The following is a 72089-nucleotide window of genomic DNA, read 5'->3' as shown; positions in this document are numbered from 1 at the left end:
CCACCAGGGAAGCCCCCCACTTAGGGGTTTTAAGTATGGAAACCAACATATCAGAATTGTGATTTAGAAAGATCATTCAGTTGTTGAAGAGAGCATGCTTTGGAGAGGAACCAGACTAGAGGCAAGGAAATCAGTTAGGAAAATGTCATCATGATCCAGGTAAGAGAAATGTTGGTCTCCAGACCACAGCGGTGGCAATGAAGATGGAAGGAAGTTAACATATCCCCAATGTTAAGGGAATAGAATGGCAAAGATCTGGTGACTAATGCAAAAATTAGTATAAAGAGAGGGAAGAGCAAAGAATGATTCCCATTTCTAGTTTACCTGGGTGGATGATGGGGTCCATCTGATGGGACAGAGGAGGAGAGTTTGGGGGACAGGGAGAAAAATATAAGAGATAATTTCCATTTTTGGACAACCTTGAACAGTCTCTTCCAGAGTTGAGTTCATCTTAAGGAACGGATGAAGGGCTCTTTATTGAAGTACTACAACCGTGACTCCACTGACAAACAACAGAACAGTGTGTGTGTGTGTGTGTGCGCGCGCGCGTGTGCGCATGCCTTTTTGGGAATGGGATGTATAGATGGGGAAGACAGACTAGGTAGAAAGAGTGGGTTTTGTTTTCAGGCAAAGAATTTGCCTTCTAGGTGTTGGTGGGCGGACCAAATCTGTGAATTAGCAATCAGTTCCACAGTGATATAATACATATGGAAGAGCAAGGATGATTCCCCTGTAATGATGGTGTGCCCATATCAGGTACTGACAAAGGAAGTAGTAGCCAACTTGAAAAAGTGAGAAAGGCAGTGAATATTTTTTCAGGACCAATCAGTAGGCTTTGTTCCACCACAGTTGGGGTCCTGAACTGTGTTAGTGGAAGGTACCAGCATTGCTGAGATGTAGATGAGGAGCTGTATCCAAACCGGACAGGAAACAGATGGCACACTGAGAAAAGTAATAGAGGTCAAGGAAGGGACTACAAAAGTACGAGCAGGGTTAAAGCAACAACGAAGCACAGGGCCTATCAACAGTGGGGAGCTGCAGGCAAGGGGAGGAGATGACGACTGGAACTCTGAGAACTGCGGAACTGTAGGAGGGAGGCCACCCTGCAGCAGCAATGGCATTTGGTAGAGGAATGCAACCACTGCCAAACCAGAGCTCGGAGGGAATGACTGAGGAGCAAACAGCCCTGTCCTTTCTCTCCTCTGGTCCTCTACTCCTGCCAGTGCCTCTCACGAGCTGAATCCAACTGGAAGCCAGAAGGCAAGGGAAGCCAAATGTGTCATCCACAGAGGTCAGCTTGATGTGGCAAAGAGCAGCGTGGAGGATAGAGTGGGTCTGCAGGGGCAAAGCAGAACATTCAGCAGAGGAACTTTCTTCTTGAGGGAAAAGGGTGAGGGGGTGCCTCTAAAGTGAGGACTGTGAATCAGAATTAGAAGCTCAAATGAAATAACCAGCAAGTTCTAACCAAGGAAGAAAGGTAAAAAGTAACTAGACTTATCTTGGAAAAAAAATTGAAGTCCAGGGTGGTGGGGGGTGGGGGAAGAGGGGAACCTGACAACTGTTGTGGAAACACTGTACATTCTCCTTTGAAAACGAGAAAGAGTGAGAAAGCTGTACAGAATGCCTGGCAAAGCAAAGAACCAAATCTAGAGCTAAGAATCTGTGATTTAACAGTATACAAATACACGTACCCTGCAATTTCTAGTTGTAAGTGAAAACTTCCTGAAGATTTTTGATTCTGAGGAAGAAGCCTTGTTCAAAAACGAAGATTTTAAATGTGTATGTGTGAGGGTGGGATGATTTCCAGAATTTCCTTCTGGATAGTTCAAGGCTTTTCCTAATTACAGGCCACTGATCAGGACTGAGGACTACAGAGCTAATGGAATGCGAAATGCTCCAGCAGCCAAGTTATATAAACAACTAGAAAAAATTGACATTTTGCAGTTCAAGTTTGTTTTATCTCTTTTAAATAAAAGCAAGAGGAGGGAAACTCCCCAAAGAATTCTTGGAACACAAATGAGGCCCAGGTCATGTGCTATAATCTCTTTACCTCAGCAAGAAGACAAACTATTGGGTTGACTACAGATCATTAGGGCAGATAAAGAGGGCCAGTTGTCTCAACGTGCCCGCGGGTGAAATGACTAAGGGGGACTTATATTCCCGTATAAGGAAATTTTGAAGGATCCTCATTTTACCCAGTGGGCAAGTCCTGTTGATTGCAGAAAAGCCACAGTGGAGAAGGGTGCTCAATTAAAGTGATAATAACATTAACACTGCAAGGTGTAAAGAGAACTGATTTCTTATACTTTTATTCAAAATGTTCAAAAATTGTATTCCTTAATGATTAAAAAAAGTGGTATCAGGGACTTTCCTGGCGGTCCAGTGGTTGGGACTTCACCATCCAATGCAGGGGGTGCGGGTTTGATCCCTGGTTGGGGACTAGGATCCCACCTGCCTCGGGGCCAAGAAACCAAAAACATAAAAGCAAGGGCAATATTGTGTCAAATTCAATAAAGACTTTAAAAAATGAGGACTTCCCTGGTGTCACTGTGGTTAAGAATCCACCTGCCAATGCAGGGGACACAGGTTCGATCCCTGGTCGGGGAAGATCCCACATGCCGTGGGGCAACTAAGCCCATGTGCCACAACTACTGAGCCTGCGCTCTAGAGCCCATGAGCCACAACTTCTGAGCCCACGTGCCACAACTACTGAACCCGCAACATAGAGCCTGTGCTCCGCAACGAGAAGCCACTGCAATGAGAAGCCCGTGTGCCACAACGAAGAGTAGCCCCCGCTCGCCACAACTAGAGAAAGCCCGTGCACAGCAACGAAGACCCAACGCAGCCAAAAATAAATAAATAAATAACTTTATATTAAAAAAAAGACTTTAAAAAATGGCCCACATTAAAAAAAATCTTAAAAAAAAGTGATATCAGAAATGAGGAAATCATAGTATAAAATTGGAGAATATAAATTGCATTGCATTAGTATAACTAATTCCATAATTATTCCATAGTTTTATTCCTTAAGCATTTTTGGTGATTTTGAAGAAATGGTTACTCAACACTATGTAACACACACTTTATATTCATTATATCATTTAATCCTTACAACCACGTTCCTGGGCAGGTATTTTACAAAAGTGGAAACTGAGTCTGAGAGGTTAAATGACTCATTCATAGTCACACAGCTGATAAGCGGCAGTTGATTCATGCCTAGTCTTACAGCAAAACTAATGCTTTTTCTACTATACAATTCTGCTTCTCTGTCCTTACGGAAGTTTTGTTGTAATAGTATTTTTTTAAATTTTAGAAGTAACTATGTACTTGTGCTCCAGTTACCATGGAACAGTATGTTAGAAAAGTAGACATGGAGTATTCACATACAAGAACAATTAGAATATCTGTGAGAATCCCTTTTGATACTAATCTGTAACTGCTTATTTTTATTATTATTATTATTATTATTATTATTATTATTAACATGCCTGTGCCACGTGGCTTGTGGGATCTTACTTCCCTGACTAGGGATCGAACCCAGGCCACGGTAGTGAAAGCACTGAGTCTTAACCACTGGGCCGCCAGGGAATTCCGCTTAGTTATTTTTTAAAACAGCAAATCCTTCATGTGTGCAGACCTTAGAGGAATTAAGCCTCCTAGAAGGGATATTAGTCCAATTCCCTGCAAGAAGAATATCAGTAATCCTGGAAGACTCACTGCAGCTGGAAAGGGAGTTTTCAAATGGGAAATGCGGAAGACAAGAGCAGAGAGAGAACTGTCAAGAACTATGTGACAAAAGGCAGAGTAGCAATGGGACCAGAGTGGGCAAACAAGCAGTAGTGACTCTCAAACAGATGAGGCTAGGTTTTGGTACATTACCTGGGCTCTGTAAAGAAGTTCCAGAGCTGGAGTTTTAAAATGCCTCAAAGTCAATGTTTTCCCCTTGCATTTTTTCTGTGTTAAGAAAAAAAAGGTTTCTTTTCAGACAAAAGGGATTCCTCCTAGGATGCCCAACCTAGGGGATGGTTCTGTGTGTCTTTCTGAGATTATGCTAATACATATGCCTAGTGCCAAGGAGGATCTCGGGATACCCCAGGATCCCAGTACTGACATTTCTTGAAGAATTTGTCCTTATGCTCTGTGATGACCTAGAATTTTATGGTCTGTTAAGCAGTGTATTGATGTATATGGATACAATATGCTTGCAGGTAAAGTGCATCTGACAATTCGAGAAGTAGGAGGGTGCTCATAACATGGCATAAGTTTGAACAATACTGGAATTATACAATGAGGAAATTGAGGGTTGAAGTGATGTCAGAGCAGGGCGGGCATTTCATATAGTGTACTGAACATTACCCCTTGTGTCAAAGGGAAAAAATTCAAAAATTGGCCTAGGCCTCCAAGATCATTCTGGTATACTGGGGAAGAAGGCAGATGATATAGCCAGGTCAAAAATGTGCCATCAGGCCATTCTACTGTGCTGCCAGATGTTACATGCACAGTCGACCCTCCCAGTTGCTTTCGCACCACTGAGCTAAGCAGATTCATAAAGCTTATCCAGAGATTTTCTAATCTAAAGCACACACCACTAGGAATCACCACACACCAGGAATCAAGTTGCCCTTCAATCTAGACAACTAGATTTCTTTGGATAAGTGTCTTCATAAAGAAAACCTCTAGAAGTAGTACAGACAGCAGAACTAGTACTTTATGATCCACTAAGAATTCAGAAGATTGTATTTAGCATGACTTTACATTAGTGGATAGCAAAGAGCCAATCAATGCTTATCGAATAAAAGACTTACTAAAGTTTGTCAGTTGTGGAGTTTCTAACTTGGAGCATTTGCGTTGTCTTTTGTTAGCATCTCTAGGTGAGGGGAAAAAATGAAATTATTGGTGTCAACTTTCATATTCCTTTTGGTAAATTCTTGATTGTAAAATTTTGTATTATATAGGAAAAGGAAGCTTAACAATTCTGGGGCTGATAGAAGGAAGGACAAACTTCATATTATCAATTAAGCTGAGACTTTTTTTTATTATTATTATTTTTTTTGCGGTGCGCGGGCCTCTCACTGCTGTGGCCTCTCCTGTTGCGGAGCACGACACGCAGGCTCAGCGGCCATGACTCACAGGCCTAGCCGCTCCGCAGCACGTGGGATCTTCCTGGACCGGGGCACGAACCTGCAGGCGGACTCTCAACCACTGGCCCCCAGGGAAGCCCGAGACATTTATTGAGTAACTTCCGTGTGCCAGGTTCCTTAAAGAAATAGGCCCTGCCCTATGGGAGAGCTCACAAGTGTATGAAGGAAACAAAGTAAACAGGTATTTTCAATCTAATGGGGTTAGATCCTGTTTTCATATAGCTTAAGGCAAACCCCCTAATCATTTCAGATTTTCTCAAGTAAAACATTCTAAAATTAGCAATACTTTCAACTGCCTGCATGCTTTGGTAATTATGCGAGGTCCCCATGGCACAGGCTCTAGAACCCAGTTTTGACGACAGAAACACCTTCTCAACCTACGAAGAGCTGAGCACGCTCTGTGACAGCTGACTCTCCATAAACTCACAATTGATTGATATATAAAATGAGCATTATAATGGGAATTACAATGGGAAAGTAAGCTAGTTGGAGGACTGTGGTAACTTGGCTGCACAGAAAGGACATACACTCATGGTCAGTACCAGATAAAGACCGAGTAAGAAACTAGTAAGCACAGAAATGAATATACTTACCGAGTTTACCAAAAACATAACAAAGACCTGGACAATTTCAAAGGCTATCATAGCATAGTAAGTTGTTGTTCTCTAACCATGAGACAAAAATGCCATCTCAAGATCTGGAGTTAAAAACCCAGAATGAATGGACTTTTTTTTTTTTTTTTTTTTTTTAAGGCTTTTCTTATTTTTCCAGATTCCACACACCCTCATTTGTTACTGTAAAATAAACACTTTTGCTTTAGTTTACAAAAAATTCAGGCTCATTGCAGAAAACGTAGAAAATATGAAAGTATAAGGGTCAAAAAGCTAGACCACCCATAATTATCACATAAGGCTAACTTCTTGAACATTTTGGCATTATTCCTGTGAGGCCAGACCATTTCCTATGTATTACTATGTGTTTTGTGTCATGTTTTATATATTGATTTTTAGTTTCAAGTGGGACCTTCCAGACCTTGTCCCAGGTCCTAGGAATGTACTCTACTTGGACCTTGCTGGTATCTCAGGAAGACTGACTACTCAGACCAGCAGTTCTCCAACTTTAGTGTGCATAACAATCACTTGGAGGCCACGTCAGAACAGGCTGCTGGGCCCCACCCAGTTTCTGATTCAGTAAGCCTGGGTGGGATCTGAAAGTTGCATTTCTATTGAGTTCCCAGGTGATGCAAATGCTGATGGCAGCTGGTCTGGGATCATACGTTGAGAATCACAGAAAACTGAAAACAGAGACCAGCTATTTAAACACTGGTGTGGTTTGTATTCTCAAAAATACTGTGTCACTATTTAAGTAGAATTTTTTCCCTTAAGTTGATTTCATTCAGGAAATAAGTGTAATAGGTCAGTTCACTGAAGTCCAAAATCTATTCATATTTAATAGGAATTGGTGTGCTTTGGCTAGGAGGATCTTCTGAGTGTTTTTGACCACAGCCATTCCACATTCCATAGTGAATTCTGAGCATATAAAGGCCCTCGGTTGGCCCCCAATTGCCTCCCCAGCCTCATCTTCCCTTAGTCATCCTCCCCTTTGGCACCAAAATATTTCCTCATGGCTCCCCACACTTCCCTTTACACATGTCCTTCTCTGTACCTGGAATGCTTCCCTTTCCCACTATTCTTCCAATCAGACTTAAAACCACAATTCAACTGTTGTATGTCTGTATGAGCTCTTCCCTGAAACACTAAGCAGTAAATCACTCCTTTGTGCTTTTAGTATTTTGTTCTTTTCTTTATATGTTATATTAAAGCTATGTTTACTTACCTATGTTAAGTCATACAACCCTAAAGGGTAGGTAGTGTGTCATACTCCGATCTGAACCACTGACAAGTTTAGAGTGTGTTGAGTGATACAGACAAACAGATAATTGCAATACATAAAACATAGTGCCTAACCCAACAGCATATAAGAGAACCTCTCTAAATGGTCCAGAAGCACGTGTTCCTATTGTGAAAGACAGTACAGTGTGATGGACAAGTGTAGCAGGCTTTTGACCTAGACTTACCTGAGTTCAAACCTTGGCTCTGCCACTAGCAGTGTAACATGGATAAATTACTAATGTTACCACACCTTAGTTACCACACCTATAAAACATGGGTAACAGAGGTGCCCTTCTCAAAGGGTTGCTGTAAGGCACAAATGGGTTAATACATGTAAAATGCTTAGAGTAGTGCCTGGCACATAGTGAGTGCTCAAAAAGTGTTCACTAATGTTATTTCTACAGTGTAAAAGGTGCGAGCTTGTTTTCCTCTCAACAACCAGAAATCAACAACCCAGTTCGGGAAAATGACAAACCTGTGAAAGATGTAACATAAAGCAGAGAAGTAGGTATTATATGTCAAAAAATTAAGTACTGATGAAATAAATATATATTCTCCAGGGATGACTATTTTAAATAAAATCCATTCATCTGTATGTTTAGGTTCAGGTGTGTTTGTTAAAAAATAAAACAAAAAAAGCAGCTCTAGTACTAGGGTAGAGTCATATGAGATTATCTTTGTAGTTCAAAGACCATCAAGTATTAGCATTTTTATGTGTTTCAACCTAACACTTTCTAGTTACACTTTGCTCTCAAAAACTGCAGATAAGCTTTCCACAGATATATGTGAGACAGAGAGAAAGAAAGAGAATTAGGTTTTCTGTATAACAGCAGAAAATAAAGGAATTCTGCCTCCAAAGCATCTTTGGAGGACACCTAATTCAACCCCATAGAAAAACAAAGTCAAATGTCTAGGAGAGAATCTCAAAGTAAATATTTTGAAGAGAATAATGAGGTATGCTTATATATTTTAATGAATTCAGAAAAATCTCCACTGCCTCTCATCTTTTTTTAAAATTTCTTGGCTGCGCCACGCAGCATATAGGATCTTAGTTCCCTGACCAGGGATCGAACCCACACCCCCTGCATTGGAAGTGTGGAGTCTTAACCACTGGACTGCCAGGGAAGTCCCTGCCTCTCTTCATCTTGTATAAAAGTATAGGTACTGTATGTGATCTGTGACAAAGGAAGGGAGGGAGGGAGGGAAAGAAAGGGAGAAAGAAAAGAAAGAAAATGACAATTATAGCCTTATTTGCCCACCATAAAGATATTAAACTCATATTTATCACTTTACATTTTTCTATATAAATGTATTTTTATAGCCATCAACTTGCAAAGGAGCACGTCAAACTTAATGTTACTCAAAGTTTTCTTTAATAAAGAAAAATCAAAGGAATAATTTAACAAATATGCTCAAATGACAAAGATGATTTGTTTAGGAATCTTAAGGGTAGCAGAGATGTATGCTAAGAGAGTATCATCATAAAAAAAAAAGGCATTCATTCATTCTATGACTTGAAAATGTCTCAAGATAAAAATACTAATTCAATAAGAAAATATTTCATATTTCTTTTATCACAGAGACTGTAAATTTAATTAACTCATTTCTCTATCAAGTTATGCAGTATACCTTCCTTTCTCTAGCTTCTCATGCAGAAGATTAGGGATTTTCTCAAAATAGAGCAAGTCAGTGCTAATATTTTCAAGTCACAGCTTGGAGTCAGCCTAGAAGAGCTTGGCTAGGAAGGACATTTATACTAACCTATACCCCAGCCTGATATCAGCTCTCTCCTTTTTTAGTTACCCTCTATTACTAATGAATGATTCCTTATACTTACTCAATAGACAAATTACAACAAATGTATTTATAAATTAATATAATATCATTCAATGTGGGGGAGAGGAGCTGGAGCCTAATGACACCCTGGCACTGTTTTTAGAAAAACCACCTCATTCCAGCTAATAAATAAAAATAATACTTTAACAAAAAGTATTCATCCTGCCTATATGCTTCCCCTAAAATGCTGTGTAAGAGACTTAGAATTCAATAAAATTAGGATATAAAAAGTAATGAGTACACCTTTAAAAAGGTAAGAAGTATAAATGAGAACTGTTTCCTGTAATCCTAACCCACATTACCTCATGAGTAATTTTCAGGACAATTATTGTAAAAATACAATAAATACTATAATGGAAATATAGGGATTCATTTATTACTTTTTGGTTTACAAACAAAGGCACCCAATAATGCTTCTATTTATTTCTTATAAAAGACTATCGATTTACATTTAAAACAAAAAGCAAAAAACCCTGAAACAGTTCCTACAGACAAGCACAAAAAAGGGAGAGAAGATTTTTCCTCCCTGCTTCCAAGCTTTATTACACAGATTCAGAAAATATTTATTTTATACCATCCTTAAGTCAAAGAATGTATTGCCATGCTTCTCTGTGTTGAGTTTTTGAACATATTAATGTTGCCAAGTCAAGTTTAAATATAGTTATAATGACTTCATGACTGACAAATGCATATGTCAGAATTATAACAATCAAGAGTGAATAGGGGGCTTCCCTGGTGGCGCAGTGGTTGAGAATCTGCCTGCCGATGCAGGGGACATGGGTTCGTGCCCCAGTCTGGGAAGATCCCACATGGCACAGAGCGCCTGGGCCCGTGAGCCATGGCCGCTGAGCCTGCGCATCCGGAGCCTACGCTCCGCAACGGGAGAGGCCACAACAGTGAGAGGCCCACGTACAGCAAAAAAAAAAAAAAAAAGAGTGAATAGGGGGAAAAAAACCCAATGTTTAAAAAGCAGCTTTATCAAATGAGTTAAATGAAATATTAGATTTATTTAACAGGCTATCCTGTTAAAATTTGAGTTTGTGTCAGAAAGAACTAAAAACCATGTCTAGCAAATGACATAAATACAAATGATTTCCAAAATCTTTGTTTGAGTTAAGCTTAAAGTCAAGTTGGTGAGGATTAACAACCTATATACTTTTTATACTAATTTTAGAACTTTAAGTTCCAGAATGACATATTAATTTATTTATTAGCTTTCTTTTGACAAAAGAATTCTAAACACACAAAATTAATGCAGTGGCCTCAGCACCCTCCCAGTTATCATTCCTTTAAGTTAGATTACAAGAACAATGACAGAGTTCAGAGACATACACCTTCCATGTACTTCACACACCTGCCGAAGTTGTACCTGATTCTTTTGCAAGACACAAAGACAATTCATCTGATTCTAAGTATATTCAGCAGATGTGTAAAAATCATACAAATGTTAGCAACACATTATGGAAATGTATTTGGAGAGGTGGAGTACTCAATGTATAGAGCATCTATAGTTAACTTTGTGGGCCACTTCAAATCAAAGGCATCATCATTTACTCCATTTTTAGACACTGCCATGGTCTCTCACACCTTACACAAGGTATGGTCCTAAACCAGAGACTTTAGTATCATTGTAAAGAATACATATGTATTTATATTTATATACATATTTCTTTTAAAATAATGTTTTAAAAGGTTTACTACAGAAAATCTGGCTTCAACATGGAAGCATTTTCCTTTTCAAGATTATACACCTGCATGGAAGAAGGTGGTTTCCTTTACATTTAGTTTTTTCACAATAACAAAATAAACTTCTTATACATTGCATTTAAATTGATGAAGAAAATTAAGATGGAAAGTTCTATGTAACTTTTTGTATTGTGAACTGACTTCATTAAACATACTCAAGATACACTGTTAATGATTTAAATATAGTACAACTTGATCAGCTAAATTAGAACATGTTATGCTGATATGTTAAAGCAAATGTGTTATAACAGTAAGGAGAGTTACCTACTATTAAGATTTAAAGGGAATTATAATGTATCATTAAAATATACATCGATTTTCTTGCTATTACTTGTTTCTATAATGAATTCCTTTCTAAAAGCTAAAACCACATGCAGAAAAAAATAAATGATATCTTTAAACTCATTCAACAGTTTGCTACTTTATGTGGTATGTAAATAAAGTTCTTTAATTTTATACACATACATTTTATGTATTATTTTGTTTTTCTGGAAGAAATTCAGCTCTCAAGGTCAAAAATTAGTATGTGTTTACACACATGAGAACATTTTCTTAATGCTATGACTACCTGCAAATACATTCTTCCATAGTAATGTACTTTTAGTTTTCATTGGAAAGACAGTATAAGCCTTTTAAAGTCCTCTTAATAAAATTTATAAAGGGCAGAGAGCACAAGTATGGTGAATTCCTCCCTGCACCCACACCTGCTTGTCAAAGTCTCAAGTAATCATCCAGCTTCAAAATATGATCAAAATGTCACGGAACGGATTTTCATTTGGTCATAATGTGGTCAAGAAAAATGTATTCCTATTCTTTTTGATACTAACGGTCTCACTGAATTTTCATTTTCCTTCTAAAAACACATAGCATATGTTGACAAGGATTCTCAAACTCATTTAGATCCAGTAGGGCCTCTATAATAATATATAGCCTTCTGATTATGAAAGCAGCTGACTGCCTATAGAAAAATGATATGCATCAGACCTCTAATCAGAGAAAGAAAAATGAGAACGTGTCTCTCATGTCTGAGACCACTCAGTAACTTACAGGATGAGGTGAAAATAGTTTGGCTGTAATTTTAACAAAACTAAAACCCACTTGAATTGATGAAAAAAATCAAACACTGAAGAATCAAATATCTACCACTTAGCTAGTATTCCTGTCCATATAAATGTTTTCCACTGCACTAAATATTATAATTAGAAAATCACTGTATGTTAAGGCATATTTTAATTAATATGTTCCAGAATTGCACAGTTATAGTGGTCAGTGTTCCTATTTCCCCACTCCTACCCTCACCCAACGCCTTTTCCCCAGGGATCAAAATGTTAAGTCATGGTTTTGGTGGCTATTATAGATTTGAGTTGGCATACCACAGTGTATTCACTAGGTTTTTATGAGCATACATTAAAATGTTACATAAAATATACCATAATTTACTCCACACTCTGAGTTAAGATGGTTTAATGTCTTGACAAAAGGTGAAATGACTTAAGTACATTTTATATTTTGTGCATTTAGACCACCATATGCATAGATGTTCTAATGCTAAATTCTTGTCTTCAGTATCTCATAGTGCTGGATGCTCGGAAGTAAGACAGAAACTTGTAACACAGACTAACCACGAAGTACCAGATGTTTCTTGCCATTTGTGATCTTGCGATAAAAATGCGCCAAATCAGGATCACGAGGATAGTATTGAAACCGTAACGTATGTTCCTCAACCTGAAAAGCAAATCAAGAAATGTACTGGATACTATTTTCTAGAATAGAATATTGTTGGACAGCAGATAATTCATGCTCAGTTTTAATCTAATCAAAGTTCAAATCCATATTAAGCTGCAACTTATTTAAAAACTAACTAGAAGGGACTTCCCTGGTGGTACAGTGGTTAAGAATCCACCTGCTGATGCAGGGGACATGGGTTCGAGCCCTGGTCCGGGAAGATCCCACATGCCGCAGAGCAACTAAGCCCATGTGCCACAACTACTGAGCCTGCGCTCTAGAGCCCGTGAGCCACAACTACTGAGCCTGTGTGCCACAACTACTGAAGCCCGTGTGCCTAGAGCCAGTGCTCCACAGCAAGAGAAGCCACCTCAATGAGAAGCCTGCGCACCGCAATGAAGAGTAGCCCCCGCTCTCCACAACTAGAGAAAGCCCACTCACAGCAACTAAGAACCAACGCAGCCAAAAGTAAATAAATGAATCTATTAAAAAAAAAAAAAACTAACTAGAAGTCCTTAAATTAGAAAGTTAGCAAACATCAAACAAACCTGACTGTGCACATTCTGGACAAGAGTCCATCAAACAATACATTACCTCTATTAACAATGAATAATGCAAAGTTTTTTTATAACAGTACATTTGGGATGCAAATTTATTTATTTAACAAGTATTATTTAGCATCCTTCTGTATTCCCTATACTGTGCTAGTCAGCAAGTACATTAGTAGCTAAAATAGACACATCTCTTGCACTTCGGAGCTTCCTATCTAATCTAAAAAGGTAGATTCATCATATACATCATCCTACAGACAAAATAAACATTTTTTGGACATCTTTAGCTGCTTACAAGTTGTCAGACAAGTGAATTTACTCCTTCAGTCACAGGATCAAAAGCCAACTGGACAAGTCCTCATTCATGAATGAAACATGGCACTTGCCCTAAATAGGAAGACCCTCCTATTCTCAAAGAGCAACATGCACATTATCTTGCTCATGTTTCAAAACATTTTTGATGTTTTTTAATGGTGTTAGAAAGGAATATAAATCCTTTAGATATGCAACACTGTTACATAAATTCCATTAACTTCAACAGGCAGTGAAAGATATAGGACTACAGTTGATCCTTGAACAACGTGGGGGTTAGGGAATCGACCCTCCAACAATCCAAGTATAACTTCACAGTCAGCCCTTCTTACCCGAGTTTCTGCATCAGTGAATTCAACCAACTTCATATTGTGTAGTAATATAGTATGTATTTATAGAAAAAAATCTACATGTTTCAATAAATGGACCCACGCAGTTTTTTTTTTTTTTTTTTTTTTTTTTTTTGCGGTACGCGGGCTTCTCACTGCTGTGGCCTCTCCCGTTGCGGAGCACAGGCTCCGGATGCGCAGGCTCAGCGGCCATGGCTCACGGGCCCAGCCGCTCCGCGGCATGTGGGATCTTCCCAGACCGGGGCACGAACCCACATCCCCTGCATCGGCAGGCAGACTCGCAACCACTGCGCCACCAGGGAAGCCCAAGACCCATGCAGTTTAAACCCATGTTGTTCAAGGGTTAACCGTATAACACACGAACAATGGGTGTAGACAAAAGAGCTTTGAATTAGGAGTCAAAGATCAGTATTCTAGTTTGCCCTGCCACTTAATACAATATGACCTTGTCAAACACAACTTTCCTAAGTCTCCATTTCCTCATCTATACAACTAGCTGCCCTATAAATTCTCAAAGAGTTGAAGGGACAAGAATAATAATGTGAAACTTTTGAAAACTGTTATAAAACTTATATTAAAAAATTACTATGGGGGCTTCCCTGGTGGCGCGGTGGTTGAGAGTCCACCTGCCGATGCAGGGGACACGGGTTCGTGCCCCAGTCCGGGAAGATCCCACATGCCGTGGAGCGGCTGGGCCCGTGAGCCATGGCCGCTGAGCCTGCGCGTCCGGAGCCTGTGCTCCACAACGGGAGAGGCCACAACAGTGAGAGGCCCGCGTACCGCAAAAAAAAAAAAAAAAAAAAAAAATTACTATGAATAACAGAGATTACTATTAAAACTAACTGCATCTCTGAATAATGGATTAATAGTAATTTTTCCTTTTCTATTTTCTGAGTTTTTTTTAACAATTAGTATGTATTACTTTTATAAGAGACTAAGGGAATAATTACAACTATTTTATAAACAAGGAAAAAAGTTCTATAGTAAATAATGTATTATTATACCACTTTTCCTCTTCTAAAGATGTATTTAAATAGGGTAAAAGAAACTTTACATTACCTCCTGTTTAAAATATATTTTTATTTTCTCCTAATATCTTTACTTCTTCACTAGCAATAAAGGAAGATAAAAGTGATATTTAAAACTAAATTCCACCTGACTTTATTACTAATGGACAGTATAATCTGATGAAAATAGTAAGGTTCAACAATCATAGGCTAAATTAATACTACCATAGTTACAGCCCAAAAGCAACCACTTTTCTTAAATATTGATACAATATATTATTAGTGGTATCTCAATTTATCAGCTTAGAAAAAATTGTAATATTTCATAAGACAAGATGAAATCAAACCCATATAAAAACGTACTTGTTCAGATGTTTTCTAGCTGCAGGGAGGCCAGACATTTCTTCATTCAATACATATTTCTTAGTTCCCATACAGTAGTTCTCTATATATTCTGCCCAATGTAACTGTCGTACATCAATATTAAAAGTCTACATAAACAAAAAAATTATTGGTTACTTTCTTGGATAATTTTTTTCACAACCAGTCAAAAATTCACACTTTTTCTAAAGCTACTTCGACATGACATGATTACAAAACATTTACTATATTAATTTTTTAAATGTTACTGCTATTCACAAAAAAGTTCTTATTCCTATTTCATATTGTCCATTAAACAAAGAAACATTTGAGAAGATAATCTGAAAACATGTCAGCTTTTAAAGAGGAGTACATGAAGAAGCCTGCACCATTAAAAATAAATAAATAAACCAACAAAATCCCATTGACCAAATAGACCTAAGAATTCCTTTTATACATGTATCAATACACCTGTTTCCAGTTTCCTTCTGTCTACACTATCTCTTCTTTTTGAACATCCTGCATACCACACAGATTAATTTTCCTAGAGAAATAGTACTGACATCAAGAGATAGAATATGTTATGAAAGCTAGCTTAGGAATTTAGATAACTGTAAGTAGGCCATTTGATGAAAAGGGTCGATAAACCTGGAAAAGAAAGCCTTATCATGACAAAATAAGAGGGCTATACACTGCTCAGTGCTCCTCCACACACAATCAGGTAATTTTTCTGGCATAATAAATTATTCACAATTCAATTTACCATCATTTCTGAAAATAGCAAGTTCTAGGCCAAAAATAATAAAGCTACCATAAATAAATCATTAAAGTACCAGTGCACTGAAATGGAGACTTAAGATATGAGATATTATGAGAAGGTCACACATATGTGCAACTGGATTCCCATAGGAAGAGTGAAAAAGAATAGAACAGAAACAGTATCTGAAAAGACAATGGCTGGAAATTTTCCAAAAATGGTGAGACACCAAGCCAAAGATTCAAAACACACATATACCACATATACACATATATATCTACACATATTAGAGTAAAACTGCTGAAAGTCAAAGAAAAAATTTTTTTAAAAACCAGAGAAGGCACTGTGGATTACCTCCAAAGAAACATTAGTCTGACCAACTAACTGACTTCTGAAAAGAAGCAATGGAAGCTGAAAGACTATGAGAAGATGTCTTCCAAGTGCTCAAAGAAAGCTGCTATCGTACAATTCTATACCAGTATAAATATCTTTGAAAAATAAAATATTCCCAGAAGAATAAAAACTGATACAAACTGACATCAATAGAAGACACACACTAGAAGAAGTATACTAATGGGTACTCTTTAGGCAGAATGAAAATGATTCCAGATTGAAGTCTGGAATCATTAGAGGAGGATGGAGGATGGAGGAAGAAATAAGAGCAGTAAAAGGACAATTATGCCAGTAAATCTATATGAATACTAATTGACTAGACTACAACAGGAACGATTGTGAGGCACATAACATAAATACAGAATTAAAAAACATAACAACATAGCAGATAGGTGTTACCCTTTGCATTATCCAAGAAAAGGTAGAAGTATCAATATTATATTAGACCTTGCTAAATTAAGAAAGGATACTGTAAAGCAGCCGCAAATTAGACTGGCTTTTCAACACCAAGAATATAAGACAAATATAAAAAGAAAGTTGTCTTTAATGTGCTGAAATCATGCAACATAATCACAAACTGAGAATTCACTACCAACATACCTACTACTCAGACATATTCTTGTATTCTGGATATATTTCAAGCAGAAAAAAAATGACCCTAAAGAGAAGATCTGATAGCAAAGACACTAGTAAATATATAGTTAAATCTAAGTAAAACTGAACAAAATAATCATTTCTAATTATGAGGTTTAAGTAGAGAACTAAAGTAACATATAACCATATAAGTTAATGAGGATGGTAATCAGAGCTAAAACATTTTATGGTCCTAAATATCATTAAGGAAGAGGTTATACAAATTGCGCAATTTAGACTTTGTTAAGTATGCATGTTCAAATATCTAAGGTAACCTTAAAAAGAAAATACAGAGTTTAAGTTTCAAACTAACAGAGAGCAAAATGTGGAATGGCAAAAAGTAAAAGAGTATACAAAAGCAATTTCTGAGAGAAGGTTTTCCTTAAAACTTAAAGAAAACAGAGTGTTTTGGGGGAAAATGCATAAAGAAGTCAAAATTCTCTTTGAATCTGACATTAAAGAGAAAAAGAGAATCAACATGTCAATCATGCTTTGAAAATACCTCTGCTACTCTCATATTTACATTATAAATTCTAGGATAAAGCAACTTTATCACCACCAATTATGACTGAAGCTTTAATGGGAGACTATAAATAGATCAACTTTCTTATTGTATAATGGTTGGGGAAAATACTCAATTATTTCTCAGGTTGCTAATTAGCATACTCTAATTAGTATGCTACTTGTTTTCTAATATAAAACAGAAAATACTTGCCTTTTTATCTTCCGGGTTTAGTTGATTCATTAACATATTGACATTGTCAGTATTCCAAACCCAAGAATTACTTGTGAAATATTCAAGAAACACCATAGCTTTGTGAAGACGAGTTATTGTCTTCATCATCCTGTATTATAAGAAAAATTGAGATTCATAATTTGCATAGATAGGGAAAAATCTCATCACCACCCAGGGTACCAGTTTCTATTTTGAGACATTAACAATAAAATTGTAACACGTAATTCAATAAGTGTACCAAACCACCAGGAAATAAGAATATTTCTGCATCTTAGAAGAACATTTTATAAATCCAAAATGCATTTAATACAGCAGCAGTAAGTTTAAGCAGCAGTAATTGAATTTAAGCAGCAGTAAATGAATTTAATACTGCCTAAAGAGAGTTCTGCTGATATATGAAATTAATTTTCAAAGGAAATGCAATACTTCAAGGTCAAATTTTCTACATACAATACTAAGCAAATAAATGGATTCAATTAGTATTCCTTTCCTTTTTGTTCCTTAAGCCACATTTTAGTTCAGCTGCATTTTACTAAGATTATCTGTGAATTCCTAACATACTGTTCCATTATAATCTCAACTCTTCAGCATCATGGAAGCAAAGTATACAGAAATATTCATTTGCCATTTAGTCAACTCTCTCTATATATTTTAAATAACTTTCTCTTGAACACTAACGGGTACTGTGATTGTCTGGACGTGCCATGAAATCAATGACTCATGTTGACAGCTTTCTGAAATAGATATTCAAGATATTCACTCATCTTCCCAAGTCCCCAATATCCATCCTTATGGAAATAAGGGAGTTCAATACTTTTTTTGTTTCTTTTTAGAAGGGTGAAGGGCTTTAATCTTTAAATTTGTCATTTTATATATCATGGCTCACTATAAGTCATTGATATCGTAACACTAACCAGAAAAGCAACATCTATACAATAATAATTACCTATGGTAAGTAGAGAAATGGAAGAAAGAACTTTTTGAAACAAAACACACACCAAAAATTCCTAACCTCTGGTAAACAGAAAAATTACGTGTGAAGTAATACTTAAAAAGAATTCTATTTATAGTCCCACAATAAGGATTAGCATTATATGCAGTTTAGAAGTCCCAAAATTAGGGGCTTCAGAAACGGGGGAAATAGGAGAAAATTAGAACATTAGAAATGGGGGGGAAATCAAAACAGTAACATTAGCTAAGAAATTCTGATGACATATACATTTAGAAAGAAACCCTAAATCCAGAATACTGAAAGAAAATGAGGCAACATGGACTATGTAAAGAAAAACTGTAATTCATGCAAGGAAGCAATTCTAAAATAAAACCTCCATTAAACACAAAAAGAATTATTGAGCATCAAAGGCTAAATCTGGACAGGAATAGTTCAAATAGAAAGTACTTGAAGGGAAAAAAAAAACAAGACATGCTGCTTTTAGAAAAGAGATTAGGCAATTTTTTTTCTAAAAAACAACAAAAAGATTTAACAGATTTGTAATTAATACCCACTATCACAGCCAGTATACTACACTTGAATCACACATATACACATATTTGGTTAATGTGATTTTCCAACATACATCTTACTAAAAAGTTTTTCTTCCTAACTCCTTTTTCACTGACAATTCTCACCTAGTCTTATTTTCAGATTCATTCAAGTGACAAAATTACCCTAAAACCAATCACTGATTCAGCCATAATTACAATAAAAAATTGGAGGGGGAGAAGGAAATTTGAAAGGTCATATATGTGTGAAGTTCACAGAATACTTATCGAGCAATAAAACTCTGGATTGAATACTATGGGGGATAAAAAGAAACTTAAAACTTTGCACCATCAATCTTTGGTTAAACATGCTGTAAGAGCAGATGCCTGGGACTACACTGCCATGTATGTTCTGAGTATTTATTCTTTATTACAGCAACCTGTAAAAAATAATCACAATCTTTTAGAGGCGGGCAAGATCTTAATGGTCATCTAGTCCAGGGTTTCTCAACCTCAGCACTATAGACATCTTAGGGCAGATAATTATTTGTGGTAGGGGGCTGTCCTGTGCACTCTACCCACTAGATGCTAGCAGCATCCATCCCCCAGTTGTGATAACTAAAAACATCTCCAAAAATTGTCCAATGTCCCTTGAGGGAGGCAAAATTGTCCTCCACTGAGAATCACAAAGATAAAAAATATCAGATTCAGAGAAGTTAAGCTGGAGAAAGTTAAGCTAAATAATAAAAAAAAACAAGACAATGGAAATATTTTTTTAAATACCATTTTAAGAGTGATGAAATATCTACTACATTTCAAGAGCTAGAGTAAATAATTTACACTGCTTCTACATGTGATAATATCATGCATCCTAGTCCCCAGTGACTATTAATCAGTAATCCATATGATGTGTATACTTTTTAAATTATGTCAAGATATACAGTAAGTCAGATTTTTATCTAGCTGGTACTCAGAATAATGTAAATGAGTAAACTGGACACCACGAATGACATGACTGACATTAGTTTAATGCAGAAGTAGGCATTATATTAAGGCCCCAATATAAGGTATAGAGGCCATTACCTTGCTCAGTAAATATCTGAACAAATTAAATAATATAAATGATATATTTATATTTGTAAATATGTAATTTATATTACATATAAATTAATATAAATTTACTATATTTATATTTAACATTTATAATATTGCCTAAATAAAAAACCTTTATGCCTCTTGTTGCTTTTACAATATAGGCTCCCAAAGCATTCCTGCTTTGATACTTAGGAAGCCTTGTACAGGACAAACCTCAGGTAAGAAGATTCTTTATTTGATGCTTCCTATTTGTAGCAAATTTTAATTTCCAAAGGTGGCTGTAAATATTATCTCCCATCTTACATGTTCACCTATAATATCACCTTAATTATCGCCCCATTAAGAGGTGAAGGTAACTTATACAAAAAGAATGAGGTGGAAGTGACACTGTGTGACTTCCGTGGGGAGGTAAGAAAAAGTGATGTAGCTTTCTGCCTTGCTCACTGGAATACTCACCCTTGAAGCCTTCAGAGGTCATGTATGCTGTCCAACTCCCCCTGAGGCTGCCAGGCTGTGAGGAGGCCCAAATTAGTCCACGTGTAGAGACCACATTGAGAGGCTCTGAGACTATATGAAGAGAGAAAGATGCCTGGCCACCCAGCTGCTCTGTACCCTTTCTCTCCTTTACCATTCCTACAGTGTACCTGCTCCAGCCCCTGTGACTGCAACCACTTGAAAGATCCTGAGAAAAAACCACCCCATCAAAGGCTTCTAGAATTTCTGACCCACAGAAATCATGAGCAATAAATGAAATGATTACTGTTTTAAGATACTAAGTTTGATGTCAATTAGATCTCAATTTTTTTAAAAAAGAAAGATACTAAATTTGAAAGATTTGCTATGCAGCACAAATAATGGGAACTGAAAGATTTGTTATGCAGCACAAATAATGGGAACAGATATCAGTACTGGGAGTGAGGGACTGCTATAATAAAAATCTAAAACATGCAGTACTGACTTTAGGATTAGGGGGCAGACAGAAACTGGAAAGCCCTTGAAACCACTGCTAAAACCTGGAAGGACCAAGAGTGTTAGTGGAAAAACTAAAAGGGCTCTAAGGAAACTGTTGGTGAGAGTTTCAAGGTAAATGAGGAAAATAATGTTGGAAGTTAAAAGAACAAAACTGTCACCTGTGGTCACATGGAAAATAGAAAATGTTATCTAATAAACTCGATGATCTAGCTAAGATTTCCTCAAAGAGAACAAAGATGATCTTAAAAAATGAACTATCTGTTTGGGTGCAATTTGGAAGGAATGTAAAATTCCAGCCAGGAATTCTTTAAGAAACATCTTCTGGGGATAGATCAAATCCAGAATGTAAATATAAGATTCTTTGTTAGGACCTCAGAAAGATTTAAGGTAGTATACTTCATAGAACCTTTCAGACAAACAAAAGTTTCACTCTAGATGTTAAAGACATGTCTTAGATAAGCTCTATTGTTTAAGAGGCAGGATGTAAGAGTCTAAGGATCTAAGATCCAAGGGTGCTATCCCACAGCAACCTCATAAGGAACCCAAGATAGAGAAGGGTATGTCTCAAAAAGATACGTGGGCTTTGGTCTAATGGAGTGGATTGTTTTAAAATAGATACATGGGAAACCCACACAGTTTTAAAAGGAATCCTATCAGTTTACACTTAAAAGGACAGAGACAGTACCAAATGAAAAGAGGCCTCTGGATCAAGGGCCAGCAAACCAGAGCTTAGGGGCCAAATCCACCTGTTTTTGTAAAAAAAGTCTGATTGGAACACAGTCATGCTTATTCATTTACATATTGCCTAAGGCTGCAGAATTGAGTAGTTACAAGGTGGAAGCTACATTTAACAGCAGAGTTAAGTAGTTACAACAGAATCCATGGCTCATAAAGGCTAAAATATTTACTATATGGCCCTTTACAGAAAGTTTGCCAATCCCTGCCCTGAAGATTCCCAACTTTTTACAGGCAGGAAGTAGGGTAGGAAGGCTATTCAGTTGCAAACACAGGCCATTTTTTTACGGGAATAGAAGGATGACTCAGAGGGGAGAGCCAAAAGCCTCAGAAAACCACCAGGGAGTGGGAATGAGCCCTAACTAAGAAACCATCAAACAGGACCCTGCTGGAATGCAGAAGTGTTATGGACCAGTGATTGCTGCGTGCCTCTCTTTTTCTCTCTTTCGAACAAGACTGTCTAAAGTATTTCCTATGCTTGTCTCACTATTATATGTTGGGTGGACGGGCAGCAGGTAACCTGTCACTTTAGTTCACAGGTTTTCAGATTAATACTTGAGGAACTATACCTGAAAAAACACTCCTAAAGAGCTTCATCCACAATTTACCAGATTTCGCTGACCAGACTGGCTTCAAGCTGATGTCAGAGAGGTTTTGGGGGGAAAAGGCAAGAGTATTTTCCATGTGGGAGGAATATGAATTGTTTGCACCAGAGGCCTGACTATAGTAGACTGCACTTTCCAAAAATGGCTGCAACAATACCTTTCATCTCACCCGTTCATTTACAAGATGATCTTGACTATTCTCTATATCCCTTCTTCTTCGATCTTGGAGGATCTGTGACTCGCCTGTGACTAAAAGAATGAGGTGGAAGTAGTGCTGCATGATTTCCTTAGGTAGGTCAGAAAATGCACATAGCTTCCACCTTGCCTGCTGAAGCACTTTTCCTTGAAGCCTTCAGTTGCCATGTAAGTAGTCCAATTCCCCTAAGGCTACCACTGGTCCTTGCAAAGAGACTCTATGAAGAGATCCTGACACAATATGAAGAAACAATGATATCAGCTGTTCCACTGCACGCCCCCCTTTCAGCTCCATCTGACCACAATCACATGAAAGACCTCTAAGACAAAGCTGCCCAGTGGATTCCTTCCTGAATTCCAGATCCTGAAAGAAATAAAATGACTACTGCTGTTTTAAGCCACTAAGTTTGAGATGATTTGTTATGTAGCAACATCTACTATAAATTATTTAATAAACTTTGGCTCTTCATTCATTTTTTAAGTTTACTAAGCCCCATTTTCTGTGTAAGGCACTGTGATATATTTAACTTATTTTACTTTTTTGACCTAGTTTTGATTGTTCTGCTCTAATTTGCAACAACTTTATTAATATCAAGACAGCATCACTGCCATCACTCATAAATTTACATCTGCTTTTTAGCCACGAAAGAATGTTGCCAATGACAAATACTGCACTTTGCAGATCATTCTAGGAAAACTTGAAGATAGTTTTAATGTATTTTGGATCTTCTTTCCACTGAGTATTTCTTTACCTATGCTAAAGTTGTTCAATTCAACACCTCTCTTGTATTTCAATATTTAACATACAGGGTTAGAAACATAAGGGACAACTGAATCCACAGAAAATTCCCTACATGTAACTCAGATCCTGATACACTATAACTGGAAGATACCTCACTTTTTTTTGAGCAGTTGATGGAAGTTCTGGAATCAGCATCTTCTTTATACATAAATACTCAAATCCTGAACTCTCTAATCAAAGGCTCCACTATAATGCCAATGTAGTTAAAAAAATAAATATTTTTATAGTACATTTCACTATAATTGTGGTAAAGACAGCAGGATTACTTTATTTAAGTTTGTGGGGTTTCAATAAAAAAGAAAAGAAAGAAAGGCCATAACAACTGTAATAGAAAGTTTTCCATTTGTTAACTTTTGTTTTAAATTCTCAACCTTAAAAATTAGTCAAAAACGGTAATTACAATATTATAAGCTGAATAGGAAGCTGAGATAGCTCAAGCAGTTAATTTTCTAGAAGCATCCTAGGTTTTTTCATATAAAACTGCACAATCCACTTAAAGCAAAACATTTAACCCTTAATCCCCTATAAAACTCACCTCCAAGTTTTTAACGGGGAGAGAAGGGCTCAATTTCAGCTTATAATAACAATGACAACCTTGACGCTGGACATTTCCTATATTATGGGATTCTGGAGGATCAATGGCCCAATAAGATGAGATCCACAGTTAGTCTCCCCAAATATCCTTAATTTCTAAGAAATGTCCTAGCATCCTGACTGTGATTGTGATTAATCAGGTTAGTAATTCTAAAGGTAAAGCTCATGCTAGCGACTTTTTGTCTCTCCAGCAAGCTTCCACCACCTTACCAATACATAGTGTATTTACTGCTATTCTTCTTACCACGGTTTCTGACCTGTCAACCTGAGTGCAAGATCGAGCAATAATGCAGGTACTGTATGTCTGACACCCTTCCAATAATGAAGCAATAAGTTGTTGGAATACAACTTAATATTGGGGCGCCTGAATACTTGGTTTAAAGGATTCATCTTGAAGGAATGATTTAGATAATATCCTGTAGGAAAAATAAGCGTCAAAGCATTTTGAATGTTATTTGTTATTCAGAAAAAATACCTGAAGTTAGACCTAGAATTCAGCACATGACAATAATTTATCATTCAAACTTTAGAACAGTGAATTATAATACCACCTTTGCTTTTCTGACAAATTCTTAAATTCAAGAGTCTTCTCATTCACAAAAGGCCATTAAGCCTTATCATAAGCATAAACAAATACAGAGTTAATATGCATTTTAGTGTAAGCATGGGTTGCTTAACAGTCAGAGGAACAGAGAAGACAGAGCTAGTCACCATTACCTTGGGCTTCTTCCAGTCATCCTGAGGTAGATATCATACAGGAATGCTGGGGCCTTATGGCTTACAGCAATCCAGTAATGATATAAAAGGTGATTGGAGGTTAGATTTACATTGGGCCGTCTGAAGGCCTGTTCGAGAGGATTCCTCTTGAAAGTGGAAATTACATGGTATTCTGAGGAAGAAAAGTTGTGTAACAGCTTTGATAATAACCATGTAATGAAGTTTTGAAAAAAAAAAAAAACACATGTTTTTACAAAGCAAAATATTTTACCAAAGATATAAGAGTTTGCTCATTTAAAAAACAAACTTTTCCATTTTCTATAGTAGCTAAGAGAATATGGGTATTAGACTGCTGAACTCAAATGGTTTTAGAACTGCCACTATTTATGAATTTTAATTAGATGAATGAATTTTTGCTAAAATTCACTGTTAAAAATCCTTTTAGTGTTTTACCTACATCAGTTTACAATGTCACTTTCTATATTTCACCTCTCACGATAGCTTCTTTCTTTCTGTTCCTCTTTCCAGATTCTTATTACTGTACTTACTTAAAAAAGAAAAGGGAAACCACCATCCTTTGCTTGTGAATAATTAAGTTGCTCAAATTAACATATATCAACAAGCTTAAAACAACCCCAAATTAACTTCTGTTGTAATTTATTTAGGTTATGCAATATCAAAATAATCAAATCTATTATGTATGTTAATACTTCAATGGAAATGTATACTGGAATATTCACTAAAATAAAGCTCAACTTGATTTTTGCTAAACTTCATAACACAATGAAAGACTACAAAAAACCTAACTCATTAAAGTGTTTCAAAATTCTTAAAAGAATACAAATAATTATCATAAAATTAAAAGCACCCTAGATTTTTTTTTCTTATATGCTCTAACAGTCAATCTTTCAATTGAAATAAAAATGCCATAAAAAACCCTAGGATGAAAGACAAAGATTTACTTTAAAATCAAATCGCTCCTCAAGGGTAACAAAAATTGTTCAATTAGAGGTAAAATAAGACCTAGTACTAAATCAACACTGTAAATACATTTTACTTTAAATTTGAAAACATATACCAACAACTTAAAAATGATTCAATTTAAGTAGGCCTTTAAGTTAAACTATTCCTATTCTAAAACAAGTAACATAGCATACACAGTACCTGCTGTGAATCTGTGAATTTAAACAGATTAATAAATGTAATAGAAAATATTCTGGCAACATGTATTCTACTTGCTAATTCCTTCAGTTATTACTCTTAGGACAACTAGCTATCTCCTACAATATACCAACTCTTGTAGTTGGAAGTGATACTGCCTGTGAACAGGGAACATCAGGATTGAGAGTACCCACGAGGGAGGAAAAAAGCATTATTTCCATACCACGAGTATCTATAGGCGTTGCTGCAAATGGCAGCAGAGAAATAGTAAGGGTCAGACAAGGGTGGGATGAGGAAGGAATATACAGCAGGATATTTTAAAATTTATGAAACATTATTAAGGACCAAAAGGCAGTACTAGTAGATATTCTAACATGGTAATTAAAATAAGAATAAATTGGTAACTGGTGGCTTTAATGCCTCATGGGTTATTCTAACGTACAAACTCAGTGAACATTTTAAGTTCTTTAAAATTTATTCTAACATTCAAAAACACAGGTAAAATCATACCAATTTCACCCCAGTGGAAAGGATTAGTGCTGCCTGTTGTACAATTATACACCATGATGTTTCTTGGTCTGCAAAGACAAAGATCAAAGCAATGAAACATAAAAAGAGGCTAAACTTAACCAATCTAAATCTTACATGATACTTAAGTAGGAAGAAATGAGGATGATGGGTACCTTTTCTACAGTGAATATTTAAAATATTATCTTTAAAGGATTAATTTTTGTGTCTGAACAACTATTTACACTACCCTTTTTCCCTATCCTACTAAAAAATTATTTATAAAAAATAATATAGACTTCATATTTTCTTCTTTGTATTAGCAGGAGTGTCTGTTTTTCATGCGAGGAAAAGGAACAACAAACAACCTCAGCTCTTCCTATCTCCTTCCCATTTACAGAGGCTCTAGCTTAAAAAATTATGAATTGAGTTCCCTTTCACCAGAAACAATATATTCATATAATCATATCCCTCCTTTTTAAGATATAGAATACTGACTTCAAAAATAAGGGCAGTTTATTATTTAGAAAAAAAAGTTATTGAGAAGCTTAGGTGTTCAGGCTTAGGTGTTACCTGTAAATGCTACTACTCCCTTTTAAAAGGAGGCCCATGAGTTGATTAAAGTGCTTTAGTGTGCATGTTTGATATATGTAAGCCATTCTCTGCCAATTTTAGCTCTTTATATATGCCAAGTTTATACCAAGTTCTAGTTTGGATTAAAAAAAAAATCATGTTTTCTGTTGTTTTTTTTTAAATTTCTAATGACCTTGTCCATCCTGTGGGTAGTACACAAGAATTTATGTCAATTCTTAATAATTGCTGATGGAACCACTTCATCGCCTATTTAAACCAACTCTTGCAGTTGAAAGTGATAATGCCTATATAATATTGGTATGGGTTAATAAAACTGATAAATATCAGTAATGAGAGATTATTTAACATTAGTATTCCCATCTCAGTTATTATATATTTAACAAGCGACACTGTCATCTCATATACCTATTAACTCCGGAATACCAGGCTGCCGCAAGACTCATGTTGACAACTACATCTACAGGAACAAGATCTGCAAGGGCATTGTTGGAGGCACGCATTGTTCGAAGAATTCCTTTCCCTGCCTTTGTTGAAATTAAAAACAACACCTTAAGATATATAAGCCAAAGCACATATACACAATATACAGATACACAGAAAACAGAAAAAAAGTACAGAATATTCAATAAAACAAAAGGCTTACTTACCGCAATAAAGAGACCACTTGGTCCATTAAAGTTATCAATCCATCCCTAATACCAAAAATTAAAAAAAGGGAGGGAGCTTAGAAATATTATGAAACTAGAGATTTATCATTTGAAATCTATAACTCCACATATATACTTGGTAGTTTTCTTCTAAAAACTAAAAAACAGACTAGATTCAGGCCAGAATATTTCTCCCCATCTTAAATAGAAGCAGTCTTCCTCTGAGATTGCAAATGACTAAGTAAAATCGTTTTCAAAGGGCTACCTACTCTTCCATTAACTCTCTGCAAAGAGAATTTTTAAAAAAGGAGTTTATATCTGTCAAATATTTTAGCTAAATGATGACTGTTTAAGTTTGATTTTGTGCTATTTACTAAGGCAGTAGCCTGAGATTGAGGGAAATGGTAAATCCTCCTCAAAATTACTGAATAAAACAGAAGAAACAGAATAATGCCAAAGCAACAGAAGAGATACTATCATTTACTACCATTACAGAGACCTAAGTTTTTCCTAAATCAATTTATCTCTTATGTTTTCTCTTATTTCAGGGATTCACAAATACCATAATGCCTTGCTTTCTACAGCAGATCACAGAAATCTCTTATCTTCCTTAGCTTGTAATCTATACAGGGAGGAGTCAACCTCTTGGAAGGCCTGCCTCTTTTTGGTACTAAAAAGCAAATGAAATAAAATAAGATCTGAATATTCTCATCTCTATTTCCTTCACCTCTGCAAGGGAAACTAATCTGCAAATAATTTTAAAAGCCAACAAATGTTGACGTGTCAGAGTCCAATCCCTCATCAATCATGAAGAAAACTCATGGTCTCCTGTGACTCCAGACAACACCATAGCCTTCGATTTAATTTTCAATTAACATTTTAAAAATTGATCTGCATATCTATACATACAGCATTACATTAGAAATAAAAGTACCAATCAGAGTGTCTCTTTCTACAAATGGAAACAACTTTGCCATAGTAAGCCATGTTCAGTAAACAAAACCTGCTCATAAAAAATTGCCAACTCTTTTTGTACAGAATTATGCCTTAAAATTCCCAATTCCAATTATTTACAAAGATTTCTAACAACTTACTGGAAAAGGTTCTTTCCAACTGGCACCAACAATTGATGGCCTTACAATCGCCACATTTAGCTTTGCTCCTTCTTGTTGTACAACATATTCTGCCAATGCTTTTGTGTATATGTATGTATTAGGTCTGTCTCCTATCAATTTTGGCGTGATATCATTTACTAGGCCGTCATCCATCCACCTGGTAAACAAAGAAATTGCATGCAAAAATATTTTCGGATGTTTTACTATAAAATGAAAAACCACTTTGCATATTTCAAACATATCTGTTGCTCTGACTCAAGTGATTTGACAACAACTTTTACTAAAAAAATGGAAATTAGCTTTACTTTCATTAAATATCAACCAGAACTCCATATCTCTTATATCCAGTTTCTATATCCACAAAGGTCTGAAAACCAAGAGTTCTTTCATAAATCATATGGTAGGTAGCAAAAGTGAATCAGAACTGATTTATGGTCTTTTTTCAAAAAAAAACCATCATTTAGTTGTAAGTATTCATATACTTCATATGTGTTTAATGAGGAGTGCTACCCCGAATCCAGTTGAAGTTATTTCATATTACACAATACATAGATTATGTTTCCTTTCTAAAGTCTAAATAAATTCCAAAATACATCTGGCCCCAAGGGTTTCAGATTAGGAATTATAGATTTGTATATAATCACCATAACAGCATAACATGTAAATTATATACATTTTTTTTCCTTTTTCTTTTTTTTTTTTTTGCGGTACGTAGGTCTCTCACTGTTGTGGCCTCTCCCATTGCGGAGCACAGGCTCCGGACGCGCAGGCTCAGCGGCCATGGCTCACGGGCCCAGCTGCTCCGTGGCATGTGGGATCTTCCCAGACCGGGGCACGAACCCATGTCCCCTGCATTGGCAGGCGGACTCTCAACCACTGCGCCACCAGGGAAGCCCTAAATTATATACATTTTAAATGAACATATATTTACAATCAACATAAAAGTTGTAGTAATCTAAATATTTAAGGTGAAGCACTAAAAATTGTTATGCTCTCACTAGCAACACTAACAAATACTGGGGTAAATGATAAAAATAAATTGAACCACGTTATAAAAATTCAATTAGCAACCTACTATGAAGTCACAAAATTCCTCCAATTCTCTCAGTGTCTCTGAAGAAAAGTTCTACTATGATAATCTGTAAGAGGGTGATACGCTAGGTGATCTCTATAGTCTTTTCCAGTCTAAATTTCTAATTCCAATACATTATGTACTTGTTTTCAGATAGTTTTTCTTCCTGTCTATAATACAATGCATACTTGTATGCATACTAAGTATTCTATGAGTGCACAAATGATACCCATACTAACTAATAAGGATGCATAAAATGGAGACTATCAAGATAAACTTTCTTCTGTATGTGGAAGTACTTTTTGCATGTAGAAGGAAAAGAACACTAACAAAATTGAAGGGAGGTTGTTACTCAACTTAGGAAAAATTCCATAGTTCGAGATGAACTTTGAAAAATGGAAGAGAGAGTTGCTATATTAAAAAAAAACAAGGGCTTCCCTGGTGGCGCAGTGGTTGAGAGTCCGCCTGCCGATGCAGAGGACACAGGTTCGTGCCCCGGTCCGGGAAGATCCCACATGCCGCGGAGCAGCTGGGCCCGTGAGCCATGGCCGCTGAGCCTGAGTGTCTGGAGCTTGTGCTCCGCAACGGGAGAGGCCACAACAGTGAGAGGCCCGAGTACCGCAAAAAAAAAACCAAAAAACAAAACAAAACTGGCTAAACCGAGGAAAGACTTTTAGAGTCAGTAAGCCTCATCACTGGAGTGAGTTTACAGAGCCAATCTATGAGTTATCCTAAAATTATCTGTTGGCCAGTTGGTCAGATTTCTTTGTAAGCAAAGAAAGGAAATAATAGAATTAGAAGGTTATAGGCTCTTTCTCAGCAACTTCGATGTCTGGATATACAAACTGCTAGTAAGAGAAAAAGTAAAAAGATTTATTAACTTCCACACCCAGCTTTTCCCAGAGATATTAAACACTTCTGCCTACTGACCTGAGGAAAATGCGGTAGACATTTGGGACCATCTAGGAAACGAATTAGAAAACAGAAACCAGGGAATTACCATAAGAATGTCTCAGTAAGCTCCCATACTTATTAGTTTTCTTACAAATCTGTCAACTTCCTCATATTTCCAGGAAAGCCTTAAAGAAATGGACTTATGTGTTTATTTTAGAAGAAAACTTGGAGAAGGAGCTACCAACATTCTGTAGCACCCTTGGGAAGAAAAGAATTCGACTGAGAAAACAGGGGATGGTAACTGAAGAGCTGAACGTGAACGGGATTCCTTGGAAGAAAAGAGACCAAAGAGCAAACAGAATAAAGGAGGATAAAGCTCACAGGAATATTATATGAGGATTAACAAATATGTGAAGATATGGATACTGGAATTTTCTATAATTATTGTCTTCAAAAGAAAAGACCCTTTATTTATTCTTGCTCTGATCCTGTTTGTTTGTTTCACTCGATGAGAAAGTAAAGGCTGAAGCAAATGAAATCCTGGCCATGCCTATTTGTATCCATCAAATGCAAACATTTCTCAAGTAATAATTGATGACAGGATCCTAGTCCTCAGAAAGATGACAAACAACAACACTAGGAGTATCAATTAAAGGACCATGACTCCTCCGATTCCCTAGTAATTCAAGGCCCCTCTGTAGGTATACAGTTGACACTTGAAAAACATGGGGTCGGGGCATTTACCCCTGCGCAGTCAAAAATCCACATATAACTCTACAGTCAGCCCTCTGTATCATGGTTCTGCATCAAAAGATTCAACCAACTGCAGATTGTGTAGTGCTAGAGTACTTATTTATTGAAAAAAATCTGCATATAAGTGAACCCACATAGTTCAAACCCATGTTGTTCAAGGGTCAACTGTACTCCATTGGGCAAAATAAAAGGATAATCTTTTAATAAATTAGACCTTGCTATTGAATAGGCAGTCATTAGTCTCCATGGATATCAGGCACTTCTTAGAGGCTAAGATTGATTCCTCGGAAAAACAGAGACTCTAATACCATGGATGAGTTGTTCAGAGGCTTTCCTCCAACCATCACACCTGGTCAAAAGTGAAAGCTCTACACTGACTTTACACATTGACTTTACGGAGAGTCATTTAAGTACAAATCTATACAATAAAAAGAACACAGTAGATACACAATAATTTGCTGAATAAGGAAGAGATAAATGTATACATAAGTGTGGGTGGAGATTTAGAGAGAAAGAGAGAGAAACTGAAACAGACCAAGAGATACATGTAAATAGATAAACTCGGATCCAAAGTTTGAGGTCAAAGCAAATGTATATAGATTTCAAACAAACATACTCTAAAGAATCAATCAGCTTCTTGGGATCCACAGGGGGTGGATAGACTACTTCATCAATATGCTTTCGATTGCAGTAGGCATATGCCGTTGATACATGCATGAACACTTCCAGATTCTTCATCTGTTGTGCAAGCAGAATAAGCTGTCGTGTAGCAATCACATTTAACTGAACAGCATCTCTGTAAAAGAAAAAGTGACAATAAAAAATTGGGAAGCTGTGTCATTTTTTCACCTGTTAAAAAAATCTTATTTCCATTTTAGAGCATCAGAGACAGAAAGGGACAAAGAGGTTTTTGTTTCTTTACAACTGATCCCTTAGCTCAGATTTTGTGTGCTATTTCAACATGAAGTACAACCATTCTATCAGTTGTGTTTAAATTTCTTCTGATTATAAAATAAACTTCATATTAGGATTGTAAAAATAAAAGCACAAATTAAAATTTTTAAAGTACCCAGAAGTAGACACAGATCATTTCAGTCTTTGGCTTTTATGCATACATTTTTGAAGTCATTTTAGACTTCTTTTGCCTCTTGATTTTTGAAAGCATACTGTTTTATGAATGGCTATACCACCAGAAGAAGTAAGAGTCATTAAGTAATTTTAAAATGCTATGGTAGAGTCATCAATAAGGGTAAAACAGTCAAAGAAAACTCAAAAACATTAAATTATATTAACATATAATCAAGTAAAAGTATGTTGACTTCCCTCTTTGTAGCAATTAACCCAAACACCTTTTTAAGACTACCTTACAAAATTCAAAGGGGTGTTATAATACATTTATTACAAGAGGCAAATGCAAGACCCCAAGTTGATCTATATATTCCCTTCTTGAAATTTATTTGAGGTAAATAATTTCACAAATGCAAAAGTATATATGCAGAAAAATAATCGATGAAGCATCATCTAGTAATAGCAAAAGCCTAGAGAGCCCAAATATTCACTATGAAATGGTATAATAAAGTACGTATCTTATCACAACGAAAGAATACAGCCATTAAAATAATAGACAACTATAAAAACATGGAAAATCTGTGTGAATAATATTTTTTAAATATATAGATTATGAAGTGAAATAGGATTAAAAACAAGACTCTGGAATAAGACCTGGGTTCAAACCCTGGTTTAGCCTGCCTATCAGCTAGGATTAGGTGACCTTGTAAAGTCATTCAAGCACTCAGGCCTCAATTTCTTCATCTGTAAAGGAGAATACGTAATGGAGACTAACTACTAAGATTTGTATAAAGTTAAACAAAACAGCTTGCAAGTATTCAGCATTATTCTTAACATAGTCCCAAAATAGGCATTCAATAAATATTACTTAAGGGGCGGATAGTTTTTGCTTTCTATTATACTTTTGTTTATAACTTACTTGAGGGAAAAAAAAGTTGAAATACCCAAAACCAGTAATACTGTGAAAAAACTGGCAAAGTAATACACTGTTGGTGACACTATAAACTGATACAACTGATCTGAAAGAGACTAGGTCAAAGTACCAGGAATTACAGAAATGACAGAGTTATTAATCTAGTTAACCCACTGAAATTAACTGAGAGGAAAAACTTGTTCTAACCATAATTTTTCAAACAGAAAGAAATTAAGATTCCCTAAATTTGTTTTTTGGCTGTGTTTTTGCTTTTGTTTTTTAATTGAAGTATACTTGATTTACAACGTTGTGTTAGCTTCTGGTGTACAGCAAAGTGATTCAGTTATACATATATATTCTTCTTCATATTCTTTTCCATTATGGTTTATTACAGGATATTAAATATAGTTCCCGGTGTATACATTAGGACCTTGTTGTTTACCCATTCTATCTATAATAATTTGCATCTTCTAGTCTCTAACTCCCAATCCAACCCTCCCCCGCCCCTACCCCTTGGCAACCACAGGTCTGTTCTCTACGTCTGTGAGTCAATTTGTTTTGTAAGTTCATTTGTGTCATATTTTAGATTCTGCATATAAGTGATATCATATGGTATTTGTCTTTCTCCTTCTGGCTTACTTCATGTAATATGATAATCTCTAGGTCCATCCATGTAGTTGCAAATGGTGTTATTTCATTCTTTTTCATGGTTGAGTAATATTTGTGTGTGTGTGTATGCACACGCACGTGCGCACACACACACACACACACCACCACCACCACATCTTCTCTATCCATTCATCTGCTGATGGACAGTTAGGTTGTTTCCATGTCTTGGCTATTGTAAATAGTGCTGCTATGAACACAGGGTTGCATATATCTTTTTGAATTATAGTTTTGTCCAGATATATGTGCCCAGGAGTGGGATTGCTGGACCATATGGCAACTCTATTTTTAGTTTTTGAGGAACCTGCATACTCTTCTCCATAGAAATTGGCTGCACCAATTTACATTCCCACCAACAGTGTAGGAGGGTTCCCTTTTCTCCACACCCTCAGAAAAATTCCCTATATTTGCTATACTAAGTGAACATGACATAAATTACAGTATAGTAACATGATGAAAGATCATCACATCATGAAAATTATAACTATGAAAAAGTTAGAAATATGGCAATTGTTTCAATAAGTAAAATTACAAATTCTATGCTTACATTTTATGGAAAACAACATATTTTCAAAGACAGACCACAAGAAAAAATTTTTTTAAAATAAAAATAGTTTTGAGTACTTTCCGAAATTCTTACATTTTCAGTATTTAAGAAGAAAAAAATCCAACTGTTCTTTTAAAAGGCCAGGATATGTCACAGATAGAATCTGGTCTACTTGACTGTAAAGTAGTTCTTTGATGCGTATCACATTTGCAAAACAGTGGGAATGGGGAGGGTACTGTTTTGGAAAAGGTATACAGAGAATATCCTGTTACAGGTTTCTGAGGACAGAACAACAAGTTCTGGGTCACTAGGAATAAGAAATAATTCATGAGAGGAAAAACTCTTGGGACTTATTTTTTCTTTTAATTTAATATTATCTGAGAACCTATGAAAACATACTAAAAGGAAAAAAAATTTTTTAATGGACTAATTGGGTTGGGATCTTAAAAACATGAGTATATCTTTTTCCTTCCTTATCTCAACTGAGGGAGGAAAATCTGTTTAAATAGATATCCAGCAAAAAAGACGCTTCACAGAGAGGATACTGTCCACTAGACTATAAGGCAATGTGCTATTTTCTTTTGCATTTGCAAAACAATAGTGGTAGGGAGAGCGATGTTTTGGGAACAGAACACAAAGGATATTTTGTTACAGGTTCCTGAGGATGGTGACAGAATTTCTGGGTCACTGAAAATAAGGAATAACTTGAGAGAGGAAGCACTCCTGAGCTTTGCCTACTCACCTCTTCCCATCCATCCACACCTGACAGCGCAAACCTGAAGGCATTTTGTGCCCATGTAAATAACTCTTAGTATCTCTGCCAGGCTAGTATCCTCACTGTTTTACTACCATCCAATTTGTACACCTTGAACTTTAGGCTGAGACCCTGACATGTTAGATCTGAAAGCATTTAGTAGTACCAAACAAACATAAAGTTCTCACTATGTTTTGGTTATGGGGATTCATAAACGCATCTTATATAACACTGGCTTTTGCGGGGGAGAGCAAAAATGAACAAATCTTTGTAATTATGGTCCATCACTAATGTAGACATAGAAACCACTTTAATAAAGGAAAAAGCTCAACTTGAACTGCCAATAAATTTTCTTATTCACCTGTCTTCTATTGACATATTGGGCTGTTCAAAATCTATGCTGATAACACTTCTAAGACCTTAAACCAGAGATCATGCTTTGCTTGACAGACACCTGTGAGCTTATTAAAAATGCAGATTGCTGGACCTCATCTTCAGACACTTTTTAATGTGTCTTAAATCACATCTTTTTTTTTTTTTTTTTTTTGCGGTACGCGGGCCTCTCACTGTTGTGGCCTCTCCCGTTGCGGAGCACAGGTTCTGGACGCGCAGGCTCCACGGCATGTGGGATCTTCCCGGACCGGGGCACGAACCCGTGTCTCCTGCATCGGCAGGCGGACTCCCAACCACTGCGCCAGCAGGGAAGCCTTTAAATCACATCTTATATAAGCTCCCCAGGCCATTCTGATCTCTCCCTCATCACTCCCTTCCCCACCTCTGAGAAAATACTACCTACATGAGATCTCATCACTATACTGCTGCTGATTTTTTTTTAACTTAATGAAGATATAGAAACAGATGTCTATTAAGCGGACAATTAATCAATCAGGGTAGGGGATCCAGTCATTTGTAATTTAAATCACACCCTAGGCTCTTATTAAAAATGTGGATTCCTGGGTATTATCTCAAAACTAGAGGGTCTGAATTTGGCAAATACAGTCCAAGACTATGCCTTTTTAACACATTTTCCAGTAATCCTTAAGATTCATAATACACTCTAAAGTTTGAGAATCCATGCCCTTAGGCTCAACAGTTCCTCGATCTTTTCTAAATCATCTATCTTTACTTCCACTCCTTTCTGAACACCTACTCTCATATTCATACCCTGGGCCCTCTCACCCAAAATTGCTCTAGCTCTAAAATCTCATACTATGAATTTTCCCCAGACCACACTATCTGTCCTCCCATGTCTGCCCGTAAGCCTGTTTTCTGTCCTCATCATGGTCTTTAGTCTCCTGATACTTCTTTACTCTCAAGTCCAATGGTCCTGTTCTACCTTCACTTTCCTTACTAAGAGATACCATACCTATGGTCAACTATTTAAGTAACTCCCTTTATTATCCTCAATATCACTCTCTCCTCATCTTTTGTCAGTATTTCTTTATAATTCCTAATCTTGATATCCATTTTTTCCCACTTCAAGATTTATAGACCACCATATCTGAAAATAAATGAGCTCTGTCACCTCTCAACTCTCACAGCACTTTAATGTATGCTCTTCAGTAACTCCACATTTTCTATCCTATTTTATGGTTATTTAAGTATATTCCATGTCCTCTAATAGACAATATGGACTTTGCAAATAGGATCTGTGTACAATTTATTTTGATTTCTCCCAAAATACAGAGTATAATGTTGGGAGTAAAATCTGGATTTTCTTGTCCTGGCAGTAAAGGCTCTGAACCATTTTTTATTTGTGGGCTAACTTAAAAAGTGGTTATAAAGAATAATTGTTTTGTAAGTAGTTATTATATGTCAACTTACAGTATTTTAGAATGTATCACCACTTAGACATCAATATCCATTAAAACTGCTCCACAGAAAACAATAATTTCAACTAATGACTAGGATTAGGTCAGTAAATACGCATGCCCTGACAAGGAAGAGAAGAACAATAAATTTTCTTGTTCACCTGTCTACCTCCTTCCACTATGGTATCTCTAGTGAAAGAAGAAAGAATAATAATAAAAAGATTTCCCTTTTGTTAATGGTAACCTTGCTTACCCTGAGGGGAAGAGAAAGAGGAGAGAACATTCCCCAAAAGTATTACACTTTGGTCCTCCTCGTAAGGTTACTTGGATGAGTTTCACCCTAATGAATGTTGCCTGTTTGCAAAACAATTTCCCCTTCAAAAGCATCTGATTTTCCCTTTGAGGACTATACGATAATTATCAGGTATCTATATACCTTTTTCCTTGAAAACAGTTTCATAAGGCTATGTGAACTCTTTCTTTTGGTTATGAAAAAAATGAAAGCTAGAACTACCGGGAAAAATACCAGTTAGATGGACTATTTCATATTAAAAACCTACCTATAATCGCACTATCCAAATATAATAACTGGCCAATATTAAAAGATATGTATATAAATACACATCTATGTACACACATATTTTATGAAAATGAGATTATACTATAGTTCTAATAAGATTCTTTTGTCACTTTTGAATCCTGAACACATAACTGCTGCATAAAAAGAACTAAAATGTAAATAAATTATTACCACCAGATAATAAAGGATAAAGTCAAGATTAGAACTAAGGTATGTAATTCCAAAGCTCACGCCCTCTCCATTATACAGTGCTGCCTCAGCTTCCTCAAGCATAAAATGGATTTGACCATTACATTACATTGGGTAACATTAAGCATGGAATGAAATAATGAGTGAGAAAACACCCTGAAACTATAAAGCATTGTTAGAGGAATCTAAGGGACTATTACAGTGTCCTTACCTGCAATATAGGCAAAACTCACTGTAATGCTTTGGCACTGAACTGTCATGTTATACACTGTCGATTAAGGTTTATACTTCTATACTTAGACAATATGGGGGATAATCTCAAAACCCTTTATAATCATAATTGAACTTAAAAACATTTTAAGGAGGCCTTCAAGCAATTATGAAACCTAAAGAAGTGTGCACCATTTTAATTGATATAAGACCATACAATTAGATTAACATTATAAAACTGTATACAAAATCAAAAAATGCTCTGAATTAAGCACCATTATTTGAAATGTGTATTTGTTAGGTTTTTAAAAACATAGTGACCATTTAAAATGTTATTTTTTTCTTGAAATAGGGCATTTTGAAGGAAGTCCAAACCATTTCTAAAGTAAACCTATATCCAATGTACCCTGCCCTTAACACTGATACCAAAGTTTTAAAACAAAAACAGGGTATGACTTCAATGTATAAGCCATTTCATCTTACTCTGAAAAACCTGAGCCTAACTTTTTAAAATTTTCAGATGAATATGTGTGAAGTAGACAAAGCTGCTGGGGTATACACTTCTGAAAGAATGGAGGGCAGAGGAAATAAACACTATTAGTTGTTAAGACTAATACTCCTACCCAAGGTAAACTTCTCTTTCTTCTACTCCACACTTCCCATTTCTTGCCTCCTCCCTGCCCCATATATAAATTCATGGCAACTTCTAATAAACATATACTAGCTATCCGATGTTTTTAAACTGTTAAGAAGAGAAAGAAAATTCTTTTAATACTCTGTAGGACACGGAATGCTACAATTAACAGAGAGCAAACATTTTCAAAACACTTTCAAATGACTTGACTAAAAAGTAGAATTCAAATTAGATCTTTTAACTGTGCTGCAGTTCAAATATCATATAAATACCTTTACTTACCTCAAATTTTCATTAAACCTTACTGTAGCTGCACAGTGGAATATAATATTGGTAGACTCTATGATGATCTCTTTATCTTCTTCACTAAGAGCCAGTTTAGGTTGGGTGAGTTCACTGTTGACTGCTATAATTTTCTCCCTAAAATCTGGATTTTCATCTCTCAATCTGTCAAAAAGCTATCAAAGGGGAAAAAGATTTTAGGGCAGTATTTTTCAACTTTCTAAAACCCATCATCACCACCTTTTCCTCCCCCAAGGATCACTATTTTTTAAATTTCAACTACGTGAATCCTAAGGCTGCTTAAATTGCTATCATTCTGCATGAAAAACACTCTATGGGGTCCACACTATTATCCCCATTTTATAGATGAGGAATCTGAGACACAAAGAGGTTAAGTAACTTGCCAAAGGACACAGGGCTGGTAGCTTGCAGAGTTAAATTTTAACTGTCCATGCCTTTGTTGATTAGATTATATTATCTCTCAGAATAGACATAAGCAGCACAGACATCAGAACAATGTTTAAAATGATCATTCAGGGACTTCCTGGTGGCGCAGCGGTTAAGAATCTGCCTGCCAATGCAGGGCACACAGGTTCGATCCCTGGTCTGGGAAGATCCCACATACCGCGGAGCAACTAAGCCTGTGCATCACAACCACTGAGCCTGCACTCTAGAGCCCGCGAGCCACAACTACTGAGCCTGTGTGCCACAACTACTGAAGCCTGCGCACCTAGAGCCCATGCTCTGCAACAAGAAAAGCCACCGCAATGAGAAGCCCGTGCACCTCAATGAAGAGTAGCCCCCGCTCTCCACAACTAGAGAAAGCCTGCATGCAGCAACGAAGACCCAACTCAGACAAAAATAAATAAATTACATTTTAAAATAAATAAATAAAAATAAAATGATCATTCAGATTTCTAAAATCCAAACCTTAATTTATCACTTCATTTTATTATGGTTTTAGTCTCTTTTAGTAGATTAAAATACCATTAATCATACTCTACCTAAAATCTTAGAAAAATTTTAAAGGGAAAAACAAAGTAAGTATGTTAAAGGAAAAAAAGTTGGTAAGCAAATGTGAATATGAAGTTGGATAAACTTGAGATATACATATAGGATTCTAACTTGAAAATAGAAAATTCAGTATTCCTTAAGTATACTCAAAGGAATAAATTTAACTAGAGAATCAGATCCCAAAATGGTTACAGTATAAAGGTACATTCAACTGTGAGTCAAATTTAATTTTTTATCCCAGATTTCATAGAGGAACACTGATGTCACCTCTGGATCACTGTTCTATTACACCCTGACTCTCCACTCCATTGAAAGTCCATATTTGTAGCTTAAGCAGAGATTCTGAAATCTGGGGAAAAAAGTCTATAAAACATATATGGTACTCGCTTTCACCTTCCCAGGTGACTTTTAGTAAGTAACAGTCTTCCCCTCCACCACTGCTAGCTAGTGACTTCAATATTATTGTTTTCTTATATTAATTAATAAAATATTTACTAAGCATTTCAGATGAACTAAGTACCTTCTAGACACTGAGAAAACAAGAATTATGACCTTTGCCTCAGGCTATTTAGAGTCTAATAGGAAAAATTAGACAAGTAAACAGACAGTTAAAATATAATGTTATAAATAATAAAATAGGGATAATATAAGTGTTATGAGACTGTACAGGAGCAACATCTAGCCCTGCTAGTTGGGAAGGACCTGAGATTATAAAGTAGAAGAATAGTGTTTCAGGTAGAGAAAGTAGCATGTACAACCACCTAGAAGTAACAGAGCATTAATGTTTGGGAAATTTAAAAAGCTCAGTAAGACTTGGCCAATGACTGGACGAGGGATAAGGAATATAAACTCCACGTGGACAGGGACTAGGTCTATTTTGCTCAGAACAAAGGCCCTAGATAACAGAGTGCCTGGCAAGACAGTGACATGATAAACATTTGTTAAATGAATAAATTCATTAGGTGGAAAACACTGGAAGAGAAGGAAGTACAGCTATGGAGATATGAGTTCAGTTTTGTGAATGTTGAGTATAAAGTGCCAATGAGAACACCCCAGAAGACTGGTCTAGTAGAGATAACTGGCTCTGTGGGTCCTGAGTTCAGGGAAGAAAGAGCCAGACTACTGATATAGATTTTATTAATCACACAGGTAGCCCTGGGAGAATATCACCCAGGTAGCAACAGTGATGAGCAGCCAAGGTCCAGACTATATAAAGCTTTTTCCAAATCTAATTTAAAATACAACCTTTCACCTCACACAAAACACAAGGTGCTGAGTAATTACCTAACTGGACCTAGTAAGAAGAGATCAAGGCCTAGGACAGAATTCTGAAGAATATTTAAGGGGCTAGCAGAGAAAAAGGAGCCTGAGGAATGACCAGAAAAGTACTTTTAACACACTGAATTCAGATTTTTTCATTCTCCCAGACTGCCAATGACCTTTAATTCCCCTTCATATCAGATATCTCCACCACTACCACCAATACATGATCACGCTGCTTCACAAGTTACATCTCAAATGTGATGCTCTTCCCTTCTTTAGCTACCATCTCTTTATTCAATACCATCTTTTCCAAAGTTTTTAACCCACTGGTACCCCAATTAGTTCCTACTTTACTAAGTCTACTAATGCCCTCTTTAATGTATTTTATTCCCTTTCCAGAATTTATTTCATGGTCAACTATTTGCACTCCTTGCCAGCAATGAGGTTTACCTTCCCAGAGACATTCCTGTAAATCAGTGGTTCTCAAGCTGGGGCAATTTTAGCCCCCAGGGAACATTTGGTGATGTCTGAAGACATTTTTCTTTGTCAGAACTGGGATGGTGAGGAGAGGGAGCTGCTGGCATTTAGTGGGTAGAGGCCAGGAATGCTGACCACCCTACAATGCATAGGACAGCTCCCCATAACAAAGAATTATCTGGCCCAAAATGTGAATAGTGCTGAAGTTGAGAAATTCTGCTATAAGACAATGTCCCACTATAGTATATGCTCTATGCCTATGCTCTTTTATTCCTGTTTCAAAATCATAGAAGGCTCTACCTAAAAGTTTCTTAACAACTTTAAGTGTACATATTCACTGCTACTTGATATAAAAAGAACTCATTTTATTGATTCACCAGAAATGCTATACCTAAGTGGGAATGAATGGCCCTAAGAGTAAGTGGTGGGATGTGCCGGGGGGAATTAAAAGCATAAGATAAAATGACAAAATTTTATAGAGTATTTTAGTCAAATATTTATTTAGACAAATACTTGGGGACAAGGCATTTTTATATTGAAAATAATGGCCATATGTTTAGACTAAACTATAAAAGTTCAATGAAATTTCAGGCTTTCAGTAGAAGATAATCATTTTCTTTACAAATCAGACTTACTGGTGAGGAAAAATTTTAGAAGCATTACCCTGGAGACCCCAGAGAAGATGCCCAACTCTTTCACATTTTACTTAGGTCCTCAGTTCCAACCAAGACATCAGCTTCAATAATTGCTCCTATCCAATCCTCTTAATACCTCTACACTCTCTCTTCCTTCCCTCCTCCCTCTTAAAAACTCTCTAGACTGCAGGCTCCATTAAGGCAGGGACTCTTATTTATTCCTGAATTCAACACTTTACATCAAGTCAAGTGCCCAGCACTGAGTAGGCACAATAAATGTTTTCTGAAAAATAAAAAATGAATAAGAATAAATAACCTCTCACTAGGGGGAAGGAGGGTGTTGGGAATTACAATATACCAATTACAAGTGGTTCATGATAAAATGCCAAGATGAGTAAACAAAGGGCAGAGATGGCAGCAAAACACACATGCAGGCATTATTACTTAAAATAGGCCTTGTGGTCTGATAGCCCCCTTGATGACTCCCTTCTCACAGGTTTTCAGGGAAGCAAAGAATTCCAAAAGGATTTGGCAAAAAATCAGAAAGAGGAAAAAGAAGAGAGACTAACATACACTATCTGAGTAGTTAAGAAGTTTAGGGATAACTTCTAAATTTTGGAGAAAGGATTTTACATCCTACAGTTAAATAAAAATAAAAGCAACATGTTAAGTATCTGCTGCATGATGTCAAAGAAAAGCTACTGTGACATGACAATTAGTTCTAATCCAAAGAACTATCACAAAGGTATACGAAGTTCATTCAAAATAAAAAGTCTGGTTAGTTGTTATGTAAGGATTTGCTAATTTTTTTGTTTTTTCCAACAGGACTATGAGAATTTAGATAGACAAATGAGCATCATTCTCTTCCAAAAAAAAAATAATAATGCTATCATTGACATTTCTTTGGAGGGATATGCCTATAGAGTCAGAGCCCTTGCAAAACTGAGCTCACAGCTTTCTAATCACTTTTGTTTCTGACTCCAATTTTAGTCTCTGAATCTTTACTGCCAAGCTTGGGTTCAAATTAATTTTGGATGTCTGCAAAAGTCAACTCTCTCCTTAAAGCATGAACATTTGCCCCTATTCAGTATATCCATTAGAATGTGCCAATAGGCTGTCCCCACATGGTCTAAGCAACACTGTACGCTCTGAATCAGCACCAGTTCTCAAAGTGTGGAAGATCCTAGGAGTCCCTGAGACTCCTACTTAGGGAGTTCACAAAGTCAAAACTATTTTCATAATAAAAGTAAAACATTATTTGCATTTTTCACTTTCATTCTCTCACAAGTATAGAGAGGAATTTTCCAAAGCTACATGTGTAATGACATCATCACTCTCGATGGCTCATGGAATGTATGCTTGTATGTATATTCTTTTACTTTAAAATTTTCTCAATTTTAAATGGGACCTAATGAAGCTTAAAAGCTTTTGCACAGCAAAGGAAACCATAAACAAGACAAAAAGACAACCCTCAGAATGGGAGAAAATATTTGGAAATGAAGAAACTGACAAAGGATTAATCTCCAAAATTTACAAGCAGCTCGTGCAACTCAATATCAAAAAAAAAAAAAACAACCCAATCCAAAAATGGGCAGAAGACCTAAATAGACATTTCTCCAAAGAAGATATACAGATTGCCAACAAACACATGAAAGGATGCTTAACATCACTAATCATTAGAGAAATGCAAATCAAAAGTACAATGAGGTATCACCTCACACCAGTCAGAATGGCCATCATCAAAAAATCTACAAACAATAAATGCTGGAGGGTGTGGAGAAAAGGGAACCCTCTTGCACTGTTGGTGGGAATGTAAATTGATACAGCCACTATGGAGAACAGTATGGAGGTTCCTTAAAAAACTAAAAATAGAACTACCATATGGCCTAGCAATCCCACTACTGGGCATATACCCTGAGAAAACCATAATTCAAAAAGGGGCATGTACCACAATGTTCACTGCAGTTCTATTTACAATAGCCAGGACATGGAAGGAACCAAGGTGTCCATCGACAGATGAATGGATAAAGAATTGGCACATATATACAATGGAATATTACTCAGCCATAAAAAGAAACAAAACTGAGTTATTTGTAGTGAGGTGGATGGACCTAGAGACTGTCATACAGAGTGAAGGAAGTCAGAAAGAGAAAAATAAATACCGTATGCTAACACATATATATGGAATCTAAAGGAAAAAAATGGTTCTGAAGAACCTAGGGGCAGGACAGGAATAAAGACTCAGATGTAGAGAATGGACTTGAGCACAAGGGGAGGGGGAAGGGTAAGCTGGGATGAAGTGAGCGAGTGGCATGGACTTACATATACTAACAAAGGTAAAATAGATAACTAGTGGGAAGCAGCCCATAGCACAGGGAAATCAGCTTGGTGCTTTGTGACCACCTAGAGGGGTGGGATAGGGAGGGTGGTAGGGAGATGCAAGAGGGAGGAGATACGGGGATATATGTATATGTATAGCTAATTCACTTTGTTATAAAGCATTAACTAACACACCATTGTAAAGCAATTATACTCCAATAAAGATGCTAAAAAAAAGAAAAAAAAGAAAAGAGGAAACTAGAAGAGGAATACAGCATAAAGCTTACTTTGATAAATCTATACACAGAAAAAGATGGGTGAAGAGCTGAACTGGGGAAGCATAGATCATACCTACAGTGTGAATACCTGACTGTTTGGAAAATTGTTCTTGTTAAATAACTCTCAGCGCTCGATGAATGATCTAGCAATCCAGTATAAAATAATATTAATATTAATATTGCACTACAATTATCATAAGTACTAAATCACTATCATTGCTATTACTGCTTCTATCATGTTTTGAGTTTTTACTATGGCCCAGGCTTTGTGCAAAATGTTTTAAATAGTAGTATCTTATTTGAATCAATCATTCAACATGTATTTAACACGTGGTCTGTGTAAGGTATTGTTTAAGTCTCAAAACTTTATAAAGAGGTGTTACGGACTGAAAAAAAAAATTCTCAATTTTAATCTCTACTATGATAAACATCAATAAGATATTTGAAATAAAACCTCACAAAAACAAAATCTCTTTGAAGTCCTCAATAATTTTTAAGAGTGTAAAGGGGTCCAAGATCAAAAGTTTGAGAATCACTGCCTTAAATAAACAGAATCTTTCAACCTATTTGGATGATATGAAAAAATATAGCCATAAAGTAATAATATCAGTCTGCAATACACTGCAGTCAATATACATTATCAAATAATTTGCTCAAGAGTTTTAATTAAAAGTCACTTGGAAAAAAGCTATAAATTATATCATGTTTTTTAAAAAGTCCTTATACTAGGCTACCAAATAGTTTTAGTTTTAAAATGATATTGAATACAGTCTAGTTGATCTTCCCAGTTCTCAGGAAAAACTGAAAATGACCTTTTGTCAAATGACCTTTGTACCTACCACACTTTAAGATGGCAAATTCTTCAAGCATAGTTATTATGTAGCTAGATTTTACGGTAGTAAATACTGAAATTTTAACTCACATCTTTTTTTTATTGTCTCTAAAGAATTTAGAAACAATAATGAAAATGACTAAAACTTGTCTTTTTTTTTTTTTTTTTTTTGTGGCCATGCCACATGGCACCTGGGATCTTAGTTCCCCGACTAGGGATCGAACCCATGCCCCCTCCAGTGGAAGCAAAGAGTCTTAACCAATGGATCGCCAGGTAAGTCCCTTGTCTTTTTTTTTAATTGAGATAACTAACACTGGTTTATAACATCATATAAGTTCCACGATTAGGACATTATATTTTGACTCCTATATACACTATAGCACGCTCACCAACAAAAGTTTAGTTTCCATCTGTCACCATACAGTTGACCCCCTTTACCCATTTCACCCTACCCCCAACCCCTTCCTCTCTGGTAATCACTACTCTGTTCTCTGTTTTCACATTTAACCCACATCTTACTTTTAAAAATAAGTACATAGAAAGTTCATGTGATAATTCCTTAATCTAAGAGTTTAAAGTTAATACTAGCTACATTTTTCTCATGTGTAAGTATAAATATTTGTTTGAAGCCCTCTTCCTCAAGTCAAACAAGCAAAAATTTAAAAGAATAATTAACAATTTCAATTGTATTTTAAAAGGCAAAAACCTCACTTGGGGAGAGGAAGAGTGTTAGGAGGAATACTCCAGCACTTAGTATTTAGTTTACATGCCTTATACAGAGTCCAGTAAAGCAAACACCACAGCTTGCTCTGACACTCTTCCAACCTGCCAAGCAGTTCTCAGAGCCTTTGCCCGTGCTGTTCCCTCTACCTTTAACACTCTTCCTCCACGTACCACATGGATTCTTTCTCACTTCATCATTCAGGTCTCTGACCAAACGTCACCTCAGAGAGAACTTTTTTCTGACCATCGTATCTAAAGCAGCACCTCCATCACTTTCAATCCCCCTTTTCTGCTTTACTTTTTAACAGCACGTGCCACTATTCAACATGTTATATAGTTGTTAACTTGTCTCCCTAACTAGAATGTAAATTCCAACTGCTGGGATTTTGTTTTCTTCACTGCCGTATCTCTAGTAACCTGAACAGCTTCTAGTATATAGCAGGACTCACATCTTTGTGGAAGGGAGGGCAAATGGGAAGAACACAAGTGCACGAGAGTTTGGGGCAATGGGAAGAATGTTACTAGAGTATAACTACCCTTGTGAGCTATACTGTCACTGAGTAGCCCTCAAAGAAGTAGATTTGTTTTAAAAAGTAATTCAGAGAAAAGAAGTTTTTCTAGTTGAAGTAAAGATTATTTAAAGTTTTCATGTGGGGACAAACTCAATAAACAGTGGGACAAAAGTAAATATTATTTTTATTTTTTAATGCCCTATTAATAGTTTCAAACAATTTATTTTTAAAAGTAAAAACAAATATTAATTTACATCTGACTGTTAAAACCCTGTGGGTCTAGGATTACCTCTTAATGGGGAGGAGGGGGAATACAAACAAGAAAAATGTGGATGCTTCACAAAAGAGAGTTTATCTTTCTGAACCAAAATTATATTCGAATGGAAATCATTCTCAAACAACGTAACATCTTAGTAAAGAAAACATTCTAAATATAGTTTAACCTTTTCTTAATTTATCCTAAGTCACTGTAGTGAATATTGGTGATTGTATTTTATTATAACACTGTAATGTTAAGAAAATTAAAAGTTATATTTAAACCCTCCCACACTTCTGTACAGGTCTTATTGTGTATCTTCTCTTTTTCTCTTAATTGTTTTTCTGTTATCATACTTTATCACTCCTAGGAGATAAGCTTCCCACTACTGCCCTAACCCATAAACTGACTCTTACTCCTTCTGATGTTAACCTCCGTTATTCGCTGCCCTTCACGCACTTCTCTTTTGCTTTTGTCATCTTCTCTTTTAATTTTTGTAAACTTGGGCACCAAGCTTTTTGCCATTGGCTTCGGGAAATTAAGCTATTTTTACTCAGTGTGTACCAGCTACAATATTTACAAGTAGTAAGGTATCCAACTCTCAAGATTACTTTTTCCATTTTATCACAAAGCGTTCCATCATCTCTGCCTTACTTTCTTATCTATTGGGGAAGTAATGCTATAAAGTAGAAAGGGATTTGTTATCAACTCATCTGCGTTATATCCGACATCTATTAGCTACACAACTTCAGATAAAATAACCACCTCTGAGACTCATTGTCCACATTTGTAAAATGGGGTATATCAACATCTGTCCCTACCAGAGCATGAGCTCTGGGTTCAATCGTCAGAGTTCACAGACATTGGCTCTAACACTAACTATATGACCTTGTAGAATGGGAATAAGACCAGTACTTACCTTGAAGAGTTCCTGTGATAATTAAATACATACAAGGTGCTTTGCACACAGTGCCTGGCACAACTTAAGCACTCAATAAATGTCAGCCACTATTAACTATGGATTTCTACTGAAAGATCAAAACAGGCTGGAATACAAATCATGTCTAATAAATTATTTATTAACTCTAGAGAATTGTTAATCTATAATTAATCAACATATCTTTTGATACTTTTCAGCAATTCTTTCACTGCTCAGAGTAACTCAGAAGTTTCTAGTTTTGGTCTTTTTTGTTTTTTTATACGTAAGTCACAGCTGCCCTAGAAGGTTAAAAGGTACCAGATACCTACCTAATAACTAAAAAATTACATAGCTACTATACCAAACTTACTAACAATGAATGTCAGATAAATTCTAAAGCTTATGACTGTGAAATAATTTTACTCCAGCTCATTTCCATTTTTTCTTAGCCATATTTTACTAAAGGTTCAAATGTATGACATACTCTTGTATTCTATATAACCCCTCTGTCACCATGTTCTTATTTGTCAAATGGGAATATGTGATTTTGCTACTTCCTAATACTTTTGTGGGGAGCAATTAGTGCTTACGATTTTTTTTTTTTTTTTTTGCGCGTTACATGGGCCTCTCACTGTTGTGGCCTCTCCCGTTGTGGAGCACAGGCTCCGGACGCGCAGGCTCAGCGGCCATGGCTCACGGGCCCAGCCGCTCCGCAGCATGTGGGATCTTCCTGGACTGGGGCACGAACCCGTGTCCCCTGCATCGGCAGGCAGACTCTCAACCACTGCGCCACCAGGGAAGCCCGCTTACAAATTTTTAACTGTTATCAAAGCACTGTGTCTCACAGCATAGTAGGAGTTAGAAACTAACTCATTATTATTATTCTGAAACTATTTAAACATCTAGTAATTACAAATGACCTGCCTCAAATATTCTAAAAACACATTAAACCTTTACCATAAAGGTAATTTAGAACTTGTTATATAATTTTGTTCATCATAGAAGAAAGCTTTTTTCTCCTACTGATCACAAGTCATATTCAGTTTACTGCCATTCTTATAGGATTTTGTTTTTACCAATTTTTTTCAGGATACTTAAGAAATATACTAAGCTGATCATGATTACAATAATTACATGCACAAACACACACTTTTTTCTCTCTTCCAAATGATCATTTTCCATACTTACCTTGCCACTAATGACTTCTTCTACTCGCTCCTGGGATGTCTGTCCAGCTTTCTGCCTCACCAAAACATACACTGAATTCACCTTAGGACAAGACCTCAGCAACTTTTCCAGAAGTACCTTCCCTAGGAAACCAGTAGCTCCAGTGAGGAGGACATTCTTGCCTTCGTAGTATTCTGGGATTGAAACCATTCTGATCCTAAAGAAAATAAGACAAATAAGCATCACTTCAAAGATTTATGTTCATTGTTACATACTGAAAATCTCTTGGTATTCAAATAAGTATTTTAAAGGACAGGCAAAGATCAAAGTTCAGCGTTAACACGAAAGGGGACATTAACGTTTGGCTCATCGTAGTAAGGTGGAAAGTACAATAAACTGCAACACTGGCTTCTAATCCCTGTTTTTACCTGGACCACCTCGGACAAGTCACTCACCTTCTCTGGGCCTGGGTTTCTTTAGTACACTTTGTACCAAGTGACCTCTAAAAATTCCTTCAGCAATAAGAATCCAAATCTTCACTTAAACCTCAGTTAAACCCCAAACATGAATAAGTGGTGTTTCTCTGTCTCCAAAAGTATTTATAACACCAAATAGAGGTCAGCAGCAAGACTCAATTGCCTAGCTTGTATAACATGGTGAGGTGTCATATTCACCTATCATCACCAGTTGAAACAAGAGGTAACACCAAGTCCTTTCTTTTACATGTTTGTAGTGACAATATATTCAAAAGGTACTTAAATCTCCCTTTTAAAAAAGTCATAGTAAGAAATATATAGACTGACTTATCCTCCCTACCCAAGTTCCACTGAAACAGCAGAAAAGAGAGTATACTAATAGAATGAACACACAAAAGAACCATGATGCGTAGAAAAAACAAGATGCAGAAGGACTCATGCAGTATGTCACTATTCAAGGCTCAAACACATTCAAAATGATGCTATTTATTGTTTAGAAATGCATACACATGATAATATTAATAAATGCATTAGAGTATAATACAATCAGAGAAGAGAATAAGAAGCTTCAATTGTACTTATGTTTTGTTTAAGCTAAGGAGTAGATACCTGTATTTTATATCTAAATTTTTCATAATAATAAAAAGTTAAATTCATAACAATCTGAAAACCCATTAACAAGCAAAAAGAAAAGAAGGAAGGAAGGTAGGAACGAAGGCAAGAAAAAAATAATTTCCACAAGAAATAGATGAGACTAAATTGATAGAGAAGCCATAGCATAAGAAATAACAACCTAAGCAAAACAAACATAGAAAAGCACCATAAGGAAGCAAGAGCTGTCCCAACCCCCTAAATAGAAAACACCAAGTTCAGGAACAAGAAGCTGAATAAAAGTGTAGGGAAATTAAGGTAACTAAAGGTTGCTCACAGAACAGCAGAGCCACTCCTGACAGCCTTACTTCCTGTATAAACTTTGGCCCCCAGGCTTAGTATCCAGATCTGCTGAGAACATCCAGCATAGGTGCTAAGGACAAAAGAGAAGTAGGGCTGAGTTTGAGGTTGCTCTGTACATCCACAAGTGGAGGTGGGGCACTGGGAGAAAGGAAACAAAAACAACCAAAAGAAAAAAAGTCTTCAGAGCACTTGTGCCCCAGAAATAAATTTTAGGTCCTCGGATTATCTGGCTGCTACTGGCCCTTAAAACAAACTCATACAGAGCTCTCAGTAATTCCACTTGGAGAAAAGATCTCTTGGAAAATCAGGCTTCAGAAAACTGAGAGGAAGGCAGTATCAGCTACCAAAACCAATCATACTAGTCCTTCATAAATATGGATAACTAAGGATCATCATATATTTAAGAAATATCTACAAAATTAAGAAGGACCAAAATGAAAAGCAACAGAACCAATCACGAAGAAAACTAAGGTAATCAAAAATTTACAGGAAATTTAAATTCTAATAAATACCCTCCAAGTCATTCACAAGAATATTGCATCCATCAAGTAAACTACTACGAAAAAGGAACACAGAATAAGAAACCACTGGAGACGGAGCTCTGCCCACCACAGCAACAGCCAGCTCTACCCACTACCAGTCCCTCCTATCAGGTAACTTGCACAAGTCTCTTAGATAGCCTCATCCACCAGAGGGCAGACAGCAGAAGCAAGAAGAACTACAATCCTGCAGCCTCTGGAACAAAAACAACATTCACAGAAAGATAGACAAGATGAAAAGGCAGAGGGCTATGTAGCAGATGAAGGAACAAGATAAAACCCCAGAAAAACAACTAAATGAAGTGGAGATAGGCAACCTTCCAGAAAAAGAATTCAGAAAAATGACAGTGAAGATGATCCAGGACCTCGCAAAAAGAATGGAGGCAAAGATCAAGAAGATGCAAGAAATGTTTAACAAAGACCTAGAAGAATTAAAGAACAAACAAACAGGGCTCCCCTGGTGGCGCAGTGGTTGAGAGTCCACCTGCTGATGCAGGGGACACGGGTTTGTGCCCCGGTGCGGGAAGATCCCACATCCCGCGGAGCGGCTGGGCCTGTGAGCCATGGCCGCTGAGCCTGCGCGTCCGGAGCCTGTGTTCCGCAATGGGAGAGGCCACAACAGTGAGGCCCGCGTACCGCAAAAAAAAAAAAAAAAAAAAAAAAAAGAACAAACAAACAGAGATGAACAACACAATAACTCAAATGAAACACTAGAAGGAATCAATAGCAGAATAACTGAGGCAGAAGAACGGATGAGTGACCTGGAAGACAGAATGGTGGAATTCACTGGTGCAGAACAGAATAAAGAAGAAAGAATGAAAAGAAATGAAGACAGCCTAAGAGACCTCTGGGACATTAAACACAAGAACGTTCGCATTATAGGGGTCCCAGAAGGAGAAGAGAGAGAGAAAGGACCTGAGAAAATATTTGAAGAGATTATAGGCGAAAACTTCCCTAACATGGGAAAGGAAATAGCCACCAATGTCCAGGAAGCACAGATAGTCCCATACAGGATAAACCCAAGGAGAAACACACTGAGACACACAGTAATCAAACTGGCAAAAATTAAAGACAAAAGAAAATTATTGAAAGCAGCAAGGGAAAAACAACAAATAACATACAAGGGAACTCCCATAAGGTTAACAGCTGATCTCTCAGCAGAAACTCTACAAGCCAGAAGGGAGTGGCATGGCATATTTAAAGTAACGAAAGGGAAGAACCTACAATCAAGATTACTCTACCCGGCAAGGATCTCATTCAGATTCGATGGAGAAATCAAAAGCTTTACAGACAAGCAAAAACTAAGAGAATTCAGCACCACCAAACCAGCTCTACAACAAATGCTAAAGGAACTTCTCTAAGTGGGAAACACAAGAGAAGAAAAGGACCTACAAAAACAAACCCAAAACAATTAAGAAAATGGTAATAGGAATGTATCTATTGATAATTACCTTGAACGTGAACGGATTAAATGCTCCAACCAAAAGACACAGGCTTGCTGAATGGATACAAAAACAAGACCCATATATATGCTGTCTATAAGAGACCAACTTCAGACCTAGGAACACATACAGACTGAAAGGGAGGGGATGGAAAAAGATATTCCATGCATATGGAAATCAAAAGAAAGCTGGAGTGGCAAAACTCATATCAGACAAAATAGACTTTAAAATAAAGAATGTTAGAAGACACAAGGAAGGACACTACATAAGGATCAAGGGATCAATCCAAGAAGAAGACATAACAATTATAAATATATATGCACCCAACATAGGAGCACCTCAATACATAAGGCAACTGCTAACAGCTATAAAAGAATAAATCGGGGCTTCCTTGGTGGCACAGTGGTTGAGAGTCCGCCTGCCAATGCAGGGGACACGCGTTCGTGCCCCAGTCCGGGAAGATCCCACATGCCGCGGAGCGGCTGGGCCCGTGAGCCATGGCCACTGAGCCTGCGCGTCTGGAGCCTGTGCTCCGCAATGGGAGAGGCCACAACAGTGAGAGGCACATGTACCGCAAAAAAAGAATAAAACGACAGTAACACCTCACTGACATCAATGGACAGATCATCCAAACAGAAATTAATAAGGGAACACAACCTTTAAATGACACAATAGACCAGATAGAATTAACTGATATCTATAGGACATTCCATCCAAAAACAGCAGATTACACTTTCTTCTCAAGTGCGCACAGAACATTCTCCAGGATAGGTCACGTCCTGAGTCACAAATCAAGTCTCAGTAAATTTAAGAAAATTCAAATCATATCAAGCATCTTTTCTGACCACAACGCTATGGGATTAGAAAGCAATTACAGGGAAAAAAACGTAAAAAACAGAAACACATGGATTGATTTGCGTATACTGAAGAATCCTTGCATTCCTGGGATAAATCCCACTTGATCATGGTGTATGATCCTTTTAATGTGTTGTTGGATTCTGCTTGCTAGTATTTTGTTGAGGACTTTTGCATCTATATTCATCAGTGATATTGGTCTGTAATTTTCTTTTTTGTAGTACCTTTGTCTGGTTTTGGTATCAGGGTGATGGTGGCCTCATAGGATGAGTTTGGGCATGCTCCTTCCTCTGCAATTTTTTGGAAGAGTTTGAGAAGGATGGGTGGTAGCTCTTCTCTAAATGTGTGACAGAATTCCCCTTGAAGCCATCTGGTCCTGGACTTTTGTTTGTTGGAAGATTTTTAATCAGTTTCAATTTCAGTGCTTGTGATTGGTCTGTTCATACTTCGACAAAACAGTATGTTACAAAATAACCAAGAGATCACTGAAGAAATCAAAGAGGAAATCAAAAAGATACCTAGAGACAAAAGACAATGAAAACACAATGATCCAAAATCTATGGGATGCAGCAGAAGCAGTTCTAAGAAGGAAGTTTATAGCAATACAAGCCTACCTCAAGAAACAAGAAAAATCTCAAACAATCTAACCTTATGCCTAGAGGAACTAGAAAAAGAAGAACAAACAAAACCCAAAGTTAGCAGAAGGAAAGAAATCATAAAGATTGGAGAAGAAATAAATGAAATAGAAACAAAGAAGACAATAGCAAAGATCAACAAAGCTACAAGCTGGTTCTTTGAGAAGATAAACAAAATTGATAAACCATTAGCCAGACTCATCAAGAAAAAGAAGGAGAAGACTCAAATCAATAGAATTAGAAATGAAAAAGGAGAAGTTACAACAGACACCGCAGAAGTACAAAGCATCCTAAGATACTACTACAAACAACTCTATGCCAATAAAGTGGACAACCTGGAAGAAATGGACAAATTCTTAGAAAGCTATAACCTTCCAAGACTGAACCAGGAAGAAATAGAAAACATCAACAGACCAATCACAAGCACTGAAATTGAAACTGTGATTAAAAATCTTCAAACAAACAAAAGTCCAGGACCAGATGGCTTCACAGGTGAATTCTACCAAACATTTAGAGAAGAGCTACCACCCATCCTTCTCAAACTCTTTCAAAACACTGCAGAGGAAGAAACATGCCCAAACTCATTCTATGAGGCCACCATCACCCTGATACCAAAACCAGACAAAGATAGTACAAAAAAAGAAAATTACAGACCAATATCACTGATGAATATAGATGCAAAAATCCTCAACAAAATACTAGCAAGCAGAATCCAACAACACATTAAAAGGATCATGCATCATGATCAAGTGGGATTTATCCCAGGGATGCAAGGATTCTTCAATATATGCAAATCAATCAATGTGATACACCATATTATCAAATTGAAGAATAAAAACCATATGATCATCTCAATAGATGTAGAAAAAGCTTTTGACAAAAGTCAACACGTATTTATGATAAAAACTCTCCAGAAAGTAGGCATAGAGGGAACCTACCTCAACATAATAAAGGCCATATATGACAAACCCATAGCAAACATCATTCTCAATGGTGGAAAACTGAAAGCATTTCCTCTAAGATCAGGAACAAGATAAGGATGTCCACTCTCACCACTATTATTCAACATAGTCTTGGAAGTCCTAGCCACGGCAATCAGAGAAGAAAAAGAAATAAAAGGAATACAAATTGGAATAGAAAAAGTAAAACTGTCACTGTTTGCAGATGACATGATACTATACATACAGAACCCTAAAGATGCCACCAGAAACACTATATATACAGAATCCTAAAGATGCCACCAGAAAGCTACTAGAGCTAATCAATGAATTTGGTCAAGTTGCAGGATACAAAATTAATGCACAGAAATCTCTTGCATTCCTATGTGCTAATGATGAAAAATCTGAAAGAGAAATTAAGGAAACACTCCCATTTACCATTGCAACAAAAAGAATAAAATACCTAGGAATAAACCTACCTAGGGAGACAGAAGACCCGTAGGCAGAAAACAATATGACACTGATGAAAGAAATTAATGATACAAACAGATGGAGAGATATACCATGCTCTTGGATTGGAAGAATCAATATTGTGAAAATGACTATACTACCCAAAGCAATCTACAGATTCAATGCAATCCCTATCAAATTACCAGCGGCATTTTTTACATAACTGGAACAACAAATCTTAAAATTTGTATGGAGACAGAAAAGACCCCGAATAGCCAAAGCAATCTTCAGGGAGAAAAATGGAGCTGGAGGAATCAGACTCCCTGACTTCAGACTATACTACAAAGCTACAGTAATCAAGACAATATGATGGTACTGGCACAAAAACAGAAATATAGATCAATGGAACAGGACAGAAAGCCCAGAGATAAACCCACACACCTATGGTCAACTAATCGATGACAAAGGAGGCAAGGATATACAATGGAGAAAAGACAGTCTCTTCAATAAGTGGTGCTGGGAAAACTGGACAGCTACATGTAAAAGAATGAAATTAGAACACTCCCTAACACCATACACAAAAATAAACTCAAAATGGATTAGAGACCTAAATGTAAGGCCAGACACTACAAGACTCTTTGAGGAAAATATAGGAAGAACACTCTTGGACATAAATCACAGTAAGACGTTTTTTGATCGACCTCTTAGAGTAGTGGAAATAAAAACAAAAATAAACAAATGGGACCTAATGAAACTTAAAAGCTTTTGCAAAGCAAAGGAAACTACAAACAAGATGAAAAGACAACCCTCAGAATGGGAGAAAAATATTTGCAAACGAATCAACTGACAAAGGATTAATCTCCAAAATATATAAACAGCTCATGCAGCTCGATATTAAAAAAACAAACAACCCAATCCAAAAATGGGCAGAAGACCTAAATAGACATTTCTGCAAAGAAGACATACAGATGGCCAAGAAGCACATGAAAAGCGGCTCTACGTCACTAATTATTAGAGAAATGCAAATCAAAAGTACAATGAGGTATCACCTCACACCAGTTAGAAGGGGCATCATCAGAAAATCTACAAACAACAAATGCTGGAGAGGGTGTGGAGAAAAGGGAACCCTCTTGCACTGTTGGTGGGAATGTAAATTGATACTGCCACTATAGAGAACTGTATGGAGGTTCCTTAAAAAACTAAAAATAGAATTACCATATGACCCAGCAATCCCACTACTGGGCATATACCCAGAGAAAACCATAATTCAAAAAGACACATGCACCCCAATGTTCATTGCAGCACTATTTACAATAGCCAGGTCATGGAAGCAACCTAAATGCTCATTGACAGACGAATGGATAAAGAAGATGTGGTACATATATACAATGGAGTATTACTCAGCCATAAAAAGGAACGAAATTGGGTCATTTGTTGAGACGTGGATGGATCTAGAAACTGTCATACAGAATGAAGTAAGTCAGAAAAACAAATATCGTATATTAACGCATATATGTGGAACCTAGAAAAATGGTACAGATGAACCGGTTTGCAGGGCAGAAACAGAGACACAGAGGTAGAGATCAAGCGTATGGACACCAAGGGGGGAAAGTGGCGGGGAGGGTGCGGGGGTGGGATGAATTGGGAGATTGGGATTGACATATATACACTAATATGTATAAAACGGATAACTAATAAGAACCTGCTGTATAAAAAAATAAATAAAATTAAAAAATTTAAAAAAAAAGAAAGCACTGGAAATCAGAAATGCAAATGTACATAGAAAATTCAATCAATACATAAGTAAACTATTAGAATTACCAAGTGAATTTGAGAACTAGATACAAGGTTTATACAGAAAAAAAACAAATGTATTTCTATACACCACCAACACACAAGAAATAAAGTTAAAAAAAAACTATACCACTTATAATACCATCCAAAACACCAAAAAATTATGGAAAATATCAAGTATCAATTGATGAGGATGCAGAGAAACTGGAACTCATGCACATTGCTGATGGGAATGAAAAATGATTCAGCTGCTGTGGGAAAGTTTGGCAGTTCCTCAAAAAGTTAAACAAAAAACTATCATATGACCCTGCAATTCTGCTCCTAGGTATACACCCCAAAAGATCTGCAGATAGGTACTCAAAAAGTACATATACACACTTGTTTATAGCAGCAGTGTTTACAACAGCCAAATAGTACAAACAGCCCAAAAGTCCATCAACAAATGAATGGATCAACAAACCATGGTATATATAGTGGAATATTATTCAGTCATAATAAGGAATGAAGTACTGACACGTACTACAATGGGGGATGAACCTCAAAAACATACTAAGTTTAAAAAATCAGATATAGAAGATCACATACTATAGGATTTCATTTATATGAAATATCCAGAATAGATAAATCCATAGAGACAATGCAGACTGGTGGTTGGCAGGAGCTGAAGAGTGGAGAGAGTGGGCAGTGGAGGAAAACTGCTTCAGGAGCTTTACTTTGGAGTGAAGAAATTCTGGAACTAGACAGAGGTGGCAGCTGAACAACATTGTGAATGTAGCAAATGTCATTGAATTTTTCACTTTAAAATGATTAATTTTATATTATGTGAATTTCACCTCAACGAATTTTGGGGGGGGGGCTGAGTTGGGTCTTCGTTGCGGTGCACGGGCTTCTCATTGCGGTGGCTTCTCTTGTTGCAGAGCACAGGCTCTAGGCACATGGGTTTCAGTAGCTGTGGCTCACGGACTCTAGAGCACAGGCTCAGTAGTTGTGGTGCACAGGCTTAACTGCTCCATGGCATGTGGCATCTTCCCGGGTCAGGGCTCGAACCCGTGTCCCCTGCATTGGCAGGCAGGTTCTTAACCACTGCACCACCAGGGAAGCCCCTGAATTATTTTTTTTTTGAGAACACCAAAAATTAGAAATAAATGTAAAAGATACTAATGGAAAACTACAAAACATTGATAGAAATCAAACAATACTTAAATAAATGGAGAGATGTACTACATTCCTTAGATTCAATACAATCCCAATCAAAATTTAAGCTATTTTTATTTATGTATGGAAACTAAGACCCTAAAATGTTACAGAAATGCAAAGGGCCAAGAGTAGCCAAGACAAGCATTAAGAACAAGAAAGCTGGAGAACTTATATTACCATGTATCAAGATATATTATAAAGCTATAGAAATGTGGTATTGGGACAAGAAGAGAAGAGTACAATCAATTGCATATCCATATAGCAAAAAAAGAATGTTGACCTCTATACCGCACCACACACAAAATAATTCCAGACAGACTATACACCCAAATGTGAAAGGTAAAATAGTTATGATTCTAGAAGATGACACAGAACATCTCCATGATCATGGGGTAGGCAAATATTTATTAAATAGGACACAAGAAGTGCTAACCAAAAAGGAAAAATATTGATAAACTAGAAGACACTAAAACTGAGTTCATCCCACAACACCATTAACAGAGAGAAAAGGCAAACCAGGTAAAAGATATTTGCAGTAGTATATATAAATGACAACTGATTACTACCCAGAATATATGAACTACAAATCAATAAGGAGAAGTGAAAAAAACAATAGAAAAATGGGAAAGGCTTGAACAGAAAAGGAAGCATAAGGGAGAGTATCCAAATGGCCAATTAGCACATTTTAAAAAGCGCTGAGGACTTCCCTGGTGGCGTAGTGGTTAAGAATCCACCTGCCAATGCAGGGGACACGGGTTCGATCCCTGGTCTGGGAAGATCCCACATGCCACGGAGCAACTATGCCTGTGTGCCACAACTACTGAGCCCACACACCGAGAACCTGTGCTCCACAAAAAGAGAAGCCACCGCAATGAGAAGCCCGCGCATACAATGAAGAGTAGCCCCCACTCCCCGCAACTGGAGAAAGCCTGCGCACAGCAACAAAGACCCAATACAACCAAAAATAAATAAATAAAAATAAAATACAGTTTAAAAAATAAAAAAAGGGCTGAACTTCATTAGGTATCAAACCTCAATGTGATCCTGGTACACTGTCCCCAGAATGGCTAAAATGAAAAAGACAGACAATACATAGTACCAGTAAAGTTTCAGAGAGAGAAAAATGGAACTCTCATCTACTGCTGGAGGAAGTACAGATAGTTATAACACTTAGTAAAAGTGGTACAACCTAATAAAGCTAAACAATCACATATCATATGATGTAGCAGTTCCATTCCTGATTATATACCCAACAGAAATGAGTACATTTGTTCACCAAAAGACTCATAAACAATGTTTATATGTTTGTAGCAGCACTATTCCTACTGACCCAAAATTTTAAAAACCCAATGTCTGGTCAATAGTATATTACATAAATTATAGTATATGCATACAATGGAATATTAAAAAACAATGAGAATGAAGGAATTATCCTATACACCACATGGATGGGGATCACAAAGAGAACACTGTGAGCCAAAGAGGCCAGACACAAAAGTTGTATACTGTATGATATCATGCATATAAAGTTCAAAAACAGGCAAAAATCATCTACGGTTAAAAGTCAGAACAATGGTTATATTCCAGGGGAGGAAGAGGTAGTGACCAAAAAGGGTGTGAGGGAGGCTTCTGGGATACTGGTTATGTTCTATTTCTTGATCTGGGTGGCTCATTTTTTAAAACTCGTCAAGTTGTACACAGGATTTATGGACTTTCTGAAGGTACGTTACAGGTCAATAAAAAGTTTACTGTAAAAAATAAAAGTAAATATAGGGTGACCATATATGTCCTGGTTTTCCTGGAATAAGCCTGGTTTTACACATTATTCCAGCTTAACTTTGATTAGAGCCCCCTCTTCTCAAAAGTGTTCCAGTTTTCACAGTATGGTTACTCTACTTATAACCTGCTTCAGGTCTAATAAGACTATTTCAAGACTTTGTTGACCCCCAAACCTAATTGAAACTATAGAGCATTAAAGTTAAAATGTTGTCATAGGGGAGAAATGAAGAATAATTCTGCATCAATACACCTAACAAATCTGGTAAGTATTAATGACAATTACATACTAAATATATATTAAACACAGTGTCCTAGACACATGACCTAGAACAAGTTATTTAATTCTCTGAGCTTCATTTTCTTCATATGTAAAAATCTATTCAAGAAATATTTATTAAGCACCTACCAGATACCAGGAACCAGAAAGTTTTCCATAGGTGTACACATGCATTTAAGACAGAAAAAGATACTAAGCAGTTTGCCCTTTAATAATTGAGGATTTAGGGGCCTCCCTGGTGGTGCAGTAGTTGAGAGTCCACCTGCTGATTCAGGGGACACGGGTTCGTGCCCTGGTCCGGGAAGATCCCACATGCCGCGGAGCGGCTGGGCCCGTGAGCCGTGGCCGCTGAGCCTGCGCGTCCGGAGCCTGTGCTCCGCAACGGGAGAGGCCACAACAGTGAGAGGCCCGCATACCGCAAAAAAAATAAAAATAAAATAATAATAATAATAATAATAATAGAGGATTTATAGCCTGAATATGTGATTGGCTCAACCCTTCCTCACCTACCGGGGCACCCTCCCTATAAAAATCTGTTAAAACCAAACAACAGAAAATTTTTACCGAACTTAATACTCTCTCCTAATAACAGTATAAAGATTATTTGCTAAGAGAGTTGTAGAATGAAACTACTTCTTACCAGTTTCAGGTAACTAGCTTAAAGCTAATTGCATGTGATTTTATCCTTAAGGTTCTCTTCATGGAAGAAAGAACAGATTCCCACAGCTCCCCAACTTTATCACAGCGCAACCAAAAACTTTATGAGCACCAAGTATTTTTAAACTCTGTCTCCAGGTATTCTTGATCCCCCCACCCACCAATATACTTTACCCTATTAACTTACTGGCAAAGCAAGTACAAATGAGCATTCCTTTTAAGGAAAGTCTAGACTTATCACATCTTCCACATAGTCCTGCTAGTATGGCCAAAAGCTACAGGAAAAGCAGAAGCCAGGAAAGAAATGCTGCCAATCCTTCTAGAGCATGCTGTTTAGATTCCTACTGTGTGATTCTACTTACACAGGAAAATATCTAAAGTTCCTATCAACTGTTAAAAAGTAGCTGCAGCACTGCAATAATGAGAAAAGCAGCAATATTATTCCATGTGCCAGGGCAAAGAAACTGTGAAACATGACTCATATTTATTTTCACTGTTCCTGAGATGCCTTAGGATACACCACCTAGCAGTGGCAGCTGGGTATTTTCTTCAAAAAGTACCTTATCCTATGGTTCAAAAGTTAAAGAGGCAGAAAATCTTTCAGAAGACCAGCAAAATGGTGGTTACCAAATATCACAATTACTTTTGAGGCTTTCTTGCTAAAGTGGGTTTTCCTAGTGGGTTTTTTGTTGTTGTTGTTTTTTGCGGTACGTGGGCCTCTCACTGTTGTGGCCTCTCCCGTTGTGGAGCACAGGCTCCGGAGGCGCAGGCTCAGTGGCCATGGCTCACGGGCCCAGCCGCTCTGCAGCATGTGGGATCTTCCCGGACCGGGGCACGAACCCATGTCCCCTGCATCAGCAGGCAGACTCTCAACCACTGCGCCACCAGGGAAGCCCTCCTAGTGGGTTTTATATTATGCACATAAACTTACATTAAGAGAACATATTACAAAGCTACTTAAACTAAGACACCTACACTTGCTAGTGGCTGAGGTCCAGGCTCCGCCACTTTGAAGTCATGAGATCCTAAGATAACACTACTATTCTTAACCTGTCTCCTTATCTATAAAAGGAGAACATGCAGGCTCATGGGCCAAAAGAGCCTGGAATGGATGCAAATGGAGAAACCACAGATAATTCTAAGATAGCACTCACCCAATCAATATAAACTGCACCCTTGTAACATAATTGTAGTCTCTTAATAGATGTCCTAAAATTAATGGAAAGCCAATCATGTTGTCTCATTATTTTCAGAAACCTAGTTAAGATAAATAATTAGAGACAAGTTCCTTCTCTCATTTTCAACTTTTTAAAAAAGAGTTCTTTATACTGTGTATAAAGTGGATGACTGGTGAGAGTCTGCTGGGTGGTACAGGGAGCTCTACTCGGTGTTCTGTGGTGACCTAGATGGGAGGAAAATCCAAAAAAGAGGGGATATGTGTAAAAAACTAAAAATATAAACTTAAATTTTAAAAAAAGAGTTCTTTAAATAGACAAAGCAATCAAAGTGAGAGATTGGGGTATTACAGTAACATGAAAACCACAAAAATCTGCCAAAAAAAAAAAAAAGCAGCTCTTTAGTGCCAAGAAATGGGAATTCCTTTGCCTATATTAGTGCTAAAAACAACTCAAATTAATTAAAACTTTTAATATACTGTCAAGTAGTTGTTTCAGAAACTTGCTAAGCAGACAGACAAATGTGAACAAGTACATGGAGATTAGGATATGGTGAGAGGAACGAGGTGGGTCCAAGGGCTTGAAGCAAAGTTTTACAGAAGACTCATCAGTGATGAGAAAAATAAATAATAAAAGGAAGACAGGAAAAGGAGAGATTAAGCACAAAAAACTATATCCCTCATGCTTTCCGATACAATTTCCTACAAGTCTTCTTAATAATTTTTCTTGCCTAAGGTCACTCAGCACCTGTATATAGACAGAGGCAAATTTAAACCAGTATCTTCTAACTAAATTCCACATTTATAGAGAGTATAAAAAGTTTCCACTTGTCCTACAGTGAGGTAAAAGCATCAACTCATGGGTAAGGAGTGAGTGCACAGCACTGGAAGAGAAGTTCAGGAAAGTGAAGAGGCTGGAATAGATGGTCTTCCTTTCCATTTCTAAAGTTGTAGGATTCACTGTAAGGGGAAATGGACAGTATCTTTACTACAGGGTCTTCTTGGCATGTAACAGACAAGAATCTGCTCCACAGAAAATTTTAGCATATGAAATAAGGCAAATTCTGGCTGAAAAATCCTTAAAACTCCACATCATTTCACAGTAAAAGTTGATGGGCCAATTCAGCAATATTAGAAATAATATTAACTGGTTCAGGTAGACTCTTAAACAATTAAAGCTCAAAAGCAATTAGACTTTTGAGCTTTAAATGTTTTTTGCTTCAGTATTTCCCTGAAGGCCATTTCCAGAGGCACCCAACAAAGAGAATGAGAAAGGAAAAGGTCTGTTGTCCAACTTAGAACTCGACTCACAAGACCACCGAAGCGGACTTAATTATCGCCACTATCAGTTTGAATAAAAAGACATCATTCTCAAGTTAAGAAATAAACACTTATCGAAGGTTAGTGGATTTATTTCCAACTCTACCCAACCCACTGAAAGACCTTTCTTAAACAGAACTATTTATTGGAAGACTAGAAACAAAAAACTCAGGGCAGTAGAGGTAATAAGATAAAGACAAGAAGCTCTGAGAGCTTCTTAAGGTCTTGCTTAAGATTAATAACAAAACTCAAACATGTTTCTATAAATATCTATACCAATATATGCAAATATCTATACCAATATATATACTATGTATCACACTTACCTACCTTTGAAAAACAGTGAGTTCTGTGTAAGGGAGTATGGGATCAGAATTTGCACCCCAAAGCTTATCACTAATAGTACATGGATTACTTTGAGCTGAAGGAACTGAGATTCAACAGACGCAGAAAGAATTCTTCTCAGAGATTCCCTCATCTGATTAAAAGCAGAAACTTCCAAGAAATGAGGGCAGCCATAATGAGGACTCTCTGGGTGAGTTTAATGGCCATGAAGAAGATGGAATGTTAGCAACCGATACCTTCTATTAGTTTTCCCACATATTTACCTTCCCACAATTTATTGCCCCTAGAAGCCCAAACTCCTTTTCCTTTGTCTAGTCACTTCTCCATAATTTATAACCCTTTGTTAATATGGTATATAAGCTCTCAAGTCTAACCATCTTTTTTTGGGTTTTCACTTTTCTGTGAAGCCTTTATGCACATTTTAAAAATATACATATGCCTTTTCTATTAATGTCTTTTGTCAGTTTAATTTGCAGGCATCAGTCCTAGAACATAAAAGGATAGAAGAAAAGTCTTCCTCCCTTACATAAGCTATTAAGAAATTAAGTCTCTAGTGAAGCCATTTTCAGTACTCTATTGAATCTGGCCCTGTTATAAACTGCTTCCTGATAAATAAGGTAGGCCCCCTTTGTGGAAACAAGCCTTCCAAATAACCCAATGCCATGATGTAGTGGGGACCTTTGGGCTCTGAGTCTAGCAGGGCTGGGCTGGAATCCAGGCTTATCCATTTATCTTGGGGGTGAGCTTACTTATCTGTTTGTTTCTGTAGTTTCCTCATCTCTAAAACATATAGACAGCATATACACCCCCACCCCTTCACTTCATAGCATTTGTATAAGGATTAAGGCTGGGCACGTAATTACATTTCCTTATTCATCTTCCCCCTACTTCTTTGGCAGTGATTTCTCTGTGGTCCCTCAGCAGTCAGTCTGATCTGTAATATTTCAGTCTAAAAAACTTTAATTATCTTTTTTTATGGAAATAATCATTTACTTATGAGTGTCATTTTTAGACTAGGAAAAAATTTTTATTACCGAAGTAAAACTAATAGCTACTTTATCTCTGGACTGTATACTGTTACAGTCACATGCACATATACCCATTTTTTAATTCTGGGAAGGAAATTAATGATTTTAGGAGAAGTAGGTTTAAACCAAACCTCTGAGGACTAAAAAAGGAAAGAGGTGGTTCAACTTATACTGATATGAAACACAGCATTCATGATTAACTTTAAAAGCCAAGATGTAATATTCTGTATGATATACCACCTTTTATGGAAAAGGAATGAAAAAATGAATGCATATGTTTATAAATACACAGATTTTTCTGGCAAAAAAGCCAAAAAACTGGTAATAATGGTTGCCTCTGGGAGGGAGACCTGGGTAACTAGGGAAGAGAAATGACGGGCATTTGCTTTTCACTATATATCCTTTTGCACAATTTAAAATTATGTACAAAGTGCATATGTTATATATTTTTAACTACTGGTGCAGAAAGAAACATACAGGTAGAGCCAGTAAATAGAAAAATCAGAAGGTACCAAAAAAATATTTGAAAGCGTATATTTTCCCATCAATTGGCCAGTCTATACTATCTTTTGTCCTCCAACAATTTACAAACTCACTTTCATCTATGAGAAAAAAAGTATGAAAAATCTTTTCTAAAGTGAAAAATAGGGCTTCCCTGGTGGCGCAGTGGTTGAGAGTCCGCCTGCCGATGCAGGGAACACGGGTTCGTTCCCCGGTCTGGGAAGATCCCACATTCCGCAGAGCGGCTGGGCCCATGAGCCATGGCCGCTGAGCCTGCGCGTCCGGAGCCTGTGCTCCGCAACGGGAGAGGCCACAACAGTGAGAGGCCCGCGTACCGCAAAAAAAAAATAAATAAATAAATAAAAATAAAGTGAAAAATAAAAGATGAGCATTGTGTTAAGAAAAAAAAGTGTAATATCTTTCTTCTGCTAATCTTTATTACTTGAGTTTTTATTTCATTTATTTATTAGATGGCAAACCTACTAGATTAAAAACCAGATGATGTTTTAACTATGAAACTTTTGTTTAACAAGACTTTAGCAGGCTGGATTTCCTAAATGTAATGTGAGAAATTCTTCCCCCGTCTGGATGATGATGATCTTTGGATCAGATACCACTCTCTCCCATCTCCTGAGAGGACCCCTACGCTCACCATGTTCACCAAGGAGTCAAGTACACAGAATTACCAAACACAGTTCTGCAGTGAAGTTCTGCAGTGAGACTGGCTCTACCTATATGTTTCTTTCTGTACCAGTATTTATTGAACATACAGTAAAAACTGACAAAAGGTAATTGTAAGAACTCTTAGTTCCTTGTTTTAGCTGCTATAAATTTATTTAGGGAAACTAAGCACTGAATATGAAAATCTCTAGACAATGTCTAAACATTCATTCCAGCTTCCTATAAATTTCCACCTACAGCTACACCTTATAGTAGGATCTACTTAGTTGTCTTCCTCTTAAAAAGTGGCTCCTCTGTGCCTCTAGCATGTAAACAAACCCAAAGTAAATAACCTAGCGATGGAGACAGTGGGGAGAGCAAAGAGACAAAGAATAAGGTATTTCATCTATCTTTTTATTGGGAGTCACTGATTGACTCCCAATCAGGGGCAGTTCTGTGTTTAACACAGACACATCCAATGCTGTTTTGTCTCATAATCCTACTACACCTCTAAGCTGGAGGACCACTTGGCAGGAGTACTGGAGGAAATTCAAGCAGCAGTAGACAGAATGCTGAGCTAAATGGTCTTTTAATATCCCTTAGATTCCATGGCTGAAAAAGTTAAAAAAATAAATAAATAAAAGAATTTCAAATATCCTTAAAAGAGGGGGAATTAATTCCAAAATATTCTAAACCAAGAGTTGGCAAAGGTTTCTGTAAAGGGTCAAGTAGTAAATATTTTCAGCTTGTGGGTCATACAATCTTAGTAGCAACTACTCCATTCTGCCATTTGGGACACAAAATCAGCCATGAACAGTAAGTAAACAAATGGGCATGGCTCTGTTTCAATAAAACTTTATTCACAAAGACAGGAAAACAGTTTGCAGGTCACAGTTTGCCAACCCCTGTTCTAAATAAAGATTCTGAATATTCCACATTCAGAAAAATGAACTACTAAGAAAGGCATCAATGGGAAACCAGCACAGTCTAAATATCCATTGCCTATGATTTCACTATTCCTAGAGTTACTATGCATATCACTCTAAAATGGACAGTAAATAATTGATATAATATTTTCAAAAAAAAACAATAAATGAATGACAGGCTTCAGAAACACAGATATTCCAGAGACTAAACACAACACAAAGACATGACCTATAGCCTTTTTCAAGGTGTACTTAAAAATATGTATTTTTAAAAGGAGAGCCCATTAAGATAAGATGTTCAGGGGTGAAGCTTGGGCGATATTATTTTGGAGAAAAGGCTACAAGTGAAGAAGGGCACAGAATATAATCCTGTCGCAGACTCAGAAACCCTAGACCGCTACCATGTTCAAAAAAATCTTGATATAATAATAAAAAAATAACACAGAATTTAAAGAGGCCAAGAGTTAACCCAACACTGTTGCACGATACAAAGCTTTGTTTGTATACTGTGTACAGGTCTAAAACTACATAGATTAGTCTTTTCTATGTAAAAGTATAACATTACTTATAATTTTATGTAGCCAAAGGTTATACGTGGCTAAGGGAACGGGAATGGAAGCAGAAAAGAGACTATGCACATGGTAAATATCACAGAATTATGAAAATTCCCCAAAAAGCTGCACTGAGCTACAATGACCATGAGGGGATTCCATATACATACTTCTGCTTCCTCATTATTTTTCCTTTTCGTTTGCTTTTCCACTAAAAGCGAAATAGAAATTAGGTATCTGTAACTGATGGGAATTAATAACTCTCTAATCCAGAAGTTCATCAACAGGCTTGGGGGGTGGCAGGGAAATCCAAGAACATGTTAAAGTTTCATGCAAAATATTGTTTTGAGTGTGTTTATGTGTGTGTGTACAAGTGTGCACTCCCGTGCATATATCTGTACATTTTTTCTAGGGGAAAAAATCCACTGCTCTTATCAGATTCTCAAAAGGGTCAATGAGCATAAACAGTAAAAAACTACTATCAAATTTTATGTGTAGTATGTGTGTATGCTAGAGAGAAAGGGGACCTAAACTGCAGAGAATAGAGCTTCATGGTCACTGATTAAAAACCCCATTCATACCTAATCTGGAGTAAAAATGTGTAAATGGTTAAAACATAATTATATCAATCTCCCTTGAAGCCTGTTATGGATTGAACTGTGTTCCCCCTAAAAAGATATGTTGAAATCCTAATCCCTAGGACTTCAGAATGTGACCTTATTTGGAAACGGGGTTGTTGAAGGTGTAATTAGTTAAGGTAAATGATATAACACTGGAGCAGAATAGGTCTCTAATCCAACATCACTGGTGACCTTATAAGAGGAGAGGCATGTAAAGACAGAGATACACAGGGAGAACTCCACCTGACAACAAAAGCAGAGACTGGAATTACACAGCTACAAGCCAAGGAATATCAAAATTGCTAAGAAAAAACTAGGAAGAGGCAAGGAAGAATTCCCTTACAGGCTTCGGACAGAGCATGGATTTTGGACTTCTAACCTCCAGAACCGTGAGACAATAAATATCTGTTGTTTTAAGCCACCCAGTTTGTAGTTACAGCAGCCCTAGGAAACTAAGAGAAGGCCAAATACCATAGTAACTAAAATTAAGGTACAGAGCAAAAGGCCTTCTAAAGATGATCATATGCTCTCATGACATAATAAACATACCATGGACACTTTCCAACAAACATGACAGTTTCAATTACCAAAATACATTTTACTTAAATAGTTAAGGATGGAATGGCTTTTCCAAATGGGTACAGGAAAGAATGATAGAAAAAAGTTTTATATATCAAAGGTAAAGACCAAAATAAAGTTAATGTTCAGATCCCAGAACAAACCATTGGGGTATATCACTGACTGTACATCTGTACACTGTATTTAAATCTCAGTATATAGTAGCAGATTCAGGGAAAGTAGTGTTCTGATGATCTATTGCTATGTAACAAAATCACTCTAAAACAACATCTTAAAACAACAATAATCATTTTTATTCTCTCTCATAGTTTCTGAGACTTAGGAATTTGGGAAGGGCTCAAATAAGCAGTTTTAGCTGAACAGTTCTGGCTCCGTCTCTTCACGTGGTCTGTCCACATGAGGCAGTCTGGGTTTCCTTATAGCATGGCAATCTCAGGCTATACTGATGAAAAGCTGTTGAAGACTTCAAGACCAGTATTTTGGTGAGCTGGATAGAAGCTCACCTTTTCTGACCTCACCTTATTGCTCACAAGTGATTCACAAGAACACCCAAATTCAAGGGAAGGGAACATAACTCCACCTCAGGATGAGAGAATGGTCAAGGTCACAAGAACATGTGAGAAGGGACACATTGTTACAACTACTTTTAAAAAATACAATCTGCCACAAAGAATATGGTAAAGTAACTGCTCATTACTCCTGAGATGGTCAACCATTTGAAACTGTCCCATAGGTTAACAGAAACTGATGACTAAAAGAAATTCTTGAGCTTGTCTTACAGAACAGCAGCTAAGGGGAACAGCTTATTTTAAAAAAAAACCCTGCTTGTAATATGCTTTCACTGATCAAGCTCATCTTAATTATTTCTTTTGGCTCCTTAACCACCACCTATAGATAACACCTCTGTCGTATGGGTCCCTACAGTATTGGGGGCTTATGCTGTTTTCCAGAAACTTGGAGTCAGCTCTTATCCAGTTCAAGTTGGCTAAGATTTTTGGTTGGGACCACTGACCCTAAAACTGGGCCTGCAAAGGTGTCCAATAAATAACCTTTTGACGTCAGAGGACTCAAAACTCCACCCTCAGATCATGCTAAGTGCCTCCGTTTTTGAACATGCATCTCAAGAAGAAGCATGTAACTCAGATATGCCTGCAAACAACACCAATTACCTCACCTTTTCCCTACCTCCAATCACCTTTCCCCATGCCTAATACCACCCTTCTTCTTTATCCCATAAATATTTCAAACCCCTTGCCTTCAGGGAGGCATATCTGAGATCTGCTCTCCTGTCTCCTCACTCGGCTGTCTCCTGAATAAACCCCTTCTCTGCTGCAGACCTCAGTGTCTCAGCGTTTGGCTTGCTGCACATCAGGCAAACAAACCTGGTTCGGTAACACATTTAATCCATGTTCAAGTTACCCAAAATGCCTTAAAAAAAATATGGCCCCATGGGCCTCATACTTTTAAGTGCAGATGATCCTTGAACAACACAGGTTTAAACTACATGGGTGCACTTATGCACAGATTTTTTCAACAAATGCAGATTACAGCATTATACAACCTGCAGTTGGTTGAACCTGAGGAGGCAGAACCACAGATACAGAGAGCCAACTGTAAAATTACACACAGATTTTTCTGACTTCTCGGAAGACTGGCACCCATAACCTCCACTGCTGCTCCAGGGTCAACTGATTTTGCCTACCAAATAATCTCATTCACTGAATAAAAATTTCACTTTCCCATATCCACTTAATTGTGAACTTCTAACCAGTAGATTTCTACTTGGAGTTGACATACTTGTAGCCAAAAACAAGCCAACTCACTTTAGTTAGACTATTAAGAGGCCTCATATTATAGGTAAGCATATATTTTCTTTTAAAATTTTTGATAGACTCTCATCTGGAGGCATATCAGGAACCACTGGTATAGCGTCTTTTTACTATATTTTAATAACTCTAGAATATTTAGTGTTTTGATTAAGACTCAACGTAAAAGAAAACCTCTGCAAGTGTGCTGTAAACAACAAAAGAAGGACTAAAAAATGCAAACTCAAAATGTACAAGTTGATAAGAATAGTGGGTTCCTTTTTCTTTTCAAAAATTAAGGCTTACAAAGCATTTTTCAACAAACAAAAGAATAACTCTAGCATCTTGGTTTTCAATAAAAGATGCTAGTGTCCAACCCTGTTGTAAGCATCCATTGAAGTGAATATAATGGCCACTCTGTTTGCCTACACAGACATTGATATGCCAATATTTAACTCTCTATATCCAACCTTCCCCAATGTCTATGACACATCTTGGTAAGGAATCTCAGTAGGTTCATTGGTTCTTAGGGCACTACACAACTATTTTGTATACTGATGTTACTCCATAAGCATGGCACTTTGGCAAGTTAAAATGCCTCTAAAACCTCATTATCCTGGAAAATATTAAGACGTTAAGAAAAATCACACTCAGAATTCCTCTGAGTGATGTAAAAATCAAACACAAAAACATCCTTAAAAGTCAAGTTCTACTTCATCAGAGAGGAAATGTCAATTCTACAGCATTAAAATTATTTGCTGACAATAAAACTTAAATTTTTTAGCAATACCCATTTTCCTTTGTTTCTGTCCTTGAGGCCTGTACCAGTAGGGTAACTTCTCTACTGTAAAGCCTACAGAAGAAGGGCTGTGCTCTTGTTAACACAGTTTGGTAATAAACAGTTCCACAGCTTGCAAAAACATGTATCCAATTCCATTCTGGGAGAAAACAATCTTAAAAAAGTAACCTCCAAAAGTCATACATGATTTTCTTTAGATCAACTATTGTGCTACAGACTCCTTACCTTAATAAAAATGTTTTCATGTTAAATATTGTAATTTTTATCCTAACACTTTCAGACTCAAAAAAGTGAAATACAATATACAAAGGCATACTATTTCAAGTGTATTAGCAAAGATAAGGCTTCTTAAACTTCTCC

At 36.8% G+C, this 72089-nt stretch overlaps 1 protein-coding gene and 1 pseudogene across 3 annotated transcripts in view; one reads left to right on the top strand and one right to left on the bottom strand.

Moving 5' to 3' along the window:
- Positions 1-12062: 12062 nt before the first annotated feature.
- On the bottom strand, positions 12063-49638 carry FAR1 (fatty acyl-CoA reductase 1; the record flags this gene model as incomplete). 2 transcript variants are annotated; one of them, XM_079707599.1, is made up of 11 exons in its annotated part: positions 12063-12340; positions 14924-15051; positions 17419-17548; positions 24637-24808; positions 26308-26375; positions 27304-27422; positions 27546-27590; positions 28640-28817; positions 31996-32175; positions 39034-39209; positions 49450-49638. In XM_079707599.1, 11 exons carry the CDS (start codon positions 49636-49638, stop codon positions 12178-12180), a joined length of 1548 nt encoding a protein of 515 aa, XP_079563725.1. In that variant the 3' UTR covers positions 12063-12177. The 2 variants fall into 2 exon arrangements, with proteins under 2 accessions (XP_079563725.1, XP_079563726.1); XM_079707600.1 differs by lacking the exon at positions 24637-24808 and adding an exon at positions 24164-24335.
- A 16739-nt stretch (positions 49639-66377) lies between these two features.
- The window catches only part of LOC307055604 (small ribosomal subunit protein eS24-like), a 6567-nt pseudogene continuing 855 nt past the window's right edge, over positions 66378-72089 (top strand). Inside the window, exon 1 of the transcript in view lies at positions 66378-66577. The product of the transcript in view is annotated as a small ribosomal subunit protein eS24-like (transcript). The remainder of the gene's footprint in view (positions 66578-72089) is intronic.

Source organism: Hyperoodon ampullatus (assembly GCF_949752795.1).
Source record: "Hyperoodon ampullatus genome assembly, chromosome: 7".
Classification (NCBI taxonomy): Eukaryota; Metazoa; Chordata; class Mammalia; order Artiodactyla; family Ziphiidae; genus Hyperoodon; species Hyperoodon ampullatus.
The sequence above is the reverse complement of the archived record's forward strand: the minus strand, read 5'-3'. Positions and strand labels throughout refer to the sequence as shown.